Source organism: Hyposmocoma kahamanoa, unplaced genomic scaffold (assembly GCF_003589595.1).
Source record: "Hyposmocoma kahamanoa isolate Upper Pololo Valley unplaced genomic scaffold, ASM358959v1 102, whole genome shotgun sequence".
Lineage (NCBI taxonomy): Eukaryota > Metazoa > Arthropoda > Insecta > Lepidoptera > Cosmopterigidae > Hyposmocoma > Hyposmocoma kahamanoa.
In genome coordinates, this window is record NW_020653337.1 from 14285358 (window position 1) to 14357446 (window position 72089).

Consider the following 72089-nt stretch of genomic DNA (forward strand, 5'->3'; position numbering starts at 1 on the left):
GGTTCGTTCCATGGATAAGTCTTGAAACTCTTTGGAAAAAGTGATTGGAAAATGCCATAACTATTGTTTTTGGTACCAAGAGACGGGACGAACATGTCGTGCGCATGGTGGTTAGCAACACGCCTGTTTTGCAGTTGCAGTGCTAGACAGGGCTATGATTTAAAAATCACGAAGGTCTGTGGGGCACTGCCACTGCGCCCGTCACCCTGAGACATAAGTTGACGAGTCCCACGTGCCTGTCATTTCACCAGCACCCCTACCCTTCAAACCAGAACGCGGCAGTGCTTACATAACTGCTTAGCGGTAGAAGTAGGTAACTGCCAATGCATTAAGTTTAAATTTTTACAAAAAGGAGGTGAAGTAAAAACCAATGTTTAATTTTATGACTAAATATAGATGCGTTGAAAAGAAAAGTCCATTTTCGCAAAGAGTTGGACCCCACGTCGCTTTTCCTGCTGGAATACTGTCAGCCAAACGCGGAGAGCTTGGCGTTTGCGCATTATGACTTTGGGGACTAGAGAGTTATTTTTATAATGTATTACAATTTCAACAAAGATCTATAGACTTTTAAACATGATTTTGATTACGCGATGGCTAGTACTTGAGTGTTCACGTTTTGTAGAAGTTTGGCTACATAATTACTTGATATTACCTATAGTTAAAATGTTATTTGATATTTGCGGTTCTTAGTTCATTGGTAAGAATAACATATAGGTATTGTGTACCGTAACAAATATTATATGGATACATTGAAGGAATTTTGACATTAATTTATTTATTATTGACACGAATGTGACTGTATGGTATGAATTTATTTACATTAATTATTATTTTAAATAAATTACTTTCGTTTAGATGTCCTAAGTACTGAAAATGAAAAAATTAAAAAGCTTATTTCTGTTTTTTAGTTGTTTTTACACAATGTTGGGATATCCTAGTAGGTGTCATTCAACTGTGACAGGAAGTCCCGCTCTTTCGTTATACTTTAGTTGTAGGAAACAAACTCAATTTATATTTAATAATTTCCTAAGTAACGAAACTAATTAAACTAAATTTACGTGTTAATAAAGATGATGCGATATGCTAAGCTAAACTAACCTACAAAAGATGTTGTAAATGACAAATGTAACTAAACAAATAACTTACGATAAATGACATGATGAAATGACATGATAAATGTACACAATAAATGATATGACATGAAAAATGTACACAAATGTTTATGTACCAATGGCATCCCTTAGAATTTATTACACATTTCTCTCAGAAAAACCTGCCTTACGAATGAGTTTAATGAATATGAGTATTATACATTTTAAGACCTGGTTATCAACACTACTAAGCCGTATTAGAATATTTAAATGCTGCACGATGAGGTCTATAGTAATTTTTATAGCAAATTAGACTATTTTTACAGTGCATATTTGTTTTTTATCAAACAAACCAACGTGTCGGGTACTTTACAGGTCCCAAGGTGAAGCTGACTGGGACCTGCAAAGGTCTCCAAACGTGTGTTTATTTGAAAAAAAAAAGAAACAAATTTGTATACCTCACGCGATTGTTATACATAGTCATATATGTGTAACAATAGCGAGAACTCTTTAAATAATTTTAATTTTAAAACTTATACATATAATATCTATCAGGGGTTAAAAATAGTTATTATTTTTAACCCCTGTAAACCTACATTAACCATCTACTCTTACTAAACTGTGTGCCACAAATGTAAAGTTACTGGAATATCTTAGGTCTTTGCGATACAAGTATAGTTAATACGGCGATCGCGAGAAATCATGGTAAAATAGCATTATGAAACATAGTATTGTAGTGTATTATGGAAATTAATGTTTGTTGTTGTTGTCCTGTTTTTAGTCGCTAACTAAATGTTATTATTGTTATTATTCGACATCAACAATTAACATTACGCTAACGCAATTTTCACTTTTAAATTTTTTAAATTTATTGTCTAACATATAATAATAATTTTTTTGCCACAATTTATTCATCATAGATTTTATAATATAATGTGATCATTACTTTTCGATTCTTTATTTTGAAATTAATTTAAATTAGCTGAATAATTTGGAATTAAAAACGCAAATGCAACAAAATTCGAGTTAGTTCGAGTTAGTTCGAGAGTGTTGTCGATTTACAAAATTCGCATTATGCACTAACATCCGTAGTCGTAGAATAATGATAAAGATATTTTTTTTATTCGTAGTGGATGTCCATTTGTTTGTGTGTGTGTGTGTGTGTGTGTTTTTTATAATACCAAGTGACGGAACGAAGAAGTCTGTGTGCGCCTGGTGGTAAGCTACTCGCCTATACATAACAGTTGCCTGCCAATCAGAGCTTTAAATCACAAAGATCTAAATGGCACTGCCACTGCGCCTTTCACCTTGAAACATAGGTTGGCAAGTCCCATGTACCTGTAATTGTCTTATCCTTCAAAAACCGGAACGCAGTTATGAAAACATTACTGTTTGAAGGCAGAAATAGGTAAGGTGGCCCGGACGAACTCATTCACAAAAAGCTCTATACTACTACGTAACATACACAGATTTAAAACAATTTAAATAAGATTGTTTCTTGTATAAGACGTTTACATAACATTGACAGAGTATTTTCTAACATTTTCCGCAGTATTACCAAAGACAACGTAGAATAAACAAACCAGTGATGTTGTTTGAAACAAAAGTCCACGAGGCAACGTGGTAAGTAGCAGCAAATAACATTAAATACCGAGAGTGCAATGAATTATTCAATACGATGAGTTTTAAAACTGTTTAACTGGCAGTACTTTCCTGGACGAACTCTTTCACAGAGAGCTCTACTGCTATATAAAATGAAACATTACGTGAGCTCTTTCCATGTACCTATAACAGTTCTAATGGAAAAATATTCTTCACCTTATTTTTTGTTCGTCACCTAAATCGCTGTTACAAAAATTTTAACAAAATCCATGCTTCACAGTACCAGTGTTGATTCAACCTTAAGCTATTAACAGGTAATAAACAAGCACACACTAGCGACCATTTACATGAGGGAGTTGTTAATCACGTTAAAAGTAGTATTCGAATGTGTAGCGCATTAATTAAGATCGGACCGTCCTTATTTATTCAGGTGACACGGGACGCCGCCGCCGCAGAGACGTTTTGTCGCCGTTCGTAGTCGCCCTATAGTCGCCTTACCACGTCGCACCGCCGCCGTTGTGTGTCGGATGTTGCGGTACTGCGTAGGAAGTGAGTATCTAACATCCTAAACAATGGGTAACTAGCCTATTTATTTCATTCATTCGTACTCTTTGGTAATAAGATGGGACAAACTTGAAAAATGAACTTTTCTAAAATGTACTCTGGTTTAGGTGTTCCGGGTATTGAGTGCCCCGGAGTGAATTCTATTGGTCTGGTACAGAGAATTTCCTAGTTTGAGAGCAGGCAATTGGTGTAGTTGCCTGTCACATTATTACTATTAATAAAGCCACAATGTGATCACATATTTAATTAAATAAATTAGTCTAAATTAATACATGCCTAATATAAATATTAGGCATGTATTAATTTATATATAAATATAATATAAATATGTAATATCCACATGTATGTACAATATCACAATTTCCGATGATGGAAAGGTGAAGGCGGAATTAAATCTTGCAATTCCATAACACACTCTCCGTGATATATATCCTGTAGAATACCGATAACAAGTTAAATATGTTGACTTAATTTTTTCACTTCTTTAATATCGTAGTTTTTTTCCTTCAAAACCGTTAACCCGACAAGGTTTAATATGGTCTTTCCTTGCGACATGTGTTGTGCAATTTTTGAATAAAATTCTATCCGTGTGTGTTAAGTTCTTAATATGTAATATCGTAATTCAGTTTTGTTTCCAAAAATCCTAAACAAGAAAAGAAAATATTCAGATACCAGTTCTTCACTTGCAACAGTCAGCTTCCCGGAGCGTCAGATCGCAAAAAGAAAGGCACGAAGAAGATGGATCGAGTGTACCTCACCACCGCTGGCGGTCACACGTTGTATTTTTGTGTTTTGCTTTACCCATCTCAGTAGCACACCTTTGTTATACTGGTTTTGTTAAAACAAACTCTATTTGTTTCTAAGTTAATTGAGATTGTGAAAAATTAAAGGAAAGCTTATTTTCCTTGTACCTACCTTTATTTATTTATTTATCAATACTTATAAACTATCATTACAGGATCTTACCTAATGCTATAGTAGGCTACATATTTAACAAATCAATTAATATATTTTCATAACACGTCGTGTCCAACAGTTGCAGTGCCACTTAGAGCTTTAAATCGCAAAGATCCGAGGGGCACTGCCATTGCGCCCGTCACTCTGAGACATAAGTTGACAAATCCCATATGCCTGTAATTTTTGTAACTTTTCAGAAGAGAGTGTAAAGATTCTACGGGTAAAATTGTCTATAACTTTTATGCTTAAGTAGGAGAGTTAATAATTTCACATATATCTATACGTAATTTGTTTCATGTACTTTATACTATTTTTATGATTTTCATGTGATAAAAGTACTTTTGACGTACTTTCAACATCAAGGGTACAAATTATTAGTCTTGCATTATATAGGTATGTGTAACAACAATATTTTTCGTTATTTGCGACGCTTATCTCATAACTTTCAGCGTATATGCTTATTTTATTTGTAAAATGTATGAGTAATTTATTTATAGGTTATTCGAAATTGAAATAGTGATTGTATTTTATTGGTGCGTAAGTAATTTTTATTTATTGTACTGTGGTCGATTATACATATATTTGTCTTTGTAAAGAATAGAAAACGAACATACTTCAAATCGAGTTCTTAAGTTTTCATTATAAATTAAAAATTTTTTATATATATAATATCAAGTGACGGGACAACGTTGTCGTGCGCCTGATGGTAAGTATAGAAAATGAAACTAAGTATTTTAAATCGCGCTCATTCAAACAAACTACCTAACATAGGTCCCAGTGGTCACGACTGACAGGTAGATAGGTCATCAACCAGTTATATCTAATATTTTGTTTGGTTTGTTTGAAAAAACTAATACTTATACGCGATTTAGAAATATAGTTTAATTTGTTATTTGTAACAATCGCGAAAACTAATAATTTCTTCTTTAAACTTAGGCAAAGTTCGTCGTAATCCTAGGTGCTGAGTCACAGTTCATTTTAAATTTAATTTTTATAATACCTAGTAACGGGACGCACAAGTTGTGCGTAACGCTTAGAGTGGATTTTTGTCATCCAAGTACGTAGAAGCTGTATTTTTTTTATTAAGAACTATATCCTGCATCTCACCTAATGGAAAGTGACGATGGAGCATGCACACCTAAATAATGTCAAAAATCTTTAAAAGCTTAGATGACTTTCTTTCTGCGCGCAGAAGCGTTTTTCCCACGCTAGCGCGGAGTTTTAATAAACAAAATTAGTTATTGTTGTCAATTTAATGTCAACAATAAGAATAATAAAATATACCAACGGATTTATATTACATAAATAATGTATGACAAATCGCGTAGTTGAACGTGTCATTACCTTTTTTTTTTTCATCGAAAGAAAAAGTGCACCACAGTCCATCATCAAGTTCAAATTTCAAAAACATTATCCACGCTAGCTTGCAAAAAAACGCTTTTGCGCGCAGATCTCTAATGAGAAAGAAAACCTTTGCGAGCTAGTGAGGTGGAAATAAAGTTTTAAGCCTCGTAAATGGCAAATTTTTGAACAACATAATGGCTACTTGAGGGACTAAAAATAACAACGTACAACATATTGACTAGGTATTAGAGTTGAGACAGAGGGAATCTGCATGCATACATGCATTAAACGTCAGGTATTACCGATTCTCGGTATTTATTCGACAGATGCTCGGCGCATGATTCAATATGAACCGCCACCCAGGATGGAGCACGTAGTCAGTTAATATCCGGGACTGGATTCAGTACCGTTGTTTAGAATACTACTTCTTGGATTACCTAGTTTTGCATCTAGATAACTTTTTTACGAAGTCACTTGTTTTCGTTTGTCATTTGATCAAAACTGAACAACAACTTCTGTATGTTATGTAGATTTAGAAAATTCTTCATAAAGCTGGATGTATGTGAAAGTTTGAATAGAGAATCAGAATCAGAATCAGAATCGTTTATTGTTTGAACTGGTAAACAAGATGATACATGTAATTTGGGTGCAACAGTTCATACCCATGTCGGGTGTACAATGTTTCATAACTAATTAGTCAGTAAGCTCAATTAAAATACTATAGAATTCAAAATGTCAATAGAATTTAAAATTGAATAATTAATTATATCACATAATTATCAATGTCAACTACTTAGGACGTACAGTCAATACAATAAAATTATCAATATGTACATTATATAATTTTTTTTTATAATATAAATAGCATAATGTAATTTTTTTTTAAAACAGTTATCAAATTCTATGAAATGTCTGTGTAAAAAAGTCTTTAATGGAATAAAAATTATTGGCTCGTAGCCATGACATCAGCTTACGCTTAAATAGAGCACTACTATTTGACATTTTGATATCATAAGGCAATGCATTAAATATCCTCACACACATGGCTCCGCATTGTTTCTGGTAGAAACTTAATTTGGTATAACTATTATAAACTAATCTGTCGGGGCATCTTACATTGCGATTGTGCACGTCCCGTGTTTTTTTAAAAAGTTTCTTATTATTTTTTACAAAATTAGATACCTCAAAGATGTACATACAAGGAAGCGGTAATATGTTAAGAGACTTAAATAGCGGACTACATGATCCTCTAGGTCCTAAGCAACACATTGCCCGTATGCATTTTTTTGTGCTATAAATAATTTACTTATATCTGTAGAATTTCCCCAAACAACAAGTCCATATCTAAGTAGGGATGCTACGTAACCATGGTAGGCTGCTAAAGTTGTCGACATAGCGCATGTATCACGAGTTTCATTGCGTAAAAAGATTTTAATCTATTGTTAATAGTAGATAAGATATTGCCTGTAATTAGCACGTTTGCTGAAGGAAGGCCACATCTGTGTTAGTAACAAACAACACAGTTTTTGATAATTTAATTTATTTAATAATTAAATAATAATTTAATAAGTGAAAATTGCTGGCAACACCAGCATTTTTCTCTTCTGTATCTCCATTCAAGTAGTTGATTTTAACTTTTATTTAACTTTTAATTACATATCATTGTGTTGTAAGTATGAACAATTTTGACATTTAAGTACTTATACATTTTTTTTTATAATATCAAGTGACAGTAAGAACAAGTCGTGTGGCCGGTGGTAAGCTACACGCCTATCCATAACAGTTGCAGTGCCACTCTGAGCTTTAGATCGCAAATATCTGAGGGGCACTGCAACTGCGCTCGTCACCCTGAGACATAAGTTGAGAAGTCCCACGTACCTACCTGTAATTTCACCAGCACCCCTACCCTTCAAAACCGGAGCACAGCAATGCTCTCATCACTGCTTGGCGGCAGAAATAGGTAAGGTTGCAGTACCACCCTGGGCGAACTCTTTCACAAGGAGCTCTACTGCTACTAACGTCCTATGTGTTAGAAGAGCGTTGTATAATGCGAAGACGTACCTAAGCAGGGGTGATGGATAATGTTTTTCAGCTGTCTTTTGAAATTGTACCCTCGCTTTATTTATTTTTATTAAGCCTTTTCAGCTGAGTTACAATTTTATTTCTCTTAATTCAGCGTGTCTTTTGGCATAAGCTCCACTAGATCTTTCCACTGAGCTCTACCAATAGGAACCTGCAGTCAGCTACTGCTTATCTTCCCATCTTTGATGCTGACTAGATGGAGGGCTCTATTGCGTGTCCCGTTTTTTCACCTCCCAATTTCTGACAATTTTTTCCTGCTTTCCAAAAAAAGGAATGAAAAATATTATCGCTTAATAGATGTTAAATAAAACATTGTATAATTTACGAGAACCAATTTGTGTGTAGTTCAATCGTGCGACTATGTCTATGATTTACGTGTTTTAATACCAGTACGAGTGGTAAAATTTTATTGTTTAGTCGAAGGCCAACTTAGTGCAGTTGTGGCAGGTATTGCTACAAAAATGTCTATTGTGATTGTTGCAAAAATGTATTTGCTTTGGTTACTTGTGTATAAGAACTACAACAACACAGAGGGTATTAGAATATATTGAAATGCTACTCTTAATATTTTAATTATATGATTCAAAAAAAGTATGAAGAGATAGATCATCAAACCATATATTCCCGGACAAATAATTTACAGTTTTATTTTTAAAAGGCTAGAATAGAAAATATTTGTTACCAACGAAGAAAAAGTTTTCTCTGTTTAAAAATTCTGATTTTTAATAGGACTTATGGAAAGGACGTAATATACGATATCAGTTTTAAAATTACATAATAGATCTTGATGTATAAAACATTTTTTAAGCTTAGAACATTTCCATAGAATAAAAAATACAGAAAAAGCAAGGTGGGTCAAATTATGTGTCCGGGAGTGTGTATGTGAATACTTGCGTTTAGCATATAAATGGTAACAATGGAGTAATTCTTACATTTTTTAGTACTCTACTAAAAAATGTAAGAATCTAATCTAAAAATATTTTTATTTTTATATTTTCAATATAAACATCTTTTCGTTTTGCTAATGTTTTTTAAAAATACAAGAAACATAGAACGATACTTTTATTTCACATTATATTCAATAAAGTTGTAATTCCAAATACAAAATAATATTCATCAATTTGCTATACAGTTCTTTTTTTAATTGGCTAAACCCCTAATCACACTAAAAATTACAAAAGGAATCTAGCTAAAGTTCTGATAAATCATAAAATTTGAAAAAAGAGCCCCGCGGCATGTCGCGTACTCGGACGGCACTTATTAGCAAAGAATTGCCCCTCTCTTCCACACCGATTTGCACTAAATGCACCGAGAGACACATCCCAAAAGTGAACTTCATGTGCTTATGTTTTAAAGTGTATATTTGTGTGGTAGTGAATTTGTCGTCCCGCCTCCAAGGGGCGTCGTTCCCCCTCCGTGGCCGTCACAGCGAGTGCGTTCACACGGGGTCACTTTGCTTACTTTAAAATTTTAATCACAACCCGCTCGTTGATTTGGGAAAAAGTTTAATGAACACAGCCAGTGACAAATTAAGAAACATCGATTATTATAAATAAAGGTACCTAACAACAACAAATAATACATAACATCAGAATGTTATTTAAAAGAATGTATCGCGCAACGTTTTTGTTCGCTACATGAAATTAGGAATAATAAAAATGCATATAATAATTACATTTTGATGTAAATATTTGTTCTCTTATTTACACGTGATTCCGTTATTTACTAACAGGTTCGATTTTAAATAGAAATAGATTTTTAAAAAACAATACCTAGCGAATTTGTATCTACTACACAAAACTACTACAAAAAATGCTAATGAGTGCATTTTTTTTTTACATAAATATATTTCTTTTTAGTTTTGTAACTCCACCTTTTTTTTTGTGAAACTACGTGCTTAAAACTTTTCATTTACCTATTCAATGTATTTTTAATGGCTTCAGCACTCCTCAAAAACCAATTATAACTGCAATGGTTAATTCTTCACGTAGCCATAAAAAACTTCCGTTCCATAAATTTTCACTTGCAGAAGCTCTTGCACCTCCTTACCTATACCTACTTACAGGTGAATTGAGTAATAGAAATATAAATTAGTTTGCACTCTCCATTAAGTGAAACTATTGAGTATAATTTTGAGTAGTTTATTGAGTATAATCATCAGTACTCATATTATTTACTGAACAAACAATAGGTACCTATCATTATCGTTCCCCGATCCATGGAAATCAACAAAATAATTAATGCGATTCGTCACAATCCGCGTATCGGCGGCCATTTGTGCGCCCATTACCGGTTTGCCGTCGATAAGGTTTACTGCCAAGCGACATGGTTAGTTTGACCTCCTCACACGTTATAAATTATTATAAATACGAAACTGGAAAGTCTGTAAGTTCAATTTTCCGCAAATTTGATTCAGTGCTATAAAGGCCGCAATCTCGCGATTGACGCGTTGATTGCAATACGACTGCTTTCTTTGTGCCGATATAATGATGTTTATAAAACATTTCTAATTGAGCGATCATTGTTGACTATTTGGAAAGGTAAGGTTATTATTTTTACTACTTAGCTGTAGAGCCGAGAGAGTCGAGAAACTACTTGATTGTGGCGTTATGGAATTTGTTTTGGTGCGATTGCAAACGTTAAGATTCCAGGGTAAGCATTCGGAAATGCACAACACTGTATACATATACGTACCTGTACCTATACATGTTATTATAAATAAGTAATTGTCATTTTCTTTTATGTTAGTCTAGCTTTGTATTTGGCTCGACTAATTAATTTTTAACGCATATTTCTACATATATATCGACTTTAAAGGAAACAAGTTTATCACACAATAGAGATATTGCTTTATAAATGCACTTTATATCGGAAACTGCAGCAATCGCCGTTAATCATGATCTATTAATGTTTTATCATGTAATAACCCATCTCCTATGCTCGGAGCCATTTATGTCGAGTAATAAACTCAGAGCTTATTTATTTATTCATAATAATATAACCGCGAATATTCTCATGCAAGTAATCGGCGGGCTCGGCCCTAAAGGCGGCGGCGAGCTCTCGCAGCGCATAAATAGTGATGCGAAGCGTCGGCGCAGCGAGTAATGCGAATAAATACTTCGATACGATCGGCTCACCGTTTAACGAGAGAGCCTTTTCCGCGCCGCGGTGAGCCATTTAGCGAATTTCAATAGTTAACTCGCGGAGAAAAACTCGCTTATCGAGTGAGACGGGCGCGAGTAGAGCGGCCAGCGCGAGCGGGACGGACGTAATAAGAAAGAAGTAATAAAAAAGCAGTTGTGTGTGCGTGGTCGGAGTGTGGTGGCATAGGGCGGCGATGCAGGCCCCTCCCTGTGGCGCACCGCCTCGCGTCTCGCCACCGCCTCAGTCGAGTCGACACCGTGCCGCGTCGCACCGGTCGCTCCGCTCTATCCGCCGCAACTGGCGCGCGTAAAAAGTTTACATCTAATTCGAAACTTTCGGTCGTGGTGACAACACTCTTAACTCTATCTTTGCCGTTGTTTACAACTATTAGGTTGTCTCTAGCTCCTAAAAAACTATTCATAAATGTTTGTGCTGGAATTAACTGTTTAAAGTTTCGTAACTTTGTAGCCAAGAACCCTTGCAGTCGTAATTGACTTTGCGTTACCGTAAAGAGAGTTTTGATTAAACAAAAAAAGTCCTATAATATTTTGTGGTGTACGATTTTTAGTCAGCACCATAACGTCGACGGTATCAAAGTTGCGTTTAGCCAGACTATGTTTAGTTCCGATGGGATGTTCAGACGGTGACGGCGTGTGGGGAGCTGGAACGGGTGCGGGCGCAGGCAGGCTGGGATCGGAGGCTGTGAACTTGATGCTGCTGCAGGGCGAGGGTCGGGAGCGCGGGCCCGCCATGGAGGAGGAGTGCTCCGCGCGGCCCTGCGCCACTGACTTCTCCATCGCCGCTATCATGGCCCGTGACCGCCAGGAGAGGCGAGAACGGCGGAGGCATAGAGACCCAAGAGAAGATACTCTAACACCTTTAGGTAAGAATTTCAAAGTGCTGTTTCTTAAGCACACATACTTTAATTAAATCGTTGCAGGAGCATCGGTCCGAGCAGATACTTGTGCTGCTGAGTAAACTACTTTCTCATTTGTATACTTCTTGGTCTAATGATATGTAGGTACTTAACAAAAATAAAGTATAGTTTAAAACGAAAATACTGTATACAATAATTGTGTTAGAAATGTATCTATTTATACAAAGTGACAGTAGATAATAATTCGTATCTCGTTTACAAAATAAACCACTTGCAACATAATAACAAGGTTTACGCATTTTTCTGTAAAACACTTTCTCACAATTTTTTTTTGTACTTCTTTTTCTAAATGTCTTCTTTCTTTTTTTAAATATAGCCCAACTAATTTGTTTATTGGTATATAAATCTATTGGACAATACCAGCGTTTACTGAGTAGCTAAACTTTTTTTGTTATTTAATAACCTTGCTCACAATATAAAATTACTATATACAGTTTTTTTTTAATTTATTGAACTTACACAATTAAATCAACTTCAGTAAAAATAAGTTTTAATGAGAGTCTACATTTTTAAATTAACTTCTCATTATATTAGTTAATAATATTCGTTTTAACTTATATTGTAAGTCTACAATACAACTTACAATGATACTCTAAAAACTTAATTATTTAATAGTGTAATATTTGTACATATAAATAAATAATATTACAACATCTAACATTTTAACTTATTTTATGTGTATAGTAGCAGGGCTTTCCCTTAGAGAAAATAATCTGCGATTATCTCGAAATCTTGATTTTCTTTAATAGATAGTGAGAATCGTGACCGGCAGTGGGACGTATACGCATATAAAACGTTTTAAATATACTGCAATAAAAAAGAATTATATTTTTTTTACATTAAAAGCTACCTTTACCCCAATTGCAAAAGGAAATTGAAAATTGCATCTATATATCAATAGTAAGACGTGGAGAAAATGATAAAGGGAGATAAAGAACGATTGGAAGCTTCATGGAGGGAATCAGATGGACAGAAAGATGTTAAATGGGTATAGTGAAGGAAAAGATAATCTTATTAAGACAACCCTGTTCTGTACTGAGATAAGAACAAGTTCAAAAGACAAAACTTAAACTTATTATGACTTTTTTATTAGAAAAGAATCGACCTCAAAAGTTTGTGTCTATTTTTAAGTGTAAGTTTTATTGAAATCGGTTAACGAATAGTGGATGAAATCTAATAAATCGGTTTCATTCCCAATTTCCTACCCTGGAATGCTTTCTTCAAATTTGCAAAAATGCCCGTAAGACAATTTGTCTTTTGTGAGTAGATCTTTTACAGTGCCAAATTACACAAATTTACATTAAACAACTGATACTCGAGGATTAATTTTATTATCAAAAAAACCAACCTCAGAAGTTCGTGGAATTACATACATTTGCTAAGTTTTATTGAAATCGGTTATCGGAAAGTACGAGAAACCGGATTCATCCCCTAGTTTGCAACCCTTAGAGGTGGAATATTTCCTTCAAATTTAAATGGGACAAATGTTGAGGTATCCTCTTTCCAACAAAAAAAAATCATTCAAATCGTTTTACAAATGTCACCGGAGTAATCGCGTAACTTACATACAAAAAATACAGTCGAATTGAGAACCTCCTCTCTTTGAAGTCGGTTAAAAATTGTATAAAAGTCAAAATACAAAGTTTTACAAGACGAATGAAAAACAAACATTTGGATATATTCTGGTTAGATTTTTTTAACTATATTCATAATAATAGTCAATTTAGTGAACGTCACAATTCATTTTTAATAAAATTGTTTATTTTTTAAAAAAAAACAAAGTTAAAACTTAAAATATATATGTAGGTTAACAAGCATAAGCATTTAGAAAAAGAAGTACGAAAAGTGTTTTGCAGTAAACCTTGTTACCTATCATGTTTTAAGTGGTTTATTTGGTAAACTAGATACGAAATATTATTATCTAGTGTTTACATTTTGTGTAACTAGATATATTTCTAACACAATTATTTTAAACAGTATTTTTGTTTTAGCTACTTTATTTTTGTTAAGTATCATTAGACCAAAAAAGTATATAGATGAAAAGGTAGTTTACTTAACAGCACAAGTATGTGCTCTCTGAGTCAACACACTGTACAGCCAAAAATCGTATACAATTTGTATTTATTTTATTATATTTAACATTATTATGTATGCTAACAAAATGTCTATAATTTTTTTTATTCTTATAAACCGAAACCAACATTTTTACTGATTTTCTGGGAGTAAATAGAAAAGGTATTCCAATGATAGGTAAGGTAAAGAAATAATAAGAATATTTGACTACATTCTATGTACGAGCAAATAAAAATTATACAAATGTTAAATACTTTTTTATGGGGACACTAGATCCTGTTCTAGGGTGGTTCTATACCTATTTACAAATCATCTACATGACTTTTCTTCTAATTGGTGAAAAAAATCTGCAAGAAATGGACGCAGATATATTTTTTGTATTGTCTGCCTTCTATTCGATAGGGTTGGTGTTTTTGTATCTATATTATAATACTGTAAATATAAAAATAGGGCTTAAATAATTAATTTACTGGTAAGTATACATATGAGAATTCAAAGAAACAAAATCTTCATCTTTCAAAAATTACGTTTATTTAGTCGTAATATAGTTCTGCCATTTTAATTCTTTTTTTTTCAAATACAAAGTGACGGGACGAACAAGTCGTGCACCTGGTTGTAAGCGTCACGCCTATCGATAGCAGTCGCAGTGCCATTAGAGCTTTAAATCGCAAAGATCTTAGGGGCACTGGTTTACCCTTCCTAACTGGAACGCAGTTAATACTCACATTACTGATAGCGGCAGAAATAGGTAAAGTGGCAGTACGTCTCTGGACGAACTCTTTCACAGGGGGCTCTACTGCTACTACATTTACTGGCAGATCCTTTGCAGTAGAATAGGTGTGAACGGGAATATTCGGTCTTGGAACCCATTTTCAACTGCATTATTTTCCTTGTAGATAAGTCATGAACATATTTATGAAACGCTAAAAAAAGGTTCAATTATGATAACAACGTTCAAATGAACCACTGGCTACACATACTAGAATATACTAGAACGTTTAATCGCAATGAAGATGAAAAGATGATTGAAGTATTCCTTTTTTAAATTACACGTTCCGGTATATATGGCCAGTGCGCAATATTTCACATGATCATAATAATTCAACCTTTTATAGCGTTCCTATAAACATGTACATGGGTTTAAATTACTTAAACTACGAAAATGATAGTCTGTTGCGAACAAAACAGGTGAGTGGCAAGAGATTCCATATGCAACTCCTGAAAGGTGGAGATAGTTTTGACAGTTGATTAAGCATGGTCATTTCACTGCATGCATCATGATCTGCAATTCTTCACAATAGCAAGTACCTGTCATGGTTTTACCAGATCTAAGTGAACCGTGGCGGATTATTTCACGGCTGCACTTCAGCTTCTAAGTAGTAAGTATTTTTTTGGACACTGGGCTTGTCACCTGTGCTTACCGTTTGAGATAATCATACAGACAACATTTTTTTTTCATGATACCAAGTAACGCGTCGTCCGGTGGTAAGCGACACGCCTATCCATAGCAGTTGCAGTGCTACTCATTGCTTTAAATTGCAAAGATCTGAGGGGCACTGCCATTGCGCCTGTCATCTTAAGAAACAAGTTGACAAGTTCAGAGTGCCTGTAATTTCAGTAGCACCTATAACCTTCAAAACTAGAACGCAGTAATGCTCGCATTACTGCTTGGAGGCAAAAATAAGTAAAGTGGCAGTACTTTCCTGGACAAGCTCTTTCAAAAGGAGCTCTACTGGTACTAAATTCTCGATAAACAATGATTTTTTAAGAGTTCTTTGTGTGTCTTTTAGATCTTGCAATTTAAAGCTCTCCAACTGTTATGGACAGGCGTGTCGCTTAGCACCAGACACACAACTTGTTCATCCCATCACTTGGTATCATAAAAAAAAAAACAAATTGACAACTTTTCAGGAAAGAGCTTTAAAATTTCAAAAAAGAATGAAATTAGTCGACATTTTTCTATGTTTTTCAGAGTTATAAAATGCATATATAAGAATAATTTGTTCCATATTTTTCGTATTATTTTTATGACTTTCGCGTGATAAAAGCACTTTTGACATATGGCTTTATTATATCAAGGGTACGCAATTTGCACTACATAATTGGGTATGTACCTAAACGTTTTTATAGTTTAACTTTATATTTTACGTTAAAGATTACTAATATTATTTCTTAATGAGTGCGCATTTCACCGCCATCTTTGTCGATGGAAAGTGACGATGAGGTCGACGATGTAGCATGCACACCCAAATAATTATTGAATATAAGTAATAACAATCATATTTTAAAAAGTATTTTGTTAATATCGGATTTTTCTTTTTAACGCGTCGATGACTTTATTTTAACTTTTTTAAGTACTAGACATCTTCTTCGGCGTTTTTTTAAGTATATTTATTTGTGAATATATATGAATGCGTAAGGTTTAATTCACACGAGTCGTAAGCATAAGGGCGAAACTAACAATTTGTTAATTTTCACTTTGTGGGAAATGGTTTTATACTTAGGACTCATCGATACATAAAATTACAAAAAATCCTTGGTCACATCAAATAATATGTAACGGCATCTTGGACATCACTGCTGACAGGGTTCAGAATTCATTTGCTTGACTTGCGTACAAAAAAAATCAACGACACCACAACCATCAACGAGTGCCTTACGCCGATTTGTAAATCCTTTCACAACAACGCCATGGATACGATAAGAAGAATATAAATCTATTATTATTATTAATATGAGTAAGCTCAGCTACAATTCGCTCATTTGATGCCTATACTAACGTAATTGTAATTTTAGAAAAATTGAATTAAGTATGTTAATATATCTGTAACATAAGTGTCTTTTTTTTTGTAAAAACTTAGGGACAGGTCAAACAAGTCGTGCGCCTGATTGTAAGTGACACGCCTTTCCATAGCAGCTGCAGTACCACTCAGCGCTGCGCCCGTCACCCAAAGATATAAGTTGGCAAGTTCCATGTGCCTGTAAATTCAACAGCTCCCTTACCCTTCGAAACTCACACTACTGCCTGGCGGCAGAAATAGGTAAGGTGGCAGTAGTTCCCTAGACGAACTCTTTCACAAGGACCTCTACTGCTATTATTGCTTACAATTGAAAAATAAAATTGGCAGTAATTTAAAATTTTTATATTGTAATAATACACAAAGTTATTATCTGTAAACTTACATTACCTTTCAAAGTACGCGAACTCGCGCTAACTTGTTGATGTTTTTTGTATGAAAACGTTATAAATTGTATGTGACATTTACGTATTGATAACAATTTCTTAAGTAAAATAAATAAACGCTGGGACACGATGTTAAGCGATGATGCGGCTGACGAAGTGAAGTATTTTACTTTAAGTTGTTTTTTTAATTGGTCATCAGTAACTCTAACTTTTTTATTTTCCTTTTTTTGTTTTAAATTTAACAGTCCTTAAACGGTCTACATTATTATGTACGTAAGTTTAGTAGCAATGGAGCTCCTTGTGAAAGAGCTCATCCACGGAAGTACTGCTACTTTACCTATTTCTGCCGGCAAGCAGTAATGAGAGCATTACTACGTTCTGGTTTTGTAGGGAGCTGTTGAAATTATGAGCACATGGGACTAGTCAACTTATGTCTCAGATATTTGTGGTTTAAGGTTCTGAGTGGCACTGAAATTGCTATGGACAGGCGTGTTGCTTACAATCAGGCGCACGACTTGTTCGTCCCGTCACTTGACACACACAAAAATATTATGTTTAATGTTTTTTTTTTCTCGTTTCCGCTCCTCATAGATATCTTGGTTATTAGTCTATGCTAACTTATATATCTGACACACCAACGTGAGACCGTAGCTCCTCACAGGGAGGTTCTGACTGAAAATCTGTGTTTGAATTACTGAGTTTAGAATTCTCGCATAGTTGTGGGTTAAGTGTAACCAAATTTGTATTTTGTTTGTTTTAGTTACTTAGTTATTGTCTTATTTTATAAGACTTTTTTGTCTGTATGTTTTGTGTGGCAAATAAATGGAACCATAATTTCAAAATACCATTACAGTTCTCTTTTTGTACATTGCAGGTACATATATAAAACAAAGGATTAAGTATAAAGAAATAAATAATGATTGTCGGTAGTGTCTATTATATGGGGTATGTATCACATCGTACTTTTTTTTTTCAGAAAAATTCGTCGACGCGGCAGCGTCAGCATCAGGATCCCCTTCGCCGCCTTTAGCAGAATATGAGCGAGATTCTCCGGTAGATGTCTCGTCAACGTCGGAAGCTGGCTCAGCTAGTGGTGCGGCTGGTGGCTCGAGAGCTCTCTCCCCTCTCCCGCGTAATCCTCAACTAGTGGAACGCTGGTCCAGTGAAGACATGAAACACATACAGTGTCACTTAGAAACTAAAGAACTATGGGACAAGTTTAATGAACTCGGAACTGAAATGATCATAACCAAGACTGGAAGGTAAGATTTTTAATAACCATGATTTGTCTCGATTCGTATGATTTGTTGTACCCTACCTAAATATGTCGTAGGTACGTTCGTCGTAGGTTCCTGGTAGGTACGTCGAAATAAACAACATGCATGCATTGGATATTTTATTGCAAGGTAATCTAAAAATCGTCAGGCATATCAAATAGCCTATTAGTATCCGAAAGTTGTAAGAAAATTAAAAATCCTTTGTGGTAGGTAGGGCATGGCCATCATGGGCGATAAGGTAGGTGGCACAGTGCGCGGCTTGCGGCGGCGCAAGGCGTGTCGGTCGCGCCGCGTGGAACAATGGCCAATCGGCCGCCGCCGCTGCAGTGGCTGCGCGATACTACACGGCTTTCACAATCAATCCATGTATCGATTTTATTGGCTTTTGATTTTGTCAACAATGACATTCTTTTCGCTTTCAATCGTTGACGTCGTTCATAGAGTTCTAAAAATAAAAATTTTTGGGATCACGTACGTGTCACTGGACAAATTATGCGCAAAAATCTGATTGCTCTAAAACACTACTTCATAACCATCTCTAAAAGTGTAAAATTTTTGGATCAGTAATATTTATATGTTTGTGTGTCACCGACCATTCTATGCTATCGAATAGGTACCACATTCGCCAGGTTTGCTTATCGTCGGCAGTGTAAATCAGCGCGCGACAGCTCGCCGATCGTGTCAAATTCACCAACCTAATCTTTTGATAACGCTTTATGCCACACTGCACCCTCTCTCTCCTCCCCCTACCTAGCACAAACAAACAACGATAACACCTAAACATGATATTTTTTGTGTCATTTAAAATTTTTAAATTTATAGCTTTATAACACTCATACGCTGATGAAACTGAATATCCTGAGTTTGAATGTCTTGAGTTCTTTTACTTTAATATTTGGGAAGTTTTAATTTCTCAGCTACGCTGTTTCGAAATATATTCAATGCTAAGTACGTTGCCGTTAAATAAATAAATAAGAACAAAGGCAAGTGGTGCACACAAAACAATGAAAGCTCTTTCATGGACTATAAAGCCTTATTAATACCTCACTTATTTATTCCTTATAATGTTCTCGAGTTAACGACGCCTCGGGCGTTCAGTTTTTTCTACCACGCACCATAAAATACGACATCTGGAAATATATTCCAGTCACATTTATTTCCAAACTTAGCAGCCCAGAACAATGCTCAGGCATGTTTTATATTGTGTTGATTCGCTATAACTCCGTAGTAGTAATCGCAATAAATTGTCAAATTACATCACCTCCCGAATACCATCATCAGTTATGTTATGTTAATGACCGATATATCTTCATAATGCGCCCACGCTATCTCTTTTTCCACATTATCGGCACTTTAGCCACGGTCATGAAAGTTAATAAAAGATTGCAAACGTTACAAAGGGCTCTGGGAAGTCGCAATGGGAGAAAATTTGCCACACACCGTCATGCGAGCTTATCCGCGTCGGCCTCGTCGATTAGCATAAATCTCTCCAACTAACCGTCACAAATGAGCAACGTACGCAGGATGGAAGCAGCGGCTAAACAAACAAGAGACTAGAGTCGCGGATACGGCGACATAGGGCGCGACGAATCGCGACCGTCGCCCGGCCGCATAAATCAGCATTATCTCGCGAGATAGCCGCGCGCCTGGACCCACCCCGCCATATCACGCGGGCCCCGTGTCGTTCGAAAAAATTAATGACTCGGAAAAACGATTCGCTTATGAGGGATCTTTCACTGTAATTGAATTGCTCCGCAGAGAACGGCCGAATCGTCGGGTAATATAACGCGAACGTAATGTCGAGTCAGGTGCATTTCGCAGGACTCATTGAGTTCTTAATAACTTCAGACCGCTTCTAACAGTGATTGACGTATTTCGAAGTCGACCACATGAATAGAGTTGCAATTGTTCACTTTGTTCTGTGCTTAATTGTATTTTATGATGAATTTGCGATAAAAAGTTTTGAGGCAAAAAATCAAAATGTCGGAGTGACCTTACAATTTATTTATTTTATGTTCATCATAATCACATTGCAATCACTCATAAAGCTCCTTTCATGGTTAAATATTTACAGAAATGAAAAATAGAAGAGAAAATCGGTGTTGCTTGCTTCCTAAAGCCACATTAGCTCCATTCACCCCAACGAGATTATCATAACAGGCGTAATAGAATAATGTAAATACGTCTGTCTGTTGGTCGCTTCCCCAGTAGTTGGCATGCTAATCGTACAGCTCATACGTAAGCTGAGATTTAAAACCTGCCTCTTTGTGCACGGTTCTTTATTCAGCGGGGATCCATTTTTCATTCGCTTCGCAAATATTTTGATGGTTTGTCGACTCTGCGCTTTGTGTTCAATAGTTTAGAGCGCGTCCAGCTGAGGTCGTTACGGCGATACTAAACTTTTTACTGCTGCACCACAATTACGATAGCACCAAGTTTTAATTTTGTACCATTCGACGATATCAACAAAAGACGTTCTAATGAAACTGTTGAGTTAGATTACGCAAGGGTTAAAAATATAGCACATTCATTCTGTTGTCGATAACATTAGATTTTTCCGGAGGAAATGTTATGAAATTTTCGCAGTCATTTATAAGGTATCCGGATCAGCGATCGTAAACGTGTGCGAACAGATTTAAATTAACATGTTTTCATAATGGTATCTATCGTCGATAACAGAAGCATTGTGAAAATGTTTCCTGGCCGTCGCTTTGCCAACAGTCACAGTATGGTGAAGAATAAGTGGTAAGCGAACAAAGTAAAGTAAAACCTTTCTTCTAATGAATGGGAATGTTTATTATACAATGGATATTTGAATGTTTGTTTTACAACCACGCCTAAACTGCTGAACTTATCCAAATTAAAAAAAAAATTGTAGATAATATTTTGAATTCATACATATGAAAGGTAAAAAGCACCCAACAGTGGAGGTGATTAACGAGGGATACAGACGCTAGTGCAATTTAAAAAGACTTATTAAGTGGTCATTACTAATTTAGTTTTTGCACTTAAGATATTTATTTACGCGTAAAGAGAAATATGTTTAACATATGACAAAAGATAAATACTCTTGGTAGCGTTAATTAAATTCAAACAGATATATTTGTTATTAACACAAAGAAACGAACACTAAGAAAAATGCCTTCGATCCGGCTCGATTCGAACCAGCGCCTTCAGCATGCCGTGCCTGACGCTCTTCCAACAGAGCTACGGAACGAACCAGCAGACCTTTCGAATTTTTGTATGTGCTTGTTGCAGATCTTTGTTTTTTGTTTTTAACGTTTAGACCGTAGCGCCATCTATGATAGCGAAATCTACGAAAAATTTTCTTCACTCAGCCACGTACCTTTACAGCTTCCAGCGGATGACTAGTGATGTTGGTTTAAAAATTGTAATATTAAGGTTATTGGTTATCACGAAGTCGTTAAAAACCAATTGTCGTCGTAAAAGTCGTCAAAAATCAAAAATAAAGATTTGCAACAAGCACATAGAAAAATTCTTAATGGCTGCTGGTTAGTTCCGTAGCTCAAGGAGAGCGACTGGCGCGGTAGACTAAAGGCGCTGGTTCGAATCCAAGCGGAACGAAGGAATTTTTCTTAGTATTCATAATTATAACGAAACTAGTGGAGAAATTTCACAAGAAATAATTGAATATCATGGTAGTAAAATATGATATTCAATAAACTTAATATTACAAAAAATACACACTTTTCGGAGCATTAATTAAATACAAACAGATACAATTTTGCTAACTTTTAGGTACTATGACTATTGATAGATAGTATCTATAATACGAGTTGGCACATAGCGGCGTCTTTGATTTGGATCTCACCACCACGTATCTCATAAATCTTCTGTATAATACACAATAAACATACAAACACGGATAAGATCTTCGGTAACGTGAAATGAACATAAATACCTCTATATAAATTACACTATTTATATATGAAATGATTCAATGGTCAATGAACAATAGATGACATAATTATCTTAATAAGCATTCTACATTTCTTAAACCATGAAACGAAACGATATTACAAGAACTCTACATTTCTCTTTTAAATTATGTTTTCTTCAAACTCACTTTGATGTTGAGGCAAAATTATAAATAACAATATGATATATTAGAAGTATGACACGGGTCATTTATTTGAAAAGTTCACAGATTTACACAATGTTTTCTGCTGGGGAAAAATATTAGACGAAAATTGTTTTGTTTTTATAGTTTATCGTTTTTTCTAATAACTTCATGCTACCGCATTAACTTAACCAAAATTCGATGTATAATGTGATATAATATAATATACTTTAAAGCATTTTATTCATCGGTTCGCGACCAAAAAATCCTAGGCCAGTGTTGACATTTCAAATTTTCGACTTCAAATTGTTACCAACATTTTTTTCACAAAAAAACCGTTGCAGGTAGTGGGCGATTCGCATAACTAGGCTCGGTGAAATTTATCGAGTGACGTGTCCCATGTGTGCCTGCGTTGCGAGCTCTGCACTGGGCAAATAAAAATGGATATGCCGTCAATACTTTACGTGCCATCTAAAGTTGAGGTACCTACCTACGCGTTAAAAAGTATGACAAATACTTTTGTATTGATATATACAATATTATGTGTCTCCAACAGCGTTAAGCATATCTCGTCTTTATCAGAAATAGTTATTTCCCTGTACACTTTTTGTCTATGCAAGACTATAAATACTTAAATTAGATTCTCTTCTATGTTTCCAAGTGAAGATGACGTTTCCGAGAATATTTAGACTTTGCTATTATAGTAATTTTAAGCACATCCATGTTCACGGTCCGTGCGTTATGGCTGTACCGCGCTTACACGCGCACGAGGCCTGTTTGCCATTTGTCGCACTCGCACGATAATTGTTGATATACGATCGCGATCCGACACTGTAATTGTCAACGCTTAATCTTCTAATTGACTCGCATTTACCAATGCCAGCGTCACCGGCGTGTCGCTTACCCCAACTATTGAACTTAAAAATCGAAATCTGGTTTTGTAAAACATAATCTCGGGCAATATAAAAGGCGTCGAGCGAGCGAAGTCGAAAAGCAATTCGCAACGCCAATTTCAAGAACAGTAAAAAGTGCGATTCACAAGTGCAACTTGAAACGGCGTTTAAGAGCGAACCGAGGGCGGCGCCCACCGGGGGCGAGAAAACAATTTGGAATTTTATCGGCGGTGAGGTGGGCAAGGGGAGGGGGCCAGTTACCTCTGATTTATGTTCGACATTAGGCGTGAGGTGGGCGAATGCGCGAAATGCACATACGCTGCGGCGGCCATTGCCACTCACTCCTCACCTCGACTCAGAATTGTTCCACTTGCTAATGTGTTGCACGTTGCACATCACAAGTGAAACGCCATCAATAAAAACAAAAGCCTAAGCTTTTCAAATGTAATGCTAACCTCCGTCAAATTTTTGATTAATATAAATGTTACCAAAATAGACAAATTAATGCAACCTTAATTCAGCTTCAAAACTCCGTCGACCGAAACCAAGGAGTGCCGCAGATACTCAGTGTCATTTGAATTCAAAAGTTAATTTCACTAAAACCTTAAATGAATCGAGTTGGTTGAAGCTCGCACATTATTTAACTTGTTCCAAGTTTAAATTGAAAACGCCACCAAACTCTTTGCGAAGTCGGAGTCAAATTTTGAACTTTGCTGCTGAATCGGAAATTTCTTTATAAATATCTTATTACGCTTAAATTCAGTTGGTGTCACGCTGCCGACACTAATTTTATTCGTGAAAGACGGCACTCGGGAGAGCAAAGAGGGCGGGCCTCAGTGAAAATATATGCAAACGGGAAACACGATATTTGACGGAGCTGAAAACGACAAAAGAATTAAGGATATATATCAAGCTGTAGAACACTGTCGTCGCCAACCGGGCGACGCTTGCCCGCCCTGCTACCAACATCAAAATCACATCTCGATTTAATTTTGCTTTGAATACAAAGAGTATTGTAATATCCTACAGAGGTACTAAATAAGTAATCGTTTCAATAATTTTTTTCACTATTCCTCGTACAATGGTAGTCGCGTGGCCTTTGCATCCAAGTAAACAGTAATGTCATGTTGTACGCACTTTACCTATTAATTAACTAAATTATCCAACGTAATGATAGAATATAAGTTTATAATTTTCAAAGCGCTTGTTTTTATTTCTAGTAGGCACATAGGTATATATAAATAATTCAAGGAGACAACCCTATCCGTTGTTATCTAGGTTATGTGAAGAGAACACATGCAGCCTATTTGAATACAGCGTGTAATAGATGCGTGATTCATGTAAATGTACCCTTAGCAAGTGTATCGCGAGCTAATCTCTCCCCGCCGCACCCCCGCCGGCGGCAATATGCCCCGGGGTGAAGGTGGCGGGGTGTCTCACAGAAAACGTGTAAACTAATTATGTACATTTTCGTAGCCACTTATTTACATAACCACGGGCTGAACCCCGCTTTCACCGTGAATATTTCATTTGTAATCTTTACTTTGACGGTTTAATATGACAGCTGTTGGTTTGTTTGGAGGAAACTTTTAATTTTCGTCTTTTTCTTTCGGTGGTGGCACCCTTTGTGTGCGCGTTACTCCGACGCCTCCCGCCGGCCGTAATGATAGGTGATTATCGAACAACTTTTTTCGGATAAACGTCTGGGAAAGTTCGTGAGGTGTAATTTGGGGAATTTTTCGCTGAGGTTGTCGGTTGTTGTCTGACATCGGAAGGCGCTTATTATTTTGACGACTGTTTTCTCTATCTGATGGTACCGTTTATTCTATCGAGGGCACTAAAATATGTATTAGATATCGATCATTTCCCCGAAAGGGTTACCACCTCGTTGGTTTAAATATAAATGGTGCTTCTATAGATGTTTTAATTAGCTAGTTGACTTTATACGAGCAATTAGTGGAAGTTCTAAGTGTTCGCTAGGCTGGCTTGTTGTGAAGTGAACAGGAAGCCGATAAATAAAACTATTAGTAGGTAATGAGCGAGTGGGCGCAGTTTCGCGGGTATTTATACCGCGCCTTCGCGGGAACTAATTTATGGAAGTAAGTACGCGGAAAATGTTTATGTAGTACTTGAGCCCTACCGCCCTGCGCTGTTGACATCCGGTCCTCCCGCGTAGCTACTGGGAACAACAGTATAAAGCGTTTCACGTGATTACTTCAATTACGTTATGGGAACATTAATGAGTTCAATATTCGTTATTAAACAATAGACGTATGCATTTAACCAATATACTTAGCCATTTAAAGGGGCAATGCGACCACCAGACTCGCGTCAGTGGTGGCGAGACCCTTTGATGTATTTCTTCGGGTTGGACGATGAGTGATACCTTCGTTGCTTTAATCACTAGCTCTGTCTCGGCGCCGTCTGCGCCAGATGTAGGAAACAGACTATTAGTTAAGGAACTTGAATGTTGCTTTACTTAGATTTCTTTCAACAAGCATCACAGCAGGTAACAAAATGTAAAGAATAAAATTAGCTATTTCACTTTTAAATACGCCCAAATCTCTATTTTCCTGTGCATTTGTTGGGGTCTGATTAATTCCAATCCCAAATAATCACTATCCTCGTAAAGTGGCGTAAAGGTCGCGACATTATCAGCGGAGCTCCATCGCAGCGATTACAGCGAAGACGAGGCCCCGCCCGCTGACATGTCGCGTTTTAACAGTCACTACGTGCGCCCCCACCCTTCTCCTTTCAAAACCCCCACTCCCCCACCAAGCTGACGACATTAGCAGCCGCAGACATAGGGCACGTCCCGGCCAGACGTTGACACAGCCAGCTAAAGTTAAGGAGTTATGACAGGATGTGCTCCTAGGATGTACTCTATAGTCTTACCAAGTAGGTACCAAGTAAGTACCAAGTAGGTAAGACTATAGGAGGTACACTCTTATAATTTTATACGTATACAAGTAAAATTGTATACGTATAAAATTACAACTCTACAATGCTATTAGTTACGACTACAGTTACAAGTGAGTAATTAATTCATTGTAATACAGGAAAAAATAACAAATAATCATTTTCGTTGCATATGCCTAAATAATTATATTGTAATAGGTAAAGTGTAAGTATTGGGATAGGTAAAGCTTTATCTACTGCAAAAAATTGTATTCCTTTTACAAACTTTATCTGAAACGTAGTATTGTTCGTTTTTCAGTCATTTTGTCATTTCTATTGTTTTCATCGGTACTCGCGAGTGAGTACGGCCGTTGCAATGACTCCCACTTTATGGAAATGAAAACAACCTAACTATAGCCCTCCATTCTACCCTTTGTGAACCGCGCTATTTCATTTACGTTTACACACATAACACTCGTTCTTTCATTAAGTTCATTCGACTTTACATGTATCTATACGTACTATTGATTGAAGAAAGTATTGATTGATTGCATCCACTTTTGTATTATCTTTAGATCTCACTATTGCCTCGTGTATACAATAATTAACTTTCACGATAGTTACTCAAGGATTATCGTAGGATAGTTTTTTCTGTTTATTAACAAAGAGAAATTTGTTTGTCAAAAACTAATAAACATTTAAAATGTGTACAAATTGAATACCTATTTTCTACATACTACACAGACTATATTTTTCCAGATTGTCTGATTTTCAAAATTTTTCAATGCCTTAAATAAACTTCATTTAAGTGTCTGTTAAGTATTTCCTTTTTTTATGATACCACGTTACGGGACGACCAAGATGCACCTGGTGGTAAGCGACATGCCTGTTAATAGCAGTTTCAGTGCTACTCATAGCTGTAAATCGCAAAGGTCTGAGAGGTACTGCCAATGCGTTGGTCACCTTGAGACATAAGTGGACACGTGTCATGTGCCTGTAATTTCACCAGTACCCTTACCCTTCAAAACCGTAAGAGCGTTTGCGCTTTACGCCCTATTCGTATCAGTTCCGAATCCGAGGAATGACGGTCCGAAATGTCACAGGGATCATTTTATCTCTACGTGTACAGTCAAGAGCACATTCAGCTTAACACTTTGCACTTTGGACCGTTCTTATTGTTAGCGGCATAAAGTTGGATTTAAGTCTTACGTGTTAAGCTTGACGTGCTCTTGACGCTGTACAAGCTCTATTCATATTTTCTCGGACTCGAATCGGACTTAGTGCACAAGTGACATCCGAAGTGGGTCGGATGTCACGAATATGAATCGGATGTAGTGCGTAAACGCGTTAACAGTAAAGGATGATTCACATTAGACCGTGCCGGGTGCGAGCCGGGTCTAAGTCATCCGAGCCTCGTACGTGCCGCACGATCTTAAATTAGACAGAGTCAGAGAGTATTGACATTACAACGAGCCGAGGTGGGCCGGGTCCCATCCGAAGCTCGGACGAACTCGCTAGCTGTTCGGGCGTCACTTGTCCGTGACACGGACACGGCACGTTGTAATGTGAGTCACTTCATATAATATGTACGCAGCATTTCCAATCCGAACCTCGTAGGTGGCTCGGCTCGCGCCCGGCACGGCCTAATGTGAATAGTCCTTAATGCTCACTTTATTACTCGGCCGCAGAAACAGGTAAAAGGACAGGACTTCCATGAACGTTCCGTCTATTGCTACTACCCGTAACATTTCCTTAAACAGAATTACAAACATGAAATAATCAACAAACACACCGAAGCATAAAGAACCCGAGTGGTAAGAGCAGTCGACAGTTTTCGCAATATTGTCACCAAACTTCCCAATTTCGGTGTTGACTTGCGAAACTCCTCGCATACACACAGGTGCGCTACCTGGGCGTATAAATAGGTTGTAGCTGTCGGCGTGCGGAACGTGACTCCAAATTGGGGCTTTGCAGGAATTAGCGCCGAATTTGCAAGGAATAATTCCTACATAACTCTACGGAATTTTGTTCTAACGCTGTGATATATTGGTAGATATTTCCAAGTATATTTTATATGATACGTATTTTTATAATTAAGTTTATTGAATTTCAGGATGTTTCACCATCATGACATACAATTATTTTTTGTGTAATTACTCAATTAGTTTGTTATAATTATGAAAAAAAAAGGTCGAACACTTAGAAAATATTCTTCTTCGATCCAGCTGGATACGCTTCAATCCGGCTGGATTCGAACCACCGTTTCCTAGCAAACCATGCCAGACGCTGCGCCAACTAACCACGGAACGAACCACAAGACTTCACGAATTTTGTCATTATTATATAGGTATTTTTGTCTTAAGTAAACACAATCGCGATAAAAAAAATATCAATGTCCCGCGTACAAATGTGAAATAAAAGCCAGTCAGTGCAGATCACTGTTGTGCTCTAATAATTTGATTGACTACATGACATATTCACTCGAAATGAAACATGATTATAGCGATTTTCACGTTTAGCATATTATACGTTAGCCAATGAAACTGATATTGTTAAGTATCGCATGTCAGTTCTACATTCAACGATCACCGTCGGGCACGTTAAGCGTTATTCATCATCTGAAAATTTGCAACCGCTTAAAATAAGCTAAACAAAAGAAGTGCTAGCGTTCTGACAACGTTCGCTATGTGACACCATTAGCGCGGTAAAGCGCAAACAATAGAAGCAAAACGAGGTGGAATTTCGCACGGCGCGCAACACCGCCGCCGTCTCCGCCTCTAGCTCCTGTCGCCTGCGAGATTAAACCAGTTTTATTATACTTACACGCTTTTAACACACCTAGAACAATGAACATTGCTGCCTTAATATGAAATACACAATCCAGTACTGCATGACTTCGGAAAATGCATTGTCAAAATGAGTACCATCAGTTATTGTATGGAATTAAGTCTTCAATTTGTACCAATTTGAAGACAGAAAATAAAGTCATTGTCTGAAACAGTAAATTGGATAAATGTAGGTGGGTAAGACAACTATGGCTCGTTTTGTAGAGACTGTATTTGGAAAAACAAATACGTGTAATTGCACGCCTGTTTCACGTCATGTTTATTAAATATTCACGTTATGTAGAGAGTTAGCGCTGTCATGTTTTACACTGGAGTTTGTTATTGACGATGTGTCACTCGTCGCCTATCGCCCATTGCGAACCTCACATAATGCTTTCGACAATAGCTAGGTAATGAGTTGCCAGCGGATTGAGCAGATTATCTTGTTCCTAGTTCCTGTGACGCATACCTGCGTAGGAGCGTCAGAACATCAGCCCATCGACGAGAGCTGGTGAGACAATCCACGCAAAATTCCACACAGCCGTTCCGCCTCCTTGCAATCCTGTCATTTCATTGCTTGAACGCATAGTGAAGAATGATGGAAAGGAATTTTAACGACTCTCGATTAGTTACACAACGATTTTGCTAAAAATATTAGTTTGTCACTATGCGAGTCACACTGATTAATTTTTTCTACGAAATGAAAGTTTAGCTTTCCTTCTTGTGATACAGATATATTACAGTTAACTTATTTTCCATTTGTAATGCATTAAACGTAACGTAAAATAAATAACAACTAACTAATAAAAAAGTAGACCGTTAAAAAGCGAGCGGCAACTCTGCACTAGGCAAAAGCTACATACGGTGTATCATTACAGAGTTCGCCGCAATTAAAATTGTACGCTTAAGTAATATTTGTTTAAATCCACTAATTACGTTACCGCTAATAAATACTTACACGCAACATCTGCTGCGTAATGGCTGTCGTACTGCATTGTAGAAATTCATTTGTAACGCTCGTCGTCAAAACTTATAAATTACTGTTCGTGCGAACATGTTTTTTACGTAATCTGCACAAAAATATACAAATACACAGTACAGAATAAAACCACGCTAATCACGAGAGCAAAAACCGATACAAATAATCGCATAATCTCGAACTAACATTTTCCAAAGTGTATCAATCTAAACCGTTTTTAGGCGCATTTGCAAGTCACCTGTGACGGGACTACATCACACCGTGGTAGTTAGTTATCTGAGATCTCGCCGCCGCTAGTCCAACACAGATATTAATCAGTTAGATTGACAAAATCGTGCGAGTGTCGAAAATTTGACGCGGCCTCGAACCTGGACCTCCCAGGACGGGCGATATTTCACCCGGTGGCTCAGCCGACGCCCAGCCCCGCCCCTCTGCTCATTAAGTGCTTCTAATACACATCAATCTTACACACTTTCTCCCATGTATGAAGATTTTAAACCCACCCAATGAACGATGATGATCTGAGACTCGAATAAAAGATACGAGAATGACACTTAAATATTTGTTTTTCGATTTTGGAATAACAAAAGAACGACGACGAAGTATGATGATTTTTTTAGTGGTCGTCGTGAAAAGATTTTTTTAAATAATCAATATCTATTGACTATTCCTTCTACAGCTTTATGTTTTGTTACATGTTGGTTTTTTATTTTTGTATTATAATACCAAGTCATGCGCTTGGTATTGAGGTACACGTCTGCCCATAGCAGATGCAGTGCCAGTCAGAGCTTTAAATCGCAAAGATGCGCGGGCAGTGTCCCGCCCACTGCGCCTGGCATCCTGAAACATAAGTTGACAAGTCCCATGTGCATGTAATTTCAGCACCCTTAACCTTTACAACACGAACACCGTAATGATCACATTACTGCATGACGGCAGAAATAGATAACGCGGCAGTACTTCCCTGGCCGCACTCTTTCACAGGGAGCTCTACTGCTACTAAATAATACTTGGTTAACGTTAAACAATACGCTTAAAAACAGACTAATCACCGCTATTTATTTTAAGATAAAACCGAATCTAGCCTGCATGTTTATGAAACTCGATTATAATCTATGAAATTGTCTTGGTAAGAATTTAATTTGATGACTTCGATTGCCTAAGGGCGCGTTTATTCGACACATTTAAATTTCATCGCGCTCACGCCGCGCGGAGAACGCGTGGCCGCGTACATCTAACTGTAATGGCAAAATACTCTCTATTTATTTAGCTTGTACGCATTGACTTACAATTATATGGACGTCGGGTCCGCGCTAAAAAGTGTCCGAACTTATAGGGCGTTAAAATCGTATACAGAGCGTCATTCACGCTTTAGTCTTCGTTTGTTCGACTGACAGCGAAGCAAGCAAAATTAGACAGTACTGCGATGACATTACAATTTAAATTCAACGTTTTAGCTTTTTCATATTCCTTTACATGTCACTACGTTTAAATAGGTTGACTTGGGACATTTTTTTCGTGGTTTTTGTATTAGACCCGTCGTCCATTTATTTGTAAGTCAATGCTTGTACGTTTTAACTTAAATGAGCGTCCCGGGCGTGCTGGCGAGACTGGCTTGTCTTTGATCTACGCGGCGGCCGCGCGACGTCGCAGCGACCGCGCGGTTGTATTATTCCGCGAAATTTAGACGTTGTTGCCTAGTAAATAGAATTCAGATTCGCCATTAATGTACGTGAACGCTTGGTAAGTGGGCGGTCACCGCGCGGCGTCACGCGCAGTAACTTTCGTGTCGTCTAACTGGGCACAGTTTGCATTGTGGGCGCTGATTGAGGCGGTATCTCGAATTCGATTTGGAAATGTGTTGTTCTATATTGGTTCTGGTCTGGGTGTTCTGGGATACTCATAGTACAGGGTAATCGCTAGTTTGAAATCAGGTGTGGTATTAACCCTATTACTAATTTCGGATTGGGATCTTCAAAAGGCTTCGTAGCGTGTTGTGAACCTTTATAAGAATAAGTTTCTCTTAAAATCCTTGAGACAAATTGTCGAGTCCCGCACAAGTGGTCGGTGGTTTGTCGCGGGTGTTCTGCCTGTTATAATCTCGGCTTTGACACGCGGTCATTTGTCATCGCGTCAGTCACTGTCAGCGCCGTTGATACGCCCTTTTCCTTCGTAATCTCATCATTGCTCTGAAATTCGTTTTATTTTCATTTGTTATCGGTTTCGTAAAATTCCTTAAATGAAATTATACGTAGTGTTTGTGTATTTGTCACAATTTGTGACTAGATGACTTTGACTAATGTTTGGCAGTGTGATGGTCATCGCATACAAAACAATAAACATGTTGAATGTATCTTATTTTTAATCTACCTACTACGTGACCGATGAAAGGGTGGAAGCAAAAAACATTTTTTTTTCTCATGGTCCAACCTCTTCTGCTCATCAAGATCGCAACAAGAGGAGACAGGGGTAATTGTGTTTGTTATATTATGTACAATGTAGATATTACAGTTTTTGAACAGATACACACATACACACACAACCAAAACTCAGCTCCTAGTTAGCCACTCGACACTAACATTTCAAGTACAATTTAAGAATTGTCTGTAAGGATGAGAGCCTGGTGAGTTGTAATGCAGGTCTAATTTACAGTATAGATTCCAGTCACTCTCAAATGCTCTCGCTTATAATTTTTGATCTTTATTTAGATTATAGAGAAAATAAACCATTATTATAATCTGTATTTGTACTAGCGAAAAAACAGCAATACAATAATATAATAACACTAATTTTAGTAACCAAATTTAATTAATTTTAATGATGCATTTGATATTTCGTGTCGCTATATGAAGCAGTCACAAGAGCAGATGTGTCAATGTGTAAAGTTTCAAACATTGAGGAGGCGACGAGTCGTGACCGTGTCGTGTCAGGTCTTCGGATGCCGTCGCGTTGTGTCGTGCGTCACATCCGCAGAGACGTCTGCAGACGACTCTGTAACCTGAACTTTACACCGATTGATTGATGACTTGTGATCTTAAATACATACTTTTGATAGGTAATTTCTGATTACAATGAAGAACAGTTAGAAACATTCCTTCGATCCGGCTAAATTCGAACCGGCGCCTTCAGCATACCGTGTCTGACTCCTATGGTAGTAAAACATCGTGATATTCAATAAATTTAATATAATTATTATTAAACCGGCATCTCTAGTCAGCCGCTGGTAGCTGTAAGGGTAACTGATTGAGTGAACAAAGATTTCGAACAAATCTTTAAAAAAATCCAAAAACAAAGATGTGCACCAAGCAAAGGTCTGTAAACAAATCAATAGAGTAATTTCACAAAAAAATAATTGAATAACATTGTAGTAAAAATTCGTGATACTCAATAAACTTAATACTACAGCTAACTTCTATTTTTGTCGCTTTGACGTATTTTATTGTTTCTAAAGCTAATGGTATTTTCTGATTAGCTGACTTCCAATTTTACAACCTGACGTATTTTTATAATAAGTTCGAGTATTTTTACATAGAAATAGAATTTAAAATTCTTTAACAGAGTGTGTTGGAGCTATACTATGTATCGTATTGAAAGCTTGCAGTTTAACTACAAAATTAAGTGGCAGTAAGTGGTCTTATTATGTGATATGAAATATTCATTGGCCACCGGCACGGATTGTTGTCACTGGCATTATGCGGCAAAAATCACTTAAGGTTCACTACTAGCACTAATTCGCCTTAATGGAGTATTGAACACGGCAAGCTTGTACGGTATGTTGCATCACTGAATAATATACCCTACCATAAGCAACATTATAACATGTCACTAAATAATATTGAAATCCTAATTCTTTAAACGCACAGTTGGTTTTCTCGTCTGTGTTAAAACGAATAAAAAAGAAACTCCGGTAACAACGCACAAAGCACAATATAAATATATTTTGGTAACAGTATTTGAAAGAGATCACTTTATTTTTAATACAAGGATCGATCACACAGAAAAATTCCTTCGACCTGACAGAATTCTAGCCTGCATCTAAGCTTTAATGGCGACCTCTTTACCAATAATTGAGCTATAGAAGTGGACTGACCTTACACATTTTTCTATACGTTTGTTACAGATCTTTATTTTTGGTTTTAACGACTTTTTTACCATAGCGCCACCTGTGAGAAATGTATGAAAGTGAAGATTTATATTATAAAGATTATATTATTTATTATAAGATTAGATGTTTGCCGTGAATACATGATTTTTTCGCCAAAATTCGTACAAGACATTGGTCTATTCTTACGAGTGAGAACAGTATGAATACGCGCTACTTTTTAATCGAAGACTCATTTTGTATAAAATATTACTATATTTATATATTACTAAATTGTGCCTTATATTTAATTTAATTCATTTTATGTAATTCTTAATTATTTAATTAATTTTTTTTTAAATTTGAATTTACCTACCGCCTTTCAAGAAGGTGAAGGTCATGGATTCGAGTCCGGGCTTGCACCTCTGAGTTTTCGGAAATTTTAAGTACCTAAGCTTTTCGGTGAAGGAAATCACCTGCACATACCTGCAAAGTAATTTAATGATCATTACACACATAACATATTGTCATATGTGTGAAGTTCTCAACCACTGCAGCCTAAGTCCTCATTGTAAGAGGAGGCCAGTACCCAACAGTGGAACCTATATAGGCTCTTATATAAAAACTAACCATCGTCGCACGTCCTATTACTATACCACTTAGATTATGGCATCACTAAAGCATTTACCGTCGAAAGTGAGCAATTCGCTAATGAACAATCGCGGAATACGCAATCCAGCGCCATCTGTCTCTAATCAACGGATCGACTTAATTAAATCGCGGCGGCACTATGGCGGCGGATGTAATTGCTATTAATATAGCGCTCCTGTAATTACAAGCGAATGCACGGATTGGCCGCTCCACGGGCCCTAATCACCACGTGATAACATGCGCTAATGCAGCCCGAGCTTCCATCGCGTCATCGCACTAACACCGCTCGTCTAACGAACGCTCTAAGTGCTATTTTATTGACTCGAATTGCGTACTAATTTGGTTTACTAATTAATAACACAATCTAAAGCATTGACAGGTATGGGACGTATGTACGTAAGTGCATGCATAAACTTATATGCGTACTCCAATGTTTTTTTGATGACTTGGTTACTGGGTATTTCCTTAATTTGCTACAAGTTAGCTGTTCGAAATTACAAGGATTGTAGGGATGCACGCGTGATAAACTTCTAATAGCGCATAAAGTAGATTTATCAAACAGTCGCACGGCAGTGGCGTGAAACAATGATTGACGAGTTCGCACCTCGGTTCATGCCTTTCTAATTAAGACGACATGCGTGTGCGCACTGTTGCAACTCTTCGCGCTCGTTTAACAACCAAACCGCTAATTTCAATTAATACTTGCGATGTTGCTTTTTATTATAATTGTAAGGGTTTTGATTCTGCTGATTTGCTTATATAAAGATGTAGTAGTTTTAAGTGAATCTCACAATCAATATTAAAACGACCTTTCATTCATACGCTCTACGCGCCGAGTAGCTTTGATATGTGACAAAGGTCTGGATTGCAGTCATAGGCATGCTCTTTAACAATGTCATAACAATAACGAGCCGTTGTAAACGGGCGCCTCGTATTTCTGTCTTCGGGATCTGCTTATTAAAGCGAGCCATCTGTTTGTCTCGATATCGTTTTGGTTTTTGTTGAATTTCCACTAACTTTTGGGTGGTAGGATGATGGACGACGTCGGTGGCCATATATCATTGCAGTAATATATCGCGCAGTGCGGCGAGTGTCGCCATTAACGCACGCGCGCAATTGCCCGTGCGCTTGCAGCACCGCCGCTCGCGCATCGCACGTTGTGATTGCTATAAGAGGCGTCTCACAAATCGACGCGCGCGACCACGGCCAAGCGTGCATAAATCTTATTAATGGTATTCTTATTTTCGTCCTCTCTCGATCTTGTAAAATTGCTAGAATGAACATAACTAACGTTATATCGCGTTTGCTGAGCATCGCGTTAGTTCAGTTATTATGCCCCACGAGGCATAAAATTTCTTATAGAAATCAAACCAATCAAAATCTCATTGTAAATTACGATTCGTCTGCACAATATCTGTAAACTACTTGGGTGGTCGTATAACGTTTGTTATGATAGTGTTCGTAGATCACAGGTCAGAAGCCGCATTCCGTGTGCAGTTGCGCAAGATTCGATAGCAAATTGTCAAGTACAGTACGCCTTGCCCCCGGGCTTTGCCCGCTTCAGGCATCACCGACACAAAGTGAGAGGCCGCTAGGCATAGTTGCGTCTCAACTTACGGCTAAAGATTTGTTGTTTCCGTTCTCGCCGCCTCAATGACTACCATTTTGTGTCGATTAGGAGATAGTGTTTCACGCGCCTGCTACCGACGCCAGTTTTTGTGACACTCCTTTCTGCTCACAACGAGTTTATTATCGTCGATCAGTTTTTGTGTGTTGTTTTTATTATATTATACATTGGTTCTTATTTCTTTTTATGCCCGTGCTTACTGACTTACATTTTGTTTAATTAGATGACTCAAGTATAGGTTCCCTTCAAAAATGAGCGACAACAGGAAACCGCAGTCACATAGTCAAGTGTAATAAGAGCTATTACATCGGCCAACCACAAGTCATTTCACTGACAGTAAATAAAAACATACACCTTTACAAAAATGTCTACCCATTCATCTTTCTCCAACGGGAGACACTAAAGAATGTCACCGTTAAGAAGGGGAAGGGGAGAGATAGTTAAGAGCTAAAATGGTATGAAGTGACTCAGTTCTTGCGCTTTACTTTTCCTTCAGGCATTAAAAATGTTGCGGAGCAATTTTCGTCTTTATTGATGTTTAATATCAGAAGGTTTTATTACAATACTTTTTTACTCTAAATATTTATTATCGCTAACAATGTCTTCACAGAGGGGCGAGTACATATAAGCATTCGACCCTCGTAAGTAGGGGCAAGACACTTACCTATTGAAGCACTTTAGGCAGTGCCATTTTGAAGCGAATATATTTTTTTTCAAACTGATATACCTTATACCTATGTGATAGTACTACTTTTTTGTTCATATATGGAATTGCATTATACAGTAAATGGTAACCAGTGAATTTGGTAATAGGGACTCAGGTATAAGTACCTGCAACAGTTTTTCCTCCAAGTTTTCTCAGTCTTGAAGCAATCGCGTAAATGCGCGTCGTCATGTACGAAGCTGAAGTAACAATACTTACATACGTCCAAGCCTGCACCATATTGCGCTAATTACTCGCGATAATTTGCGATAACCTGAGTTCTAATGAGCAAAAGACGATTCGCGCCGGTCAAAGTCAGCGATAAAATTGTACCTCAACCAAGTAATTGTCGAATAATTGCGTTAATGTGAAAATATACGCTTTAACATAACAATAGAATGGTGAGGTACCAGCCTTATGAGGAAATGAAAAGTTCGAGAATAAGCAGTTTCATTATTTTATGAAACCTTAAGTTTTTTACAATAAATAATTTTAATCGGTTCATATATCGCTCCTTCAGTGAAACTGTGATTTAACTTGCTTTTGCAAAAATTTACAGAAAATCAGTATTAATATATTTATATTAATATATTATTAAGATTTATTTTTTGTTTTTAAAGCTATTTTTTTTATGACACCAAGTGACCGTCCCGTTGCAGTGCCAGTTAGAGCTTTAAATCGCAAATTTCTGCTGGGCACTGCCACTGCACCCAGAGTCATAAGTTTACAAGTCCATGTGCCTGTAATTTCACCAGTATCAGTGATCTTGTATACGTAAAAACATTCACCAGTTTCCTTACTAAGTTATACTATAATAAATTTAGCGCTCTGTATAGAACAATCAAGGAATGCACGATGTGTCTGTTTTTGTGTATAAATTTCATTGTTTAGTCATTTTCACTGTTTTTGCAATTTAGCCTGTATTTTACGTAAGTGCGATATGTAGATTATTACGGAAGTAATTTTGTAATACTAGTGACCATATAAATAAGATATTATATTGTCAGGCGCATGTTCCCGACGGTGCGAGTATCGTTCGCGGGGTGCCGAGCGGAAGCGCGGTATGCGGTGCTACTTGACGTGGTCCCGGTGGATGGCAAGCGCTATCGCTACGCATACCACCGCTCTTCGTGGCTGGTAGCGGGCAAAGCCGACCCGCCTGCGCCAGCGCGCCTATATCCGCACCCCGACTCGCCGTTTTCTGGCGATCAACTACGCAAGCAGGTCGTCTCCTTTGAGAAAGTCAAGCTCACAAACAACGAGATGGATAAAAATGGACAGGTCAGCACTCAATTTTCTTATAAAACACTATTTATTCTGGAAATAATATTTAAATACTGTAAATGAATGAAATAATAAAAAAATAAAAAATTTACAGATCCCTTGGTCACGTTCGATTATATTGGCTGATTAGTCAGCCGTGACCATGGGACCTGCAAAGGGCTTAAAATACTGGTTTGTTTAGCAAAACAAATACACTTGATTTTTCAGACCCAAAAAACATAGTTTCTTTTCCTATGTGCATCAATCGCGAAAACTTGAAAAGTCCATAAGTAGGTACTAATTAGTTTTTTTTTTCACTAGTTGGTGCTAAATTCAATGCATAAGTATCAACCCCGGATACATCTGGTACTGCGACGAGAAGGGGCAATCAATGCACCTATTACTGACTTGGAGCAAGAAGAATTCAAAACGTTCATATTTCCCGAATGCGTATTCACTGCAGTCACGGCATACCAGAACCAATTGGTAAGTAGATACCTCTACTCTGACAGTTCTGGCATTTTACTATGTCGCTGATATGCGTATAAATAAGTCATTTGATGTTGTTTATTTGGCATATTCTTGTCTTGGTCTATCATTTGATTTCGAAAATAGATCTGAGAACCAAACGTTTGAAATCGCACCGCGATGTCGGCCGACTATCGACGATTTCTATTTCTATCACACTAATTGCATTTCGCTGAAAGGTATGTCCAGTCTGAACAAAGGGAGGTGTCACTTAATTTTTTGTGTATCAGTGGCCACACGCGGGCGACGTCGACGACGGACGGACAGCGCGGTTGACGCGTGCCCGACGGTGACGATTAATGTTTTCACCCGAGCTAAAAATAGGTCGCATTTGATGCTACCACTGATTGAGTCCAATGTTTAACATATTATCTATACTTTTCCTAATATGTTTTTAATTTGGGAAAACAACACTAAATCACATCTATTTCCACCTAACTACAAAACATGAAATAAAAAGCACTTGTAATCAGGGTCGAGGTAATAATTACCATCGATAATTATCTTAATAATTAGCACGACAAATAATATGTTGATAAATATACCTTGATAATAATAATCTTGATATTCATAAAATGAATTAAATCAACATAATCTCAGTACAGAGTACTAAAAAACAGATCTCAAAAATTCGTGGAATTACATCTATTTGCCTAGTTTTATCGTAATCGCCTACCGGAAAGTACGCGAAACCGTATTCAACCCCTAGTTTGCCACCCTAAGAGGAGGAATATTTTCTTGAAATTTAAATGGGACCAATACTGAGATACCCTCTTTCCAACAAAAAAAGAATTATCAAAATCGGTTCCGGAGTTATCGCGTAACATACATACAAAAAAAAGAATTGAATTGAGAACCTCCTCGTTTCTTGAAGTCGGTTAAAAATACTACTGCTTGCAATGTCATGCCATGTGTTTGTTTCAAAGACGTATCCAAAGGTGTTAAATATCAAAAAAGTTTCGGAAAAAGTCACAAACCAAATCGTTTTCCCAATGATTTTTCTTGGTTTATTTCATTTTCTTATTGTTTGTCAGTTTTAGTTAAGAATTAAAGACAATAAATCATGAGTCAGCATGAATAACTATCCGATGTATATCGGACAATTATCATGATAATAATATGAAAGAAATAAATATCTTAATAATTTCAAACCCTTTTTGTAATTACATCCAAATTAATTGTAAACTGTTTCGTGTTTGTGTAAACAATAGTGACAAACAAACTATATCAAATTTAAGTATTCATATCAATTGCTATGCCGATTTTCTTATTACTACTTTTGTAAATGAAGACTAAACACGCTTTCCGCTCTGTTCGCGGTTTGCCGCACTCGCCGCGCATGTGTCACCACGCGCAATTAATTCTCTGTCACAGGAGCGTTTGGGCGTCTCTAAGTTTCTCGTTTTGTCGCGTCTCGCGTAGTAAAATAATTAGGACGTTTTGAAGTTCATAAAGGGAGCGTTGCTTTATATCGACAACGCGGCACATAAATCTTCATTCGTTCGTTAATTAGCTGTTTCGTGAGAGTTTACTACCTACCTATGTCTTGTAAAGGGCTCTGTAGGTGTACTTATAGATTTACGATACCCATTCGAAATTTCCAAATATTCATTTCAAGTTTATTCATTCTATAATAATTAATTACCCTCGAGGTAAAATACTTTAAGCTTTTTAAGTAGATACTGCATTTTTAATACCAATAAAAGTTGTCTAGTTTGTAAGTGATTTGCATAATTACTGGCAAATTGATTAGATACATATCGATGGCATATAATAACTCCGGTAAACTAAAACACTTAATAGTAACTAGAATGTGAATGTAATGTATATTTAATGCCTGACCAGTTATCTATTAGATGCAGGTAGTATAGCAATGTCCAATAATCACCAACTATCAATATCATGGAAAGCACCACCTCCGCAGTCGGCATGGAACGACTCCCCTGGGCCGAAGACTATTGATTTACATTGATTCTAACGCGTTTCTAAATTTACTGCCAACACCTATAACCACATAGACACTGATAATACATTGATTGTCGTTATGCCCACTATTCGTACACATAACACACACATACGTAATTGGTTATTGTTTATTCTTAAGCTTACAGATAAAATGCACGTTTTTAAATAGCCCAAGAGAATATCTTTGGTACTACTTTACAGAGTAAAAAAGCGTGATATCGCTTTGATCGCGGCAGTCTGGGCGGCGCGGGCGCACTCGATTTGGCTGACGTCACATCTCTGACAGCTAAAACATTTGTCGAACAGCAGAGATAGTGTCACAGATAACCCAATCCCTTACAACAATAAGAATACACTTAGCATGTTTGCACCTGCGCGCCAGCTACAAGATCGATATGACTTGTGCCCGCATAACTCAAGTATTCATAAATTCTGATGCGTACAAAAAATAGAACATTAAAAATACCATACACGACTAATATTGCTAATAATAAATATTAATATGACTTACAAACTTAGTTTTAAATTTCAGAGAAAGTGTCACCACATTTTGTATACGTGCATATCGTTTGTTAAATCGACCCAAAACGAAACATCATTATTGGTGCTTTATCATACTGGACGGTTGATAAAAGATGAGATAAGGTTTATACAAAAAATGAGAATTGTGTTTTTTGTGTGTGTATCGCGGTGTGAGACTGAACGTCGCCTGCGCGCGCGCCGCGGGGTGGTTTCCCGGGAAAACGCCGCACCATGGGCTGCTCCACCTTAACCTGCTTCAATATTTAACATTATACACCCACCATTCTATTGTCGTTATCCTCGTTTTGTGTACAATCCTTTGTCTGGAATTCGACTCGTTGCTAGGTGACAATGTTTGTCTGAGTTTACGCATCCTCAACGCACACAATGAGTTTTTTAATAGTCGATGACTTGTGAATTTGTTTTGATTGATCGCTCTTTGGGGATACTGCAACCTCAATGAAGAACTCGAGATGGCAGCGTGTCGATGTGCTTTAAATTTTTATGGATAAATATGTTGAATTTTTAAATTACAGCTGTAAAGAAAATAATATCGGTAGTAAATTGGGTTTTCAAAGCTATCAACTTTACTCGATGTCAATAAATAAAACTCAAAAGTGAGAATAGAAAACAAACATAAGTATAAAACGATTAAAGATATAATGTTTACTATTACGTTGATAAAGCTACGCGACTGTTACACGGATTGAGGAGATAATCATAGAAATAACTGCGCCCGCGCACACTGGCCGACATGTAAACGCACTAGCTCCCTCAATGGCCGGTTAATTGAAATTTATTTCTCATTTCTCAGTATCAATAATCAATATTCTAAAATCTCCAAAGCTATTCTCACATAGAGCATGCACAAACGAGTTTCCCGTCGAGTATAATCGAACAATATAATGAGGGAGTTAAGCCAAACACAATTTCAATAACAAAGGGCAGCCATGACAAATAAACATATTTCACGGACTAAAATGGCTCCGGTCAGGTGTCACGAGCTGTCCCTCCTCGCACCCTGCCGCAACTCTCCTCTTTTTCTTTACCTATAATCGATTTATTCTTTTCAATGCAATCCTTTTATGTTTTGTTGGCTCATAAACTCATACTCGTAAGTTACTTGTGTTTGTAACGTTTATAAGAAAATGATATAGAGTGTTTGAAAATTATAACTAAACTTTATTTTTTCTACTATTATTTCGCAGAGTTTTTACAATATCATTTTGCTATCGTTGTAAGCAAGCACACTAAAATTTGGACCGCATCTACAGTCCATCTTATAGGCCAATCTGACCTGTGATATTATTATATCCTATATTAAAATTAAAAACAATATCCTCTACTTATTATAATATATTCCAAAATGTCAAAACAATTACTTTCCAACATTTTTATAATACCGAGCAAAATTAAGACAGTACTTACTTCGGTGGCGCAGTGACCCAAAGTGGTCTTCTTGGCCTCCGACACCAGATTCTGCCACGCCTTCCGGTTCTGAGCCTGCTCCTTCCAGCCACTCGCACCGAGGTCCATGAGATCTTTTTGGACTTCGTCGCCCAGCGAAAGCGGTACCTGAGACGTCCGATAGGTCGTCCGGCGTCCTTTCGGTTGTCCCGAATAAATCCTCTTCGCGACACGATCTCCTCCCATTCTCTCCACGTGTCCGAGCCAGCGGAGTCTCGCAGCTTTAGTTTCTCCCACAATGTTATGCCCGGACATTGATGTTCAATCTCAAGGTTCTTCCTTGCCCTTCAGCTCCCATCCTCCCTTTGAGTCTGTCCTCGAATTAAAAAAAAATTAAGAAAGACTTGTCTATATTATTTATTAACATTAATCAGCAAAAATCATCAAATCGCTTCATTTTCATGTTCGACAGATTATACCAATCTTTAAAAAAAATTCCAGTAAGTAATTTCGTTATTAAAATTTTCAGCAAATAAAAGACAGCTCGATAACACAAACAGTAAGTACATAAGTCAAAAATACAAGAAGTCAACGTACTTGGTTTAAGTGGATTTAAAATAATTTAAGATGAAATTATTTATTGGAGCTCGGTCTCCCTCATGCTCGTAGGTTTGTTGGATAATGGTGTGATGTGGTCTCGCTCGCTCTTGCCATCGATCACGCGAGGTGTGACGTCATGTAGAGCCATCGTGTGCGGCCCCACTGAATTTATTGCGTCTGCGCACCCAACCCAGGGAAAAATTTGTACCTATGTGTATATTGATGATTTCTTTAAATGTTTTTTTAATAATTGAGTTTCGTGATATTTAAAATAAACTCTATTTTATAACTCATTTTTCCTTCGTATTTTTAAATTCGAATAATCGGTTAGGTATTTAATCTCTTTTCTACATTCTACGGACAAGTAAATCACTTTGACGCAGAATATGACGGGCGTCCGATTCATTCCGGGGAAATAATAATAAACATTTTTTATTTCATACAAATCGAAATACAGCAAAGTATACCATTGAAATGTGGCAAATTGCCTACTCCTTGATCTTCCGAATATATAGTCATAACTACGGGCACGAGTGTAAGGTGGATCTCATACTCACTGTGGGTCCACTGCGTGAGCTGCTCACCAGGATCGGCCGAGAAACGTACCCAGCGCTAATTTAACACAGCGTGCCCGATGTTTCGCTACCCCGATATGACGCTACTGGACACTGAAGAACACCGAATAAATTTGTCGAAAAGCAATCACGATATCCTTATTATGTGGATGTGCAGGCTCTTAATCAAAGTAATAACAAGACTAACAGACGGCCTTTACAATATTCATTTTATATCCTTCGTTGTGTCTGTGGGCAGTATCAGAGAAAGCCTTCAGCTGATCGAACTGTTAGATGAAGAAGAATAAATACAAAATCTAAATTTTACCGAATCAGACCTATTTTATAATTTGTAAAGTTATTTGTTCGAATACAACTTTAATGGAATTAATATCTCATTGAATTGTCAAAATCTGCGACCGAAAAATCATGTTTATTTCGAAAATTCATATTCAGTAGATTTCTTGGGCATTTAAATTATTCACTTCCGTTGAGTGCGAACATAAGCTGTCCAATTTATTTTGTCACATTTCAATTAAAAAAAACTAAGTTTATTCTTGAAATTCTGCGAAGAGTTAATTTATTTTGGGTCACGTTATCATGTGAGCAAATGTGACCAACGCTGCATGTGGTGCATGTTACTTCGGCCCACTGGCGAATTATTGACGATAAACTATTGGTTTCTGGAATATCCACACAGCTGTAGGTCGTTTCAAAATTGTTGAGAGCCACTTACTCATTGATGAGTACTGTTTTGTACCATTTATGTGTATTTAGCACCTAGGAAATTAATTTCTACTTATAATTTACTACGGGGATATACATATAGGTAAAAAATTATCTTATCCTTGGTATAATAAAGTCACATGTGATCATATCTCAAAAATGATTTTATCATTTAAAAGTCATAAAAACAATACTAACTATGTATTATGTACATATGTGACATTTAATAACTGTCCTATTAAGCGTAAAAATGTTATCGAAATTTCAAAAATTTCGTTCGTAGAATGTTTAAACCTCGCTACTGAAAAGTTGTCATTTTGCAAATAATTTTTTAGTAGCAGTAGAGCTCCTTGTGAAACAGTTCGTCCAGGGAAGTAAAGCCACCTTGCCTATTTGTGCCGCCAAGCAGTAATGTCGGCATTACTGTGTTCCGGTTTTCAAGGGTCGTGGTGAAATTACAGGCACATGAGACTTATATACTTATAACTCAGGGTGACGGGCGCTGTGGCAGTGCCCCTCAAATCTTTGCAATTTAAAGCTGTGAGTGGCACAGGAACTGTTATGGACAAGCGTAGCTTAACATCACGTGCATGGCTTGTTCGTCCTATCACTTGATATCATTAAAGAAAAGATGTCCCTTATCACACTAAAGGCGCGTAATGTGCGATAATATACTATTACACTATTTTTAGGCAAATAAATTTTAGACATCACATACGTTGCTCTGACCCCAAAGTTAGTAACTAAAGAACTTGTGTTATGAAAATCCGAAACAACGACGGTACCACAAACACCCAGATCCGAGACAATATAGAAAAAATATTTTCTACATTGACCCGGCAGGGGATCGAACCCGGGACCTCAGAGATGGCGACACCATGAAAACCGGTGCGCCAGCCACTCGATCACGGAGGTCGTTAAATAAGTAGCTTCCGTTACATTTAATTATGTAGTGTGTTCCGTAAACCATGAGCATAGTACAATATAGCCCTGCTTCATATGTCAATCATTAAGATATGCAGGAAGGAGGGCCGCCAACGTGACATTTATTTATTCCTTCGAGTGTTTCTGTCGTGTATTCGTGTCTAACGGTGACTGTTCGCTTTATTCATGCTCCCGGAGAGCGCATTAGTTTATTTTTTCTTATTCATATACTGTGAAAATCAATTTAAATTACTGAAATTGAAACTTCTGTTAGAAATTAGAAGAAAACTGTCGTACATCTTTAGTTGTATATGTTATATTTTAATCGCACTTGCAGGATATCTACACTGTACCTCGTTTTTGAAATCTTCACAAACTTATCAAAGTATAGCAGTATCTACTTCCATAAACAATATATCACCACCCCAATAATTAGAGCGTCGTTTGCAGCGCGCGCGACGGCGGCGGGCGCGGCGGCGGTGGCGCGACGCTCATCTCTCTCCTTGACGCCTTTTTGTGAGATTTTTTGTTTCCCGACCGGGAATAATGTCATTATGGCGCCTTTAATGTTGTCAGTAAGCGGAGCGGCCCGCCGCCCAAGGCGAACGTTTGTTGATACTTAAATTAGGTTGTTTTGACACGCCTCATTCTTATGTTTGTACTAAATCTAATAAACGTCGGTAGCGAGAAAGTGTCCCATTCATTACCTCCGCGCGCTCCCAGTGATATATTTTCAGCTTGTGTTATATTTGTATTGTTAGCAACATGCAAGTTCTATTAGCAGATGCCGGCTTCAATTGATTCTGAATTACGGCCCATTGTTTTACAAGATATGAATGTTTAAAACAAATTCGAGACAAGCAACAGCGCAGCGAAGCATACATAGTGTAGGTACTTACAATACGTCAATATCGTCAGCTACTACTCGCATTATAAGCGCAATCATTACGTCAGGCACAAGTGCGACGTGAGATCACGGCTATTGTAGTCAATGGCGCTCGCCAGGTGGGTGTGCAAGTCGAAGTAGTTGTAACCGACTCGCTGGTGACCCTCGACACCTCCGAGTTGTGCCACGCGACGCATCGGAAGCAATTCTGTCCTCCCGCACTCGCTCTCCGATACCCACCCGTACCATGTTAGCACAGATCTCATTACATTTTTCCACCACGAAAACACTATTCAAACCGTCACTGACAATACACTCATTCATTTTCAATCACTTCTGTGACAGGACTCTTTAGTTTGAAAATTAACATATTTATAGAAACTACGTTTTACGAGTCACAAGTGGCCACAAGGAATACATGACTCTTGGTACCGGTGACTATTTTTGAAATCATTAGTCTACAAGTGACACGCTGTTCGTGAAATTACTCATCGCAGAACCGAAGACTTGTCACGGAGTGGTCAATATTTTGTACTGTTTATCTTTCTTCTTTGATCCATTGTTCCGACTAGGGAACATTTATCAAGACGTTTCAAAGATTAACGCGCTCCGGCTGCACCACTTCAAACAGTTACATAAATATCTTAAACAATAATTAAGAAGTTAATTGTCGCGACAAAGGAATGTCAAGCGCTACTAAAATAAAATTAATTCTGATTTTTTTTCTCGATTCACTGCTAAGAGTACCTAATATTAGTTAAACAGTAACTTTTTTAGATAGATTTTTTTAGATTTTTTTAGAACGTGTTGAAAATCTAAGTCGACTTTTTTTATACAACGTGTATGGCCTAAAATTCAGCTCATAGTGCGAACTCGTCAAAATAACGTGCAAATAACAAAAGAAAGCACTCCCACATGCCAACCAGGTAAAAGTGCGTTCTATCGGCGGGTAATTACCGTGCCAACTATATCTGTTGAAAGATTGACGCGCGACCATACCGCGATGACTTGTTTATTACGAATCATTAAAAACTACGTATTTTCTCACCTCACACACATAAAACTGCCACGAATATATGCTAAAATTAATACTAATATTGGTTTAATCCGATGGGTTATTAGGCGAGGCGATTTAAATGGTGACTGGTTTCCGTGGATGGCTTTGTCGTAAATATTAGTCACAAATTGTGTGGAGCCCCAGCGGGAGCGCCACTCAGCGAGGGGGCGATTTCTCAACCGTGCTGCCTCTGCTGCCAAACACATTTTTTAACACCTCTCAGACTGTACTTAAATCAAATATTTTGCTTTATGAGTTCATCGACTCAGTATTTTAAATAAACCTCAAGACCGTTGTTACGTTTTTAACACCACCAAGATTAATTTTTACAGCGTCCCTTATAAAAATGGGAAGTCTTAATTTATATTTCTTTTATTAAAACTGTGAAGATTGCAAAGTGCAAACTTTAGAAAAAAAATTAAAAAAGAAACAAAAGGGGAAAAATATGAAGTAACAAACTAAAAAAACAATGCAAAACCAAAAAAAAGTTCGTTCGTAAGTTAATTTTTGTGCACACTTTTTAAATTCTAATTTTATATCTAGGCAAAAGTTTTATTTATCTATTCGCATTAAACTCTGTCGATTATGAATAAATTTCTAACTTCGTAAAAGCATGATACTCGACTAAAATGATGAATAGATGTGGAATGTCGTCAATAAGTTAACCTTATTAGAGCTGGTACGCAACACCGCGGGTGGTGGCTGTCTCGCAGCGCGCTATACCCGGTTCACAACACGCTACCCAACCTGTCGTCTTGACCACATGCTACTTTACACGTTTGAAAATTCAAACACACTCGCCTACTATGAACAAGCAGTTATGGTAATCACTGATCATGTTCTCAGTACCATAATGTGTCTAATTGATTCTGTGTCCATACTATCGTTAATTGATTTAAGTTTAGTTTATTTACTACAAGAAGACATAATTATATTTATGCAAATTGGAATATATAATCTATAAACTCAGCGTTTTGAAATTATGTACGCAAATAAAAAAACTCGGATTGTCTTTTGTTTCAGATTACGAAGTTGAAAATCGACAGTAATCCATTTGCCAAAGGGTTCCGTGATTCTTCGCGTCTCACCGAATTCGAAAGGTAACTAACTATTAACTTTAATTTTCTTTTTGAGTTTGTTTATGTTTCATTAAAATGTACATTATGGACAAATACTAATGTATTTTTTGTAATGCTTAAATTGCTTTAAAGATACAATTTCGCCAATGATTTGTTACCGTCACAAATGTGATATATTTTAGAGATTTCTGTTCGGTGTGGTCGCCAGTTGGACACGCTTTCAGAAACAAATAAAAAATACAGGCGGACTAGTAATTTGTAGATAATGTTAACTCTCGATATTCAATGATGTATTCATTTTTTCTTATCATTTGAATTAATTTAGTGAAACGTAAGAGCATTCGTGATTGTCCGATTTCACTGAACATTCATCAACACATTAGAAGATTAGTGTTTTTCAAGACGTAAAATATATTAAAATAAAAAATGTTTTGGATTAAGTCATGTCATTCAAGTGTTTTATTTTGAAATTTTTCTTTGTCGAGATTCTATATCACGGGGGAGCATGATAGAACAACCGTCTTTCCCGATGACGCGCGCTTCAGCGCTGCCAATCATAGGTACCCATGCAATCATTAATAAGCTCCTAAAATTATAACGCTGACAGAACGTTGTCTAACGTCCAATCTTTTATGTTTCAGGGAAACAATGGAGTCAATGCTCGCTGAGCAACATTACCTGCGGTCACCGTTGCGGCCGTTCGATTTGGACCAACACAACAACAACTTGACACTTGAAGAAAAAGCCATACTCGCCGCGCGTTCGCAGCTATTTTTGCGGGCTGCGTATCCTTTGTATGGAGTCCCAGCTGCCGCTTTGTGGGGGCAATGGGCTTGCTTAGCACCGCAATTGCTGGCACAGCAACATCTCGCGGCGTCGGCGTCGGGGTCAGGACTTCAACTGCCCCGGCCTGTGTACCCGGGCGGCATGCCAGCAGGCGCTGCTGCGGCCGGCGCGCTGGCGCAGCACCGGTTCTCACCGTACCCGCCACGGCGCTCCTCGCCTGGTTCCTCTCCGGACTCACTCCGTGATGCTAGCCCGCACCCGGTGCCTCTGCCCCCACACCCTCCGCATACACCCCACCCGCCTCACAGCCCGACTTAGTGATAAAACAGCAAATAAAAACCTCCCCGAGATCTCTGTATATGCGATATAAGATTCTGTATATGGAATATTTTGCGAGAAAATATAAAAAGAAGATTTGAAGTGCGTGAATACCGAGACGACTATTGCGATGATGGAGCAGTATCGTTGATTTTAGTAAAGAGGACTGTAATTTGTTTTCTGAAATGAAATGGTTAACCGACAGACGATTACTTTGTATCTGACAGAAAATTATACCTTTTTGGGCTTTGACCGTGGAAACACATAGTATAATTTGTCTAGACTCGACAATACTACGCCTGTCTTGTAAAATATTGTATAGTAATATAGTATAAAATATAATTTAAACTTGTAATTTAATTGTTATATGTTCCTAATAGTTTTTGTCTCGTAGTGATGGTTTACACTAAATCCATGTTGTAGTTCTAGTAATGTAGAATATTATACACTGGCCTCAAAAGTCTAAGTATCAAAATTTTATTTCGTAGCTATTATAAACACTGTCAGAGTACGTTGAGTTTTACCATTTTGGTCGCACCTGATTTCTGTGTAATTAGGTATGTGTGCAATACATCAGAAAAGCATAAATTGTTTTATAGAACGTAGGGTATTATTAAGAATAGAGCATTAATTGTAGAAATTATATTAATTGCTGTCTGTGTTTCCATAAATTCCAACACGTGTAAGTTTAAAGTGGACACGTTATATGTACCTACACAGTTACATTGTAGTTAAATTATAGTTATCATTACAAATAATATATTGCTAAAATATAAAATTAAATGTTTGTTAATATATTTTTTGTTTCAATACCCTAAAACAAAGCCGTATAAAGCCGTATTATACCTAAAATGAAAGAAAAATAAGTTCCTCAATTGGAAAACTTATACATAATAAAGTAAAATAGATAATGAGAAGTTATCTATGTCTAACTTGACTATACACTGAAATAAATTGCATATGAAATAAAATGCATTATTCCAAAGTTAGTAAGTAACTATCTATTTAAAAATACAAAATAAAGGTACATTTTATTAAAAGCTTCTACTGCTCGCCTTTCAGATAAAAATATACATAATTTCGTTATTATGCATGTCTAATTATCTCATTGACGATCTTAGTAGCCAATTCTACATATTATAATATTACAAAAATCTTGTTTCATGAGATTAACGCCTAAATTACTCTCTCACAATTTTTACCCAATACTACAGAATTATAAGTTTATGACGTTAGGTAAAAGTTTAAAAAAATGTGTTATTATAAAATTACAATTACGACCATTTTTCTAATTATAATAAGTAGCACTATGCACTGAACATACTACCTTGTTCGTAACATCGGGAAACCGGTCTGCGTCTCGTTTGTCTATTCATCGCTAGATGGCGTTACACGTCGCATTTTATAAAACACACCGCGAGAAAAATAGAGCCGATCTCGATAGTCATTTATGTTTTCTTTCTGATGTATATTCGTTTAAAATTATACTACTAATTCGAATGATGTAATAGCTCTACATTATAGATTCAAAGTTTGCTGAATACGTGCAACATTATTTCAATACCAGCAATTAACAATTCGTTAACTCGAATTTGGCCAATTTTGCGTTTTTTAATGCTAAATTATGCGGGCAATTTAAATTAAAAAACATAATTAAGAAAAAATAATCATATATTTTATAACTTGTAGTAAATAAATCATTAATATGTGTTTGAAAATTAAAAGGTTAGCGCAAACGAAAAGTAGCAATTTTTAAGTTAGCGTAGTGTTAATTGCTGGTATCGATTTGTTATATTCAATTGGCTATCCATAGGTATTCATGACCTGTAGGAATTAATGATTCAATTTTTTTTTTCAATGTTTTGTTAATGAAATTAGTTAGTTGCAATTATGCAATGAACCCCCATCTGAAATCCGACATTCTAAGCTTCATATTTTCAAAACTGAATTACGTAAACATCTTCTGACACGGTCCTAGTCTACAACGTGTACATATTTATTAGTAAGTAAGTATAAGTTTATTTAGGTATATTTATATGTACAAATACATATGTAGGTATACTATATCGTTATTTATTATTTGTTAAAATATAATGTAAGTTTTCATATATGTAATTTATTTTTATTTACACATTGACACACTACATCTCCCGCTCTAATTAGTTTTCCTCTATCTAAAAAGTTCTCTGGAAAAGATCGTTCTTGTTACAAGGCTGCCTTTGCCCATATTAGTCATAGTTATAGTTGCAGTAGAGCTCCTTGTGAAAGAGTTCGTCCAGGGAAGTACTGCCACCTTACCTATTTCTGCCACCAAGTAGTAAGATGAGCATTACTGTGTTCCGGTTTGGAAGGGTAAGTGTGCTGTTGAAATTACAAACACTTGCCAACTTATGCCTCAAGGTGACGGGCGCAATGGCAATGCCCCTAAGATCTTTGCGATTTAAAGCTCTGAATGACACTGCAACTGTTATGCATAGGCATGTTGCTTACCACCAGGCGCTCGACTTGTCCATACCGTCACTTGGTAATATAAAAAAAGTTGTTTATGTAGGTACTGTTTTTGTTCTTGTGTGTGAGCAATAAATGTATATCTATCTATATATCTTGCCATAACGATACCGAAATGCACAAGTGGTAGGTATAATAAAACAACCAGTAAGTACTAACATACTTAGTACTCACTTCGTACATTGATTTATATAGCTCGGAGACAAGTGTGACAGATTGCGAAATTGTTACAAATTAGAGCGACACGGCCGGCAATTATGCAAAGCGGCTATAAAGTTATCTTTAGGAAAACAACGGCGAGCGCCCCACGCTAACTATTCAATTAAAATGAAACAGTGGCGGGCGACATTCGAGTCACATAGATAGAGGAAGGGTCCGACTCCATCGAATTAGTTCGGCGCGTGGCCACATTACTGGGACAAATTTCTCGTCCCCAGGGCACCGGAGGGATGCAACGCTAATCTAATCTGGATTGTAGCTAATAAATGTTGTACCAGTGACGCGGGTTGCAAGAATTTATTGCTTGTAAAACTGTTTCCAATCGAGAAATTGGTGGGATGACGATGAACTCTGATTGAATTTAACGTGCGACTGAGTTTTTCATTTACTTTTATTGGTAGTAACGCCATTGATAGTGACATACATAAAAATTAGATATTGATTATGCGTAACATTTATTGAACTTCCGTCGAGTGACTGGCAGTGGCCAATTATAAGTTTACTTGCAATGTTTATTTATATATTTTTGTGAAAGTACTCCACTAATTTGTTGCAATAATTTATAGAAAGATCGAACAAACTCAAAGAAAAGTTCCTTAATTGTTTCGAGTCGATACAGAATCGAAGGAATTTTTCTTTGAGTTAATCCGAACTTTATCTAACTTTATCAATTATATAAGTTATTTTTGTATCATATCAAGTGACGGGACGAGTAAGTCGTGCGCCTGATGGTAAGGTTATGCCTGTACATAACAGTTGCAGTGCCACTCAGAGCTTTCAACGCAAATCGCAAAGATCTGAGGGGCACTGTCACTGCGCCCGTCACCCTGAGACAAGTCCAATGTACCTGCAATTTCACCAGCACCCTTACCCTTCAAAACCGGAATACAATAATGCTGACATTACTGCTTCGCGGCAGAAATAGGTAAGTTGGCAGTACTACCCTGGACGAACTCTTTCACAAGGAGCTCTACTGCTTACTACTTCTTTACATTTACTTACTTACTTTTGTATGTCTTGTAAGGCCGTTGATAGTGACATAACTACACATTATTATAAATTAAATATTGATAATGCGTAATATTTGCTAAACTTCTATCTACTAACTGGCAGAGCCCAATTATAGGTTTATTTATTTACATTTACTTTTATTGGCAGCAATGCCGTTGTTAGTGACAGGCATTCAAATAAGGTATTGATAATGCGTAATATTTATAGATCTTCCGTCTAGTGACAGGCAGTGCCGAATTAAAGGTTTTATTCGTACGAAAAGTGAATAGTTTGGTAACTGTAGGTACGAAACCAAAACAAAGGCTCATTCTACGTGGATTATCGACAGGGTTACTTGGCCAAGCGGGGCGTATCGCTTGTAATGCCGTGTTATTGGCCACTCGGCCCATAATCCCCTTTTAACTGCGGATCCCGAGTCGCGCGACGTGCCCTGCATCTTTATGCCTCCTTCTCCCGTGAACATTCGCACTCCTTACCCTGATGTCGCGACGACAGACTGTTCGCGTCGTTTTACCTACAACGTGACTTCCGCTCAATCACTTGAGGTCTAACAAATACAATTTCATTATGAATGGTAAGAATTTTCTGGAAAATGTTGATAATACGATTTCTCGTTTTCACTCTTGCGATTTACTCAAACAGGAAATTTCTGCAGCAATTTTTGGATAAGCATCTAACTTATCTAGTATTTAACATCAGCATAAGAAAAAAGAAATTAAGACGTTTGAACATTTTGTAAATTAACTTTTTTATTATATGCCTCCCACAATTGTAGAAAACAAAGCAAAATTCCCGCACATTCATACGACGGGTGCAAACACCGGAGGGCGGCGCGGCGGGAGGACCAGTCGGCGCTAATGTCGCTGTTCCGAGCGCACACTTCTCCACATTTCAGTAAAACTGCAAACGTAACAGGGCAATAAATTCACGTTTATTGCCGCAAATATATGTACTTCTACCTCGCTAGTCGCTACCGGAGCAAATCGGAGGGCCGACGTTTACGCGAAACATACCAATCGCAAGTTATGAAATATTAACGCAAACGCGCGCGTTACGCTAAAACAATGCGTAAGGGTAAGTTCGCCGGTCCTCCGTGCTAAGGTGGGCACATTATCAGGACGGCGCGCTAATGGAATTGAACATTTTTATTTATTGCCATGTATTCACAGTCTAGGTGTCGCTTTGGCACATATGGCACAGGCGATATTGACAACATTTAATGGTAGGACATAATTCATTGCTCGATCGACATTAATTGCAGGTAAAAAGTACGGTGTTCATAAAAATAGGAAACAATTGAACAAATTACTAAAAACATACATAAACGTTATTTTAAATTTGAAAAATTAAATTGTTTCAAACCATATGTTATTCTACAAATGTTTTCTGTAATATTAAGAAAACAAAATTGTCAGCTTAAATTTTTCTAAAACTTTAAATAACTGTAAAAGTGCACGCGTGTGCAACATGATAAAGTTGTCTGCGTTCTATAACACGAATGATCTTGCTTTTCTCGTTTTTCCTCCACGAGTGGACCTCCCTTTGATACCCATACCCTAACTCCTGGTCTCCACCCGCCGCCCGTTGCGGTGCAAAGTTGAGGGCATTAGCGTGTTATCGGCGGTGGCGGCGTGAAGACGGCGCCCACCTGATCCCACATCTCGACACCAACAGAACAACCATCAGTTACGATATTTACAACTTCTGTACTCTACATGCCAGGTTGCTAAAGCGGGATTTCAACTCTAAAGTATATAAAAGCAGCAATGTAACTTAACTGGTGATTCTATATTTTCTACCGACTATTTTTAATAGGTGTAACAGATACTATCTATAAGCGTTGAGATGTGGGGATAGGTGGGAAGCGTGAACGTGTTTTGCAAGCCAGCCGAGGAAATAAGGTGTCCCCAATTTTACTTTGTCGACCGCTACAGATAGCAGATAATGTAGTGTTATGACGAAACTTTGTTAATGAAACTTTTTTGATACTTTCCATTTCTTCAGATATTTTATATAAATTTTATGAAACTGAAATAAGACCTCACTTATTTTATAATTTCTTAGATTTTCATCTTTACAATTTTACTTATCTTTATACCTAATAGCGAAAACCTAATCGCTATTGATAGACATGGGAAATTAAACTTATTTTCCGGATTTAAATCGCGTATATTTATTTTTTCAAACATAATAATATTACACATAACTGGTTGATGACTTTACCACCTCACTCAATCGTGACCATGACATCTGAAAAGGGCCTGTAACGTTGCTTTGTTTGAAATACAAATATTCGCGATTTAAATCCGGAAAAGTAGTTTCATTACTTCTTAAGTTAATCTGTATATTGTTAATTTTTGTGCTGCTTTCTCGTACTTACTAAAACTGCATTATATATATAGCACCACAACCTAAATGCATCTACAACATCTATTAAGTTACATAATATCTAGATTTCTCATTTTAAAAGTGTTATAAAACAACAAAAGAACTAACGACCTGGCGCAATTTCCCACAAATAGCACTTAAACCAATGTGTCTAACACATGTTCAAGTTGCAATAATTTCACACGCCTATCCTATATAAGTTTCTAATCAAATCCGTGCGGTCATAGCACGATCGGCGCGTCAGTCGCAGGGCACAGGTCCCGCGGGGCGTAGGGCCATTGACAGGTTATTGATACAAATAGTCCTCACACCCCCCCATCCTCCCACCCGCCGACACCAATAAAACCTGATTGATATTGTGTAAGTGCTCCCGGAAAATGTGGGAACTCGATTGATGTTACAGTCAAATTCGATAGGAGGAAAATTGAAAAGAATAACCATTCCCGTTTGGTTCTAATCATCATGGTATTAAGTTGAAAATACTATGGTAGACAATATACGTAATGACATTTTACTTCCAGTGTTCTCGTATTGATGGGAGTCGAAGGCGTGAATAGTGTTGTTTAATAGTGAGGGTACACGTGCCTATTTTCGTGTATTGAAGCAGGTTGTATTGTTTTCTTGTCATGTTTTATTGTAAGTACGTACGTACTTGGAGTTACTGAGGTTTACTCCATACCACACTAGAAAGCGTTGTTACCTATCTAATAAACTATTGAACTTAATAACTTGAATGTCAAAATCAAACACTGCCTCAGTGGCCGAACTTTATACTTAATTTTATACGCAGAGGTTCCGAGTGCGATTCCCGGGCCGGGAGAAATATTTGTATGGCCTACATTTATTTTCGTCATGAAGAAGGAATTTTGGCCAAAGGGTGTCATATATCGGCGATTACGAGACTGATTACCTGACACCAGAGTGCGCCACACGACGCGCAATAATATTATTCGATCCTCAAAATATAATTGATCTATTGTAAATGTACACTTCTTCAAATAATCGCTATTTTTTATGTTTGATATATACAAACTGTTCCGTCTATATTAGTTAATCTACGGATAAATTATAAATGGACTGCATTCAAGGTAACGCTATCATTATGGCTTAAACATAATGATAGTGTTACCTTGACTAAGTTAATATTTGATAGTAAAAAATAATATTTGATCCTCTTTTTTCATATAGTTCAAATCGTGGTTGCGTCCTCCATTCAGTAGGTTAAGTTAGGTTCAAGATTTTTCTCGCTCAAGATTTTTCATTTGTATCTTTTAAGCCATCTTTATTATTTTCTCTCTAATTACTTGTAGACTTTTCTCGTCATTACGTTTATGAATATTTTTTCACTTATGTGGTCGAAAATTAGGAACAGAACGCCAGTCCGCGCCACTCGACCTTTTAAAATACCCCCAATAAAGGTGGGTCCACTATCGTCATGCGCGACTTCTTGGTTTCAGCTACAATCTTTTAAGAAATTTTAAACTAACAATTCAATATCAATAAAATATGAAAATTACAATTACAAATTAACATGACAGTAAATGTTCTATAACGAAACCTAACAATTCAATAGTACCTACACAATCGAATATTGGAACTAATTACTAACGGACATGTCAACTAAAGAACTTTGAGTTATAATATGGTACAAAACATACGAGCATATTACTAAACTACAAAAAATTAATATACACCTTTTCAAACAAATCATGACACACTCTTTGAGATAAATACTCTACATTGAGTGTTAAAAACGTTATTTATAAAATGTCCACGATACCAAGCATCTTTCCCTTGGGAGTTCATGTGTAATTGTTTTTTCGACTTTCTTTGCATAATATAATATGTTTAGCGATCGGACAAATTTGTATTCCTCTACTGTATACCTAAATTAATGATAGAGATGGGAGTTTAAACAAAAAGTATTTCAGAAGTTTACTTTTTAATATAAGCACACAAGTACGCTTATAATTTTAAGTTATAAGCGTTGCTCTGTTCAATACTTAACAATCACAGACCACATAAATTCTTCCGTGTTACCAATTTTTTTTTAACGTGCCTAAGTATCAAGTCCGGCCATCTATATTTCCTAAACAAATTAATTCGTCAATGTGAATAAAAATGTCATAAATTTAGATCTATGTGTTTTACAAATAAACTTATCCTATACTAACCTATAATGGCTTACTTTAATTTTTTGCTGTCAACACAATGTTACAAGCTTTTATAACATTAACGTTTTTCTAAACGATTTTGTAAGCTTCAAACTATTAAAGCGTTTATGTGAAAAGCGTGTTTATAAGCAAAAGTGCAATGTTTTAACGTTTGAAATTAACAAGTGTTTATGTCCAGCTCTAATTAATAATGCACTCTTCAAAAATAAGAAAATGTACCTAAGGGAAAATACTAAATGTTACACTTACAACAGGTTGAACTATGAAATAAATGTAAAACGATACCGCGTTTTGAAAGCGTTCATCACCATCTTGCGAAATTGTAATGTAAACTGTGACGCCATATATTTCTAGATCAGCGCGATGCGGACTTGTCATTCCTACTATATACACTGTGTCATTTCTACAGTTGCCTTCCACGTTAGCTATATCATCATCAACATTCCTTATGAAACAAACCTAACGTAAACCGCGTAGGTGTTCATAAATCTGTTGTGTTTACAATTACACAAAGCGGTAGCGATTGGAAATCGAGACGAGTCCTTGAAAGTATTAGTTGACGAGACAAGTCAGTGTTTGGCAGTCGGCATGCAAGTGGGCGGCAATTAACTAGCGACAGTCGGAACCGTACATAGTAGATTTTTGATTGATGGACTTGCTATAGTTGCGATATGATTGATAGATACGTACTGTTTACATTTTATTCTTAAAATGGGTAAGTACAGAATATTATTACATTAAGTATATGCACCTACAGTATATTCATGGAAATTTTCTACAGAGTACCTTGTCAAGATACGGAAATATGGCTCATGAGTCATAATTGAGCATTGTGCTTAGACTGATTTTATTATTCATTTTTGCTACCCTCTTACATATTTATAAATGTTACAAAAACACCTACAACCTCCCTTTTTCGAAAGTGGATATAAAGAATCATTTATTTCTAACTGTCATGGTTTGTAAATAGAATTTTGACTTTACTGCTATGAAATATAACATAATACAGATTTTTTCAACAAAAGCCGAAGCCAATTTTAACAGAAATAAAATCTTATTAGTACATTACAAGTCAAGAGGCTTGTACGGTATTTTTTTTAAACAATGTGATCAAATACAAAAAGACCAAAGAGAGGAAGATGTATAATAAAAAAAGTAAAAAAACATTAAAAATAATATTTGACATGTCAAGACAATTTGCTAAAAGAAAATATTGTTTCTTTCCAGGCACATATTAGCAGTCATTAGTAGTTTACTGAACTTCTCATGATGTGATTCACTTGTTTCTCCAGTGCATAAAAGTTTCATAAGTTCTCATGTATCTTACTTTGCTCATATCCAGCAACAAGTTTTCCATGGCTAATATCATAGATTTAGTAATGTCTAATATTACCTCTTGGTTTAAATTAGGCGGAGCACAATCATTAATATAATTCCGTTATCGCTCTTCTCAGTAAAACTATTTTTTCGACGAAAATACAAAAAAGACGAAAAAGCAGAAAAGAATACCAAAGCAGTACCTATAATTTATTTTGCCGCCTTTTCTTTTTAAAAAATAAACAGTACCGGTAGGTATTTTTAAATCTCGCAATCATGAACACTGGGTCAACTGCCCTGCTGTATGAATTTTTCTCTTGCCTGTTTACGTAGTTCATTATTAGTAGTCATTGACTTACAAGTAGTAGATAGATTTAAAAGTTTAGAGAAGTGGACATTTCGATTTTTGAAAATTATGCAAACATTTCCGAGCATGTTTGAGAAAAATTTATTTGTATAAATCACAATTTTCATGGTACGTTCTATTTTCGCATGCAAAATTATCTAAATGATTCGAAATTAGATTCCATTTGGGAGCGTAGGTTCGCATGCTACCGACTTCGATAACTTGTGTACATTTTGTTCCCCACGGCAGACGCGCATCTATAGCTTCAGTAATTTTTAGTTCACTAATTGTGACTGCAAAAGTATCGCGCACGTGTCACGACAGTGGCACTGTAAGATAACTGTAACGTAGCTGCCAAATATTACATGAAAATTAGTAGTGGCGCGGCTGCAGCGCCACAGTGGCGCCACTGCAAAGATTCTATAAGCGTCAAATTTGTAGGCACTTTAAGGATACCTGATTTTGATCAAGCGCATATAAAACGTATAGAGACTTTTAAAATTGTAATGAGTGTTATACAAATCAAGTAAGAATAATTTCCATTTCGTAAACATTACATTATTAATATAAAAAAAATCGATGGAGCATCCCCTCTTGATAAATTGAAAAGTCATCTGTACTTACATACGATACAAGCAAATAATTTTGCTTAGTAAGCCCTCTACAGGCCGAATTCCATTTATGTGGTTCCGATCACTCTATACTATACACTTGAGGGTTGACTGGTGTGAATGGGGCGCCTATTGTGGGAACACATCTATTAAATATTTATTGCTCTCCTTTTGCAGAATATTACGTATCGAATGTATTTTCTAGTAATGGCATACCTGTATAAATATTTTTATTCACTGTATTGACATGCAAGGTTTAAAACTAAAATGTGCCTCAGATCCTTGCGATTTAAAGCTCTGCGTGTCGCTTAAAACCAGGCACACGACTGCGTCCGTCGCGTCATATGGTGTTATAAAAGCAAAGCACTAAATGAACGAATTGGGTCTTTACGGCAGTATACTCACGATGCTGGCAGCGCCCTCTTTTGTATAGATATGCTAATACGGCAAGGTAGCTACCAGCTGCCAGCCTTTTTTTATCGTACACACACATAACTCCGCATTAGGGAAGCCCTGTGTCACGGCTGCCATGGACACACACATAGCCAACAATAGTTACACCCAATCTCTCGAGAGAAATAAATGTAAACCATTTAAATATTTCTCCCGGCACAGGTATCGACCCGGGACCTCGGCGCGGCAGAGTAACATGGTAACTGTTCGGACACGGAGGCAGTAAAAATCCTTGAATCTCACAATCGGTCTGTTTTCTGAATATGATTTTGTAAATAGAAAACGGCACAGGGACCATTGGCGTATAAATAGTTGGATCCGAGATCCTGGTACTTTTGCTGTTTCCTTTCTTTGCATTTTGGAATTGGGACGGGGTTAGTGTGTCGACATACGTGGCAACTACTGCCCGATCCATACTTCAAGAAATGAGAGTCATATCGTCTGGGCATTTGTTATCAGATCGCGACATGCCTTGCTAGGCTCTAGCATAGCGGGCACGGTAAGTATGACTAAGGCCCGACGGATGATGTTGTTGAGCTGGCAAAAAAACTATGATGATCTAGCATAATTGCGTCTTTGGTACAGGGACACCGATGCAGGTACCGAACTGTTTCATACCTGTCATCCAGGACCTGTCATAAATTCGAATTTCTTAACTTAACTATAACCAAAATTTTTTTTAAATCGTTGAAATGTTATTTACATTATACATAGTCAGCCGTGACTATAGGACCTGCAAAGGGCCCGAAGCGCTGATTTGTTTGAATAAACAAATATGCCTATATCGCCTGATTTAGTATATACATAGAAAAATAGTTTCGTTTCCTTTTTTTCTTTATCTACTTGTATAGTTTTTATACTGTTGTATTTGTGTTTCGTATAAATATTAAGATTATACTAAATTAAGGATATCTCAGGTTTAAGATAGTGCGTATTACCGAAATACTCTTACCCAATTGAAATTGTAATGCATAAACTGCTGATGATCTTTAAACCAAAAAAAATTCTTAAGTATTGGGGCAACATAAGAAAGTTACTAAATATTTTTTATTTTATGATACCAATTGACGGGACGAAGAAGTCGTGCGCCTGATGGTGAATGACACGCCTATCCATAACAGTTGCTGTATAACTCAGAGCTTTAAATCACAAAGATTACACCTTAGGGGCACGTCTGGGCAGGGGTCTCCTCTCAGGCGACGGTTTAGGCCATAGTCAGCCACATTGGTCCAATGCGGGTTGGGGACTTCACACTTCACCGATGGTTGTGAACCTTCTTCGACGTGCAGGTTTCATCACGATGTTTTCCTTTACTGAAAAGTTCATGTTAAATTTCAGATTAAATTTCGCACACATATTCCGAAGAACTCAGAAGTGCGAGTGTGGATTCGAATCCACGACGCCTACTTGAGATACTGTAGTGCAAACCACTAGGCTACAGCAGCTCGACAACTGCTTTATTAATCGATCTTATTGACAAGTCTCATGTGCCTGTAATTTCACCAGCAACCCTTCAAAACTGGAATGCAGTAATGCTTACATTAGTGCTTGGCGGTTGAAATAGGTAACGCAGTACTTCCCAGGACGAACTCTTTCTCAAGGAGCTCTACTGCTACTAAACTAAATTGTAACATCTATATTTTACTTTCTTAAAATTATTTCAAAAGGTTATCTTCTTTTCAAATCGTGACTATGCTCGTGACAAATCAAACTACGAATTAAGTTCTCCCTCCTACACATTTCTATTAAATAACGGGTGACCCTTGTTGGTTAATTCGGGTATAGCAAGTATATCAGTGTCCCTGTTTCAAATCTCGCTTACGAGTCAGTGATACCCTAATTCTGTTGGACCCTCTGACACACAAATATTCATACTAATGTGAATCTTATGCCATAGTAAGAAAGTTGAAGTAATAATATAGAAGGATTTGTATAGGAAGATAGAACGTACAGAACAGAACCAGAATAGGTTGCAATATTGTGTTATTTAGCAGTGAGTGTAGATGCGTATAATTAAGTTGTTGGTATAAAAGATTATAGGTAAGTTATATTGTGCAACTGTACTGGTGTTACCTAATATTTTATATTTTTATCCTACTACGGAGAAGCCAAAAAAAGTTGTGTTCTACCTTGTAGAGTGCAGCGTCTGAAAACTTTCACTAAAGTAGTAATATTATAATTTTTATGTCGAATAGTATAAATATCAAATCTTTGTAAATTTTAATGAAAAATTAGCGATGTAGATAACACTTTAAAAAGCCTTTAATAAAACCCTTTCTCGAACCGATTAATAAAGCAATAAACATTTTTTCATATAAAAAGTAGCCTTAACTTTGTCTTTATCATTTAATGGAGAAGGGGGAAGGGACTATAACAGCAATCGAATTATTGTGCCATCTGCGCGATTGCATCGTCTCATCTCACCCCTCATTTCAAGAACAACATTAACTGGAACTCTCTTGGAACATTACCGCCAATCCTTTAGAGGTCTGCATTAAATGGTAAACTACCAAAGTCAAAAGTCAGCTTTTACGATCCCATTATATTAGCTTCACTGCACGATCAAATTATATTTGTTACTTTGTTGGCTGAATACTTATAATTGTTCATCAAATTAATAATTCGTGTTTCAAGTCGGCTATTAATTCGTTTTAAGTTCATCAATTAAAATTAGTCGCTTTACTTACTTCTTAAAATATTGCAAACCTGTAATTTGCTTACAACGTAATTTCATGTCCAACTTAATTTCTTCCGAGCGTTTGAAAATCGAGCACCTATGTAACCAGAATACTCGATTGTTTTTGGACAATGTCAATAGTGTCAACTTGGTTGCAGAACCTTAACTTCGAAGAAACAGAAGCTATCCTTCAACCGGTTGCGTGAAGAGCTGCTATTCCTCTGAACACTCTCACTCTTTGAAATACATACACACACGCACACACGCACGCACGCACTCACGCACACACGCACGAACGCTCGCACGCACGATCAGAGAGAGATCTAGAGAAGATTGCATAGTACCAACAATCAAAGCACATAAGTACTTATATCATCCTTTAAATGTACCTACTCGATCTATTTGTACTTACCTACTGGAGCTATTGACTATAGCTCAGAGAAGTCTATTTTAGTCAGTGGCTACCCTTTGTACACACCGGCCCCTTCCCAAGTAACATGTTATACTTAGTACTTGCCTAGCTTTCACATAAGTGTACTTTAACCTAATGTACGGCTTTATTGTACAATAAACTATTATTATAAAAAAAATATATTAATCTCAAATATTCATCCCGTCACTTGGTGTCCAAAAAAAACAAAAAAAATCCGCGATCACATTATAACTTGTCTTACATATGGGGCGACGCTGTTTATCATATGGGACTTTGGTAGTTAGAACTAAAAAAATCATACACATTTATAGCAATATAACAACGCATGTTGAACTATATTTCACAGTTTACGGCCTTAGACCGATGATAGGGCATCGATTCTAAGAACTTCAGCCGTTTAAACGTCGTCAACGCTCCGTGCGCAAAGACATTGTTGCAGTATTGTGCATTCCATTACATAGATCGCGTTTCAACTACACATTTCTCGACTTAAGAAATTGCTTTGAAGTCTTTAAAGTATCTGTCATTTCTCTTTGGTGAAAAATATTATCATTTAAGTAAATTAAGAAGCGACGCACAAGAGAGAGAGAGAGAGAGAGAGAGAGACTAAAGACTGAAGATACTGGACACCGGTTTTGCATCACTAGAGCTCCTTATGAAAGAGTTCGTCCAGGGAAATATAAACCTAACCTTACCTATTTCTGCCGCCAAGCAGTAATGTGAGCATTACTGCGTTCCGGTTATGAATACATGCCAGGTGAAGCTTGAAAACCAACACATTGCTGAGGCTTTTGCCTTTTCTTCGACCTAGATTTAAGCATTGTTTTGTCTTAAATGTTGTATATGTTGTGTTGAAGTATCAACTCTTTTTATTTTTATTTATTTATATATGATATATCGATAGTATGATTACATATTCACAACACTACTTCAAAAAACTTATGTAGATAAATATAGGGACGTTAATGTGTGTGGATAAATACTGTTGGTTCAATTCCGAGTCAGCCTTTTTCAATAAGCATTTCGGTAGGTGTGGTCCCAATGAATTATGCACCCGGCTCAACGAACTTTGCAGAAAGAAACTAATTACTTTTATAATTAAGTGAATGTCATTGTGTTTAATTGGAGTTACTCGTTGAAAAAGTGGGTGCTGGCGTGATGATAAATTCAATGCAAATACTATTTAAAGGCTTGCATTGGGTATATAATAATAAATTGCTTCTGAAAGGCCATCCCATGATCATTTTGATGACTACCCAATTAAGATATTAATCGATTAGATAACCGATTTAAACATTAAACGTTTAAATTATTTATCTTCTTTTGGATTGTGCTTATTGTTTTGTATACTCATGTACTGTTGATTTTTTAAAGTATTTTATTATATTAATATCTTTAAATAAGCTAGTGGTGTAAGTGACCTGCTTGTCATAACTAACGCATTTACACTTTGGTAACTTTAATTCATAGTTTAATCTGGCTGTCTATGTGTACCCGTGGCAACCGCGATATAGGGTTTCCCTAGTGCGTGGCTATGAGTGTGCGTAAAAAAATATTTCGAGATAGTTTGTTTTATTTGAAAAATATTTATAACGCTGAATTTACTTAACAATAACCCTGAAAGTAAATAAGACATAAAAAAAACCGTTTCTAAGGGGTTGTAGATCTCGCTTCGCTGATTCCAGATATGTTAATAACTCAATTTCGCTAAAAATGACGATTACGTTAGTTATGTGTTAGTGTTGACTGCCTACGGGTCGGGTAAATCGCAAAATCTGAGTGGCATTCCCACTGCGCCCGTCACCTTGAGACATAAGTTGACAGGTTCCATGTGCCTGTAATTTCACTAGCGCCTTTCTTACCCTTCCAAACCGGAACACAGTAATGCTGACATTACTGCTTGGCAGCAGAAATAGGTAAGGTGGCAAGGTACTAACCTTTACAAACGTAGGCAAGGTACCTTTACAAACTTTTTCACAAGGAGCTCTGCTGTTACTAAACTAAAAATCATTGTTTTTTATTTTTCAATTTCTATCAGCAGGGAACTATTTGTTTACTATTTTTATTCTAATTTATATTACGTTGTAATAAAAAAATTGTATTCTTTAAGATAAAATAAACATAAATGACAAATTCTCTGAAAAGTAGGACGAAACTTATACCATCTTCAAATGGGTAAATGGGTAAATTTCTGAACTGGTAGTATGCAACATTATTTCTCAAAATATAAATATTTAGATGATGTATTCCGATTATATCCTTCGGGACAAATCAGTCAATCGTATAACGCAAAATCACGCCGATAATATTTCAAAGAATGCTTTCCGTTTAAACCAGAGTCAAGTTTTAAATATTTTCTTCGCGGCGGCCTCGTCAGGAGGATTTGGGCACGTGATGGATGACGGGCGGGCCTTCGGAGACTTTAAGGCTCCACACAATGCCTGGCTTACCCAGATGTCGAATACGATAGCTTTCGGCGAAGGTGCGACGTCACCTTTTTGATAATATCGTACATATGCCAACAAAGATCATCGCTACGCACAAAAACTTTTATACTAAACGTTTACATTTTATTTTAACGTTGTTGATGGTAGTTGCGATCGCCACTGTAAGAAACATACCGACACTTTGTATCTGATAAATAGTTAAGAATTGCACTAATTACGACTTGGAGATCCTATCTTTATGTAAGTATAAAAAAATTACATTGTTGGATTTTCTTAAGAATATCGAATATCGTATTTTAAGATAATTAAAACTTATCTCAAGTCTCAATCCATATACGCAAATTGAAGTCAATACATTCAATTAGTAGAGTAAGAGTAGAGACCATTTAGTGCAGTAAAGATATAATCTGAGAACGTAGATCGTTTTAATGCTTTCCTTTTCCTTCGGTTAATGTATCCTGAGTTCTTGTGTACTATTACTTTTAGGTATAAAACACATACGCCGCAGCCCACTTAGTTGATTTTCTTTGCATAACTGTGTTATAATATTGATAAAACTCAAAGAAAAATTCCTTAGATCCGACTGGTCTAGTCTAGTGGCGTTCACACAAAAAAGCCGGTTAAAAACTTGTTAGAGTAGTAGCCGCGTTGAGGCCACAAACGCTGGATCGAGTCCAGTAGAGTCAAAGAAATTTTCTTTGTGATTGTACGATTTTGGTATCAACAATAATAACAAACTAGTGGAGTATTTTCACAAAAAATAGACAAATATCAAAACAAAAAGAAATATAAAAAACATAATTGTAACGTCCAGCCTCTTTAATGACCACCATCCAGCCTCCATGGATAACCAGAGTCCAATCTCCATGGATGACCAGACTGGCTAGCCACAAGGACAGATTTACTAGACTGACAGGAATCCGAAATTAAACCGACTTTCTTTTGACAAAGGATGACCAGGGCAGTTCTGTCTAAACCTCCGACGCGAGCGAAGATCCTCTCCTAACTGATTTGTACAGACAGACCGTATCATGATATTCAACAAAAAATAATAATATTTATTATAACTTTTTAAGTTTTTCTCATACAAATTTTGATGCAAAAACATTCGTTAAAACTAAATTTTTATTAGTGTCTATGATAACTTTTAGTGGGCTGCAATCAGCAGCCTTACAAAGTATTATTAATAAATCACAAATCGTGATATCTTAATTATGATAAATAAAGCAAATTTATTTATAGACATCAATTTTTTTATTTAACTCAATATCATTGAACCAATCGTCAATAATTAAGTTACGACTTACGTTAGAAACTCAACAATGAATAGTTAGTTTCTCGATTTACCTTTTAAATTATAATCTATTTTAATTACTTCAAGTACCTGACAGATAAACGTCAAACAATCCTGACGTAGTTGTAATTACGTCGATATGAATATAGAAGTTAAACCGCTGGGAGTGCCATGTATGTGGTGGGTGTCGTAGATAGCGACTGAAAGATAAGTACAGGAAATGAACAGTAGTTGAGCGCGATCTTCAAACTTAACTCATCGTAGAGTATTTGACGAATATACCAGCTTAGGTCATATAATAACGAGATTATCGTAATGGAATGCCTGTGTAGGTAATTAAAAATTTAAAACTAAATTATCTTAGTTTATTACATGTAAAAAATAAGCAATTACAGCTCTTATTATTTGTTAACCGTCCTCAAAAAAAGGAGGAGGTTCTCAATTTGACTGTTTTTTTTGTATGTACATGTGTTACGCGATAACTCCGGTTTTGACTTGTGAATAGGTTTTTAATGATTCTTTTTTGTTGGAAAGAGGTATCCATGAGTCTGTCGAATAACGAATGTGCCAAATCACGAATGCAGAATTTGTCCTGAACTGAAAAAGGGCCATCTCCTTCCTTTGAAAATAAAAGTACCTAGATTATAATTGATAACATCAAATTAAAATGACACTATTTTTTCCTATAGCGTATATTTGGGTATGGTCTCATACATTCTTCGTTATAACTCTGCGCCCGCGTCGACCTACTTTAACCACGTGCTGCACTTTAGTTTAAACACGTAATTCACACTTTATTTTACGTAGTAAGTTACCAACTGTCCACCGACACACTACATCAAGGAAAGATTTGCCACAATAACACTTGTATTTTCTGAATCCCGTGACGATTTTATGACACCGAATTCAGAAAAACTTCTACAGAAGTCGGAAAAAACTGTCATCGAAGTCATATTTTCTTTTAAAAATAAAAACTTTGTGGTTTTTTCACATGTTTACTTAATATTATTGATTTTCACACTTGTATATTACTATTTGCTGTACAATTGTATATAATATATATAACTGAATATATATGAACATATATATATGTATATGAACTGAAAGGACATTACCATGACACACATGATAGAGAGAAGAGTTACAAACAACTTGCCAAGAGATCTTGTACAAAAAAATTAAATTTATAGCAGTCATAATCATTTGTGTTTAGTTAAGACGAATAAATATTTGTTATTGATACATAATTCGAGTTCAGTGCCAAAGGGCTACGTAAATTTATTTACCAACGGCATTATAAAGTTTTCAGAAGTTCCATTTGTGAATTAAGCTTCAAAGAAATTATGTAAAATATGGCCTTAAAAGCAAAATTGAAAAGCTAATACAAATATTCGATATATACAGAGCTTTTGTCTGGAATACTGAAACACGTTATCCCATATAAAAAAGTAAAAATAATAAAAAAGTCTAACTAAGTCCAAAAGTCTAATTGGGTCCGGCTCTAACCGAACTGTATATGTATATGGCCAGTTAGACTTTTGGATGCGTGTCCGGCTAAATTAGACGGTGTCCGACTTGTCCGGCTTTGTTATTTCATTGAAAAGCTAACACAAATAATCGATACATATATATACATAAAAGTCTAACTAAGTCCAAAAGTCTAATTGGGTCCGGCTCTATTCGGACTATACATGTATATGGCCAGTTAGACTTTTGGACGCGTGTTCTGCCAAATTAGACGGTGTCCGACTAATCTGGCTTTGTTATTTAATTTAACCAACTTTTATCTTTCGTTGAATTCAGATTTCGATTGATAGCCATATAGATAAATATTAAAGAAGATTGATTTATTCAATTTTATAAATAATAAAAAAACTTGTATTTTTTAAAATAAAATTGTCACATTTCAAAACCTCTTAAAAATTTTAGGTGTCCGGTCTTTTTACCCAAATGTCCGACTAAGCTTTCTAGTTTGTCGGGCTTTACGGTTTTAAGACCTGACAACCCTACCAGATATAAATATAGAAAAACCTTACTCATGGCTCATCTACCAGTAATATTTAGAATGAGACAGAATTGATTACAAGTTCTACATTATAGAAGTCAACCAAATCTATCCTTATGTATATTTTCGATCTAACACTTGCAGTAGATATAATGGAACTAATTACTGCATGTCTCAAAATATTCATTATTGTACAGGAAAATGTGTCTTCGGGCCAGGAGAGTGACGGACTACAGAAGGTCCAGGAAAATTTGTTTTTTTATAGAATATGGAAAGTGTAAGTTTGTACTTCGGAAAACAAACTTAAAAATTCTTCAACGCATTATGTATAGTGTCGAAGGCGACCCAAAGCCATGTAGTATGTTGTTAGCTTCAAAAGGCGCAACAGCTAATTATAGACTATTGAGAACGGAAGCATCAATTACATTATCACATAATTCATTACTTTATTGCTGAGCGGTTTCGCCTCATCGGTTTCTCTTTACGCCATTTACACACTACCGAATTAAGTTTGTCAGTTACGTTCTTTGGGAATTATTTAATTTTGTAATAAGGAAACGTCAGAATGGGATATATGTGAAATTTTATATTTGTTTTTACTACCATGATATTTTTTGTTAAAGACTCCACTAGTTTGTTATTATTATTGATGCAAAGATGGAACAAACACAGGGAAAAATTCCTTCGTTTCGACTAAACACGAACCAGTAACTGTTGCCTAAACGTGGCTATCACTCTGCCAACTAAGTTACGGATCGAACCAGCAGATCTTACTAATTTCTCTCTGTTGATCTCTCTTTCACTCTCTCTCTCTCTCTCTCTCTCTCTCTCTCTGTAGAATGATCTTCGTATTGAGTTTAAACGGCTTTTTTCTGTAGCGCCATGTGTAAAAACTTATGGGATTAAATATACATTTGTGTACATTTAAGGCGCCTATACATATATGAGGCAGAGTCTGGCTAACGGAAGAAGAGTCTGAGGTTTTCTTTTTTAAATCTAGCTAACAACCCCAATATTTATGTCACTGTTTGGAAGTTGGTGTCAGTTGTATTGTGTTATCAGCGATTTTTGTGATTCTCATAATATGACGAAGACTATGAAAAGCGACGTGCGAAAGCTTTTTATTATGATTGGTAAATTTAAAGAGAAACAAGAAGAGAGTGGAATCGTTTTCAAGCAAACTCAAAAATATTTGCGCGTAGTTTCCAATTTCATTTGTTAATACGACTTAATAATTTAGATCTTTGGAAATAAACGTACATAGTAGTAGTATGGCCATTTAATATTTTAGGTGTTTTTTTTCTCAAGTCTGTCATTATACAGGCCCTTTGGGTATAGGCCTCCGCCAATAACTTCACCCAGTTATGAACAGATAGATGATTGACAGATCAATTCATAAAATAATGTTTGTTCCCATGTTATTACTTGTATCCAAATTATTTTTTTCTTTTTATGATGAGTCTTATCAATAATAAATATCGTTTAATTGATAAATTATCAGATATTTTCTCGCTCATTAACAGTTACGTATAATAATTTATGGCTAGCGGTATTTGCTAAAGCCGTAATTTGAGAAAAATTGCATGTCTAAGCAAATAAAAACTTTACGGCCGTAGACTTCCATATATCATAAAAATGTAATGTATTCATTTCACAATTTAATACCCAGTGTATCGGTGTGTATCGTCTATCGTACGCCGTAAACCATGGTTCACTGATCACGACGGCCACATTGAAACACGAGTAATAAAGTATAACAATGTTAATTCCACACCACATAGGAAAGGCGTTACAATTAGATTACGTATTAGACCATTTTAATATTTTCCTTCATGGTTCGTAAATCTTATCATGAAATTAGCAACATTGTTGATTGATAACTTACATCCTTCGTGTAGTTAAGTTTGCACCATTTTTGATTATTGAATCCTAATTAGATTAGATGCTTGTCAAGAAACTAAGTGCGTTTTGATATTATAAATACAATGTTACAACTCATTGCACAATTATTAAAATGACGCAAATTATCAAGTCGAGGAACGGACAAAATTACAAAACGTTATCAATTATTGGACTTTTTTTTCTTGTAATGTACAGTGATTTCATTCAATTATTTGTGCAAAACAAAGAAGTTATAAAATTTTATACTAAGTTTAATTGCAGTTGTTAGATGGATGAGAAACTGATGATACTATCGGTAGTAAAGAGTTGAATAAAGATTTTACTACCGTGCCGGCTACCATTATGTCAGACAATGTTTATGAAAATGTATTATTCATTGCCTATTCTTTTTACACGGCATGAGTTGTTAACAGAAAATTATTTCCACTCCTGTCGCAAAACTTACATACATTGTTAAAGATCTCTATTGGTTATGTATCGATACCTCCAATGAGCACTACGCCAACTTAATTTTTGGACTTGTTCTATTTTTATTTTTATTTTGTTTCTTTATTTTTTTTCACAAATTTGTTTTTTTTTATTTTCGTCCAATAATGCTTTTCGTTTCTTTATTTCTCTTTTTACAAAATTCGGAGAATATAATATTAGTAAATAAATATGGCTGCTTACAAAATAACAGAAAATTATCAAAAAATA

The 72089-nt window shown here is 36.5% G+C and overlaps 1 protein-coding gene across 2 annotated transcripts; it reads left to right on the forward strand.

The window, feature by feature from the left end:
• The first annotated feature begins 9849 nt into the window (after nt 1-9849).
• On the forward strand, nt 9850-50312 carry LOC113231663 (T-box transcription factor TBX20-like). Of its 2 annotated transcripts, XM_026466104.1 has the most exons (8): nt 9850-9968; nt 11425-11667; nt 17955-18240; nt 38001-38274; nt 38578-38742; nt 48449-48525; nt 48990-49064; nt 49146-50312. In XM_026466104.1, the coding sequence occupies exons 1-8, from the start codon at nt 9881-9883 to the stop codon at nt 49606-49608; spliced, it is 1671 nt and encodes a 556-aa protein (XP_026321889.1). In that variant the 5' UTR covers nt 9850-9880; the 3' UTR covers nt 49609-50312. The 2 variants fall into 2 exon arrangements, with proteins under 2 accessions (XP_026321889.1, XP_026321899.1); XM_026466114.1 differs by lacking the exon at nt 48990-49064.
• The last annotated feature ends 21777 nt before the right edge of the window (nt 50313-72089 follow it).

Excerpts from the sequence above, each read along its gene's own strand:
- LOC113231663 (XM_026466104.1), top strand. The coding sequence starts at position 9,881 with ATGCGATTCGTCACAATCCGCGTATCGGCGGCCATTTGTGCGCCCATT. Across the intron at positions 48,526-48,989 it reads CGTCTCACCGAATTCGAAAG|ATTCTATATCACGGGGGAGC; the intron begins GTAACTAACTAT and ends TTCTTTGTCGAG. Across the intron at positions 49,065-49,145 it reads TTCAGCGCTGCCAATCATAG|GGAAACAATGGAGTCAATGC; the intron begins GTACCCATGCAA and ends TTTATGTTTCAG.